This window comes from Prorops nasuta, unplaced genomic scaffold (genome assembly GCF_024137725.1).
Source record: "Prorops nasuta isolate Cenicafe-Biocafe unplaced genomic scaffold, Cenicafe_Pnas_1.2 PNAS00007, whole genome shotgun sequence".
Classification (NCBI taxonomy): Eukaryota; Metazoa; Arthropoda; class Insecta; order Hymenoptera; family Bethylidae; genus Prorops; species Prorops nasuta.
Genome location: NW_027116804.1, coordinates 6209049 through 6281137, shown reverse-complemented (window position 1 = coordinate 6281137; position 72089 = coordinate 6209049). Strand labels below are relative to the sequence as shown.

General features: G+C 36.1%; 5 protein-coding genes and 1 long non-coding RNA gene across 6 annotated transcripts; 2 read left to right on the top strand and 4 right to left on the bottom strand.

Annotated features, from left to right (window-relative positions):
• Positions 1–7484: 7484 nt before the first annotated feature.
• Positions 7485–8153, bottom strand: LOC136774995 (uncharacterized). The gene has a single exon (XM_066729471.1). The coding sequence runs from the start codon at positions 8061–8063 to the stop codon at positions 7485–7487; it is 579 nt and encodes a 192-aa protein (XP_066585568.1). The 5' UTR covers positions 8064–8153.
• Positions 8154–19068: 10915 nt separating this feature from the next.
• LOC136774802 (uncharacterized) lies at positions 19069–19708 on the bottom strand. Its single transcript, XR_010822853.1, has 3 exons — positions 19615–19708; positions 19332–19477; positions 19069–19251 (listed from the first exon to the last, which is right to left on the bottom strand). It is a non-coding gene; the product is annotated as an uncharacterized lncRNA (long non-coding RNA).
• Positions 19709–43158: 23450 nt separating this feature from the next.
• On the bottom strand, positions 43159–46134 carry LOC136774994 (uncharacterized). The gene is made up of 3 exons (XM_066729470.1): positions 46065–46134; positions 44569–46020; positions 43159–44459 (listed from the first exon to the last, which is right to left on the bottom strand). The coding sequence occupies exons 1-3, from the start codon at positions 46132–46134 to the stop codon at positions 43159–43161; spliced, it is 2823 nt and encodes a 940-aa protein (XP_066585567.1).
• Positions 46135–46362: 228 nt separating this feature from the next.
• Positions 46363–48110, top strand: LOC136774993 (piggyBac transposable element-derived protein 4-like). The gene is made up of 2 exons (XM_066729468.1): positions 46363–47446; positions 47527–48110. Exons 1-2 carry the CDS (start codon positions 46363–46365, stop codon positions 48108–48110), a joined length of 1668 nt encoding a protein of 555 aa, XP_066585565.1.
• A 108-nt stretch (positions 48111–48218) lies between these two features.
• LOC136774992 (uncharacterized) lies at positions 48219–49167 on the bottom strand. The gene is made up of 2 exons (XM_066729467.1): positions 49130–49167; positions 48219–49041 (listed from the first exon to the last, which is right to left on the bottom strand). The coding sequence occupies exons 1-2, from the start codon at positions 49165–49167 to the stop codon at positions 48219–48221; spliced, it is 861 nt and encodes a 286-aa protein (XP_066585564.1).
• A 7351-nt stretch (positions 49168–56518) lies between these two features.
• On the top strand, positions 56519–59515 carry LOC136774991 (uncharacterized). Its single transcript, XM_066729466.1, has 4 exons — positions 56519–58074; positions 58138–58927; positions 59036–59125; positions 59324–59515. The coding sequence occupies exons 1-4, from the start codon at positions 56519–56521 to the stop codon at positions 59513–59515; spliced, it is 2628 nt and encodes an 875-aa protein (XP_066585563.1).
• Positions 59516–72089: the final 12574 nt, after the last annotated feature.

Here is a 72089-nt window from a genome sequence, read left to right as displayed (position 1 = left end):
TGGTATTTTAGTATAACTATGCTAGATTAAGATTGATTAATTATGTCTCCAATTGAATATAATAATAATGATATTAATTATATAGTGCTTATAATAGCAATGAGTTATGTATGTTTATTCTATGTACATAACAAGTGCTTTATTTTTTTTCTAACCTTACATATCTAACTTACATTTCTAACAATATTCGTAAGCGGATTATAGTCTACAATTTTATCATGTATAATTAAATAATAGGCTGTAGTATTACTCGGAATATTTTTCCAACACTCGATTTCAATCTTAACATCGACCGTGCCGGTTTTCACTGACTCGTTCTGATGTGAACAATCAATTACAAAGAGCGGACCGTATTGCAAGAAGTTTAGGTAATCGAGCATTGGTTTCGACAGTTTTTCTCCAGCATAATATGAGTGGAAAAACTTTACATACATATCATAGAGTACGGAGTAGCGAGATTTCGTGAAATCAGTATCGAGACGATCGTACGGATAAAATTCAGAATTTAAATTGACTTTAACATCACGTACATCGCAATCGCTAAATTTAAGTACATTCGAATATTGATCGTTCTTCTTATTTTTTCTAAACGCCAGTATCACGTATCGAGGCTTCTCCAATTGTGTAGCTGCTTTAACAGCCCATGTATGTCGCTGTGTTTGAGGTAAAAGGGGATATTCGTAGAGCTCCCAGGAACGAAAAGCCATGGTGAGATTTTTATTCTGCTCGATAATGCGTAGAAATTGTAGTTTGGTAAATTCATTTAAAGTTACGTGAGGCATTCTCCATTGCACTCGATGCAGTTCAATCCCAGAATCGGTAAACTGATTCGAAGAAAATATTGAATTTATATCATTACGCGCTCGTATCAGAACGAGCTCATGGCGTGCATTGATAACGACACGTTTGTAATCTTCGCAGAATCCCAACAGCATATGCAGGGGAACGCAAAAGCTGAATGTGTCAGCAACATTTTCACGCTCTTGAGTGGCAACGAACCAGCCAGAATGACGTAGACTCATACTCTCTTCACTGCTTAAAGATACGAGATTCTTCATACTGGTAGTGATACCAACGTTTTTGCACCGATCAATCTCAATACCGTTCAATTCATAACGAATTTCATCGAACAGAAATGCCATGGAATTAGCGTCGAGCATAACTTTATCCGTCAAAGGTGTAGTAGCAGCACGAGTACCTTCAATCAGCTTCCCCTCTATGTAGAGGTAACTACCACTGGGCTAAAGAATCAAATCTTGCTGTTGTATTGGGATACGAATTTCATCGCTATTTCCCAATGATGCATTCGCATACGGATTGTAAGCATGTATTTCCAATTTAGTGATGCGGTTGTCGTACGCAGGCTGTGCGGTAACGTTCAATGGATCCATGATTTCTTTTCTTCACAGTCAGACCCAATGAGTGTAAAAAATTTATATTTTTTCTTGTCAAAACTTTTTTGTCACCGATCACGTTTTTCCCTATTTCACTCTGAACTGATGTATTCAGCTCTGTTGCAGCTAATTGACTGATTGGTTCATCGAGTAATGTTGGTTTATAATCGTCGGTATTCTTATAAATCAACATCTTCTAATGTGTAATCGTATGGTGATTTCCTCCTATCCAAAATTTACAGGACGATTGTCTTGATCGAGAATACGTAATGTGAGACGATCGATTACCCTTGCAATGACTGGCAAGTAAATGACGTTCTTCGGTGTTTCCGAGATTTTATAGCCTGGTGGAACGCTTGGGAAAAATTCGTGGATGACATGTCGTGGTCTACCGTTCGTATATGCACCAGCGGTAATATTACATTCGATACGTAGAATATTTACTTTTAAAATATTCACAGGTTCGTCCGATTCAGCCCAAGTGTTTGGTAGGATTACGCGGTCCGACGAAAATCCTAGCAGAGAACCAATATTATTAATTTTTGTAAAATCAATAGAATATTTGCACATTATTTCACTTTTCAGTGTGTTATTATTGGCACGCAGAATAATAACATTATCATCATAAGGTAACTCCAACCGCATACGCAAGTATTCATTTATCGCACTCAACTCATAACAGCCTGTAGGTATGGTTATTAGTTTATTTTTACCAAAGTAAAAATTATTATTCGTCTCATCTACATTGGCGATCGAGTAGAAACTTTGAAAATCTACAAGCCCCAGTTCATAGTGACCGTCGTCTAGATTGATCGGAGGGAAAAAATTTGATTCCAACACATGACCGTGTCCTGATAGCGTAAATGTTAAAGACATTTTGTCTGTTCTCTTAGAAATTTAACACACAACTGACCACAAATGCTCGTATCATACGACTGATATTGGTCATGATTGTAATAAATTGTACTAAGCGGACCGAAGTACCGAACAAGTTCAGTCGGTGGTTTCAGATTACCGAAAGAATCGAAATACTTTACAAGATTATTGCATTTAACGTAGGCAACCCAGTGAGTGCCTGGACCATTAGAATCGTCAAGGTTAACGATTGCACATTCTTTAGACCATGGACCGTTTCGTGGTAGACTTGTACGCATAAAGACTCCACGGAAATTTGGTATATCACGACATACGTGAGATAATTGAATATTACTTGTAGCACCAGATCTTGGTAGACCGTGTACAGTTACTTTTTTGTTCGCTTCTTTGACATTGATTTTTTTGCTACGCCTCCTCCGCTTCGTTTGTACAGTGCGAGATACAGCCCCGTCCGTCTCTTGCAGTTGCTTCTATCATACGATTGTGACGCTGCATTTCTTCCAACTGTTTTTTCGCAGCTTTGGCATCGTTTACAGCTTTCGCTATACCTGATGCTCCACCTGCTAGTGCTCCCACCGCACCTAGCAGTGGGAGCAGAGGCAACAAGCCGCCCCGTTTTTTAGGCACTCGAATTTTACGTTTTTTTACAGCACTATTTCCAGTTTTTCTCACTGCTGCTTTCCTCACCATATCTGTTTGTAATCCTAAACCAAGTTTACGCTTTGCGTTCATAGACGCCCAGACAGCTGTTGCTGCAGCACGCTCACCCAAGGTTGCGTCACCAGCTGTGATACGTCTACGTGCACGTTTTGCGAGCACTTTATCAGCTTGATGACGCTGCGATAGGTCTTTGTATTGCGAATATGCGATATCGTGTTCCAGACAGGCTTCGTCCAGCTGGTTCACACCTCGATCACCGCGTGCTAATCGTTCTTGAAGTCGAGTTCCTGGTCCACAGTAATTGTATCCCGGTAAATGAAGCTCAATCGGTAGTTTGTTTATTGTTTTATTGAGAAATGATCCACATCCAACGCACGACATGTATAACAATCTTTTATCAACGGTGGTAGTCCATCCGCATGAGTAGTATTAGGTAGATTGAAATGTTGTAAACAATAGCGATATTTTTGAACCTCAGGATCTGCACGAATATGCTTGGGTAATATATTCCAATATCTGTCAATACTGTGTGAAAAGTACTTTAAAAGTACAATTTTCGGTACGTATTCCAATTGATCACTGCTTAACTCCTCCAAACTTGTAACATCCAACACAAATGCAGGCATAATGAAAACTGATTCAATTCTCTGATTTCATGCCTATAAATAGCTCGTGCAATTAAGATTTAACCTCACAGTCGTTCGAGAATGCATTTCGTAAAGCAGCCATTAAGTATCAATATCTCTAATACCGATTATCACACTGCCACCGTTAGTGATATGAAACGTCATGGAACTTTGCTACCGTCAACTATACGCTGTATAGTTTGCGGACCCTCAAATTGTGGGAAAACAAACGTATTGCTAAGTCTTATTGAGAGTCCTCACGGTGTAAGATTTGACAACCTGTACGTTTACTCGAAATCGTTACAGCAAACGAAGTACCGTTACTTGGAACAGCTATTGACAGATATGGAGGAAATTGGTTATCATCAATTTTCAAATAATAGTGAGGTTATAAATGTGACAGATGCATTACCAAATTCAATCTTTATATTTGATGATGTGGCAAGCGATAAGCAGGACAATATAAGAGACTACTTTTCAATGGGTCGGCACTCGAGCATCGATTGCTTCTATCTTTGTCAGACCTATGCCAAGATCCCAAAACATCTGATTCGTGACAATGCAAATATGATAATCATTTTTAAGCAGGATGGGACTAACTTGAAGCATGTTTACAAAGATCATGTAAACACTGATATGACATTTGAAAAATTTTGCGAATTGTGTTCAAAGTGTTGGCAGGAAGATTATGGATTTTTAGTAATTGATAAGGACAGTGGTATGCAAAATGGTTGATATCGGAAGGGATTCAATGAGTATGCAACCATCGAGTAGCATAAAGCATCATATCAGTGCTGGAAAGTGTTAGTTTAACGTAGTGCATTGAACAGTGTAAAGCTTTTAATTACACAAAACGGACCGGTTACATTATTAAGCAAACCAGTTATACAGATAAACGGGTCACTTGGATCGGTAAACCGGTCAGTCGAATCGTTAAAGAGGTCGGTTAACCGCTAAACCGATTGATTGAACCGCTAAACAGGTCGGTCGAACCACTAAACTGGTTAGGTGAACCGTTGAACCAATCGATTGAACCGCTAAACAGCTCGATTGAACCGCTGAACCGGTCGGTCGAACCGCTAAACCGGTCAATCGAACCGCTGAACAGCTCGATTGGACCGCTAAACAGGTCGGTTGAACCGCTAAACAGGTCAGTTGAACCGCTAAACAGATCGGTTGAACCGCTAAACCGGTCAGGTGAACCGTTGAACCGGTCGGTCGAACCGCTAAACCGGTCAATCGAACCGCTAAACAGGTCGGTTGAACCGCTGAACCTGTCGGTCGAACTGCTAAACTAGTTGATTGAACAGCTTTAAAGATCGATTGAACTAGCACATTGACTGCTTAAACAATTAAAAGTTTATAAAAAAAATGGATGAAAAGTCACTACTTAAGAAGATTGCTGAAACGAGTGAGGTGATTCGTGAAAAACATCGCGCACTGAAATCGGAAAGATCAATGGTGGAAAGTAGATTGAATGAAACTTTTAAACCAATAGTTGATCCACTGAAAAAACTAGTTATGCAAACAGATAATAGCAATGAACAATCTTATGACTTAAACATTGATCTAAATCATGACAAGAAGCGGAAACGTTATCATACTTCAACCCCCAATGAGTATATTATCAAGAAAAAAAAGAAATTGCATAACAATGACGGTACTCTTACAAATAAATCATTGATGATCTATGATGATAATGATGAAAAATCTACTTTTGATAAATCAATATTACCAATGAAATCAATGCCAGAATCTACATCATTACATTCAGAGCCTGGACAAGAATCTGCATCATTACATTCAGAGCCAGGACAAGAGTCTACATCATCATCACATTCAACATCAAGACAGGAAACCTTAGGATTGCTCAAAAAACAAATAAATCATTCCATAGATTGGAGATCATTTCCACCTATTGCACGTCATTATATGCATTTGCTCCTTTTCTGTAATAAAGATGAAATCGATCACGGTTTCGGAGTTACATTAGATGAAAGGAACCAATATGTGATGGGAAGATGTACATTTGATATTAGTCATGAAGGTGATATTTTAATTGATAAAAAGCGCTATATTGGTACGAGAGGGCTTTTTGAATTAATCTTCATGAAAGAGCCTGATAGAAAGCTCTACACCATTGATGACAAGATCATATATAAGCAAATCCTTGAACAAACTAAATCATATAAAAGAGCAAATGATAGTTACCAACAGGTTCAAGGGAATAAGGGTCCAAAGTATAAGAAAATTATTCAACCACTAATTTACAATAAAGTACCATCACAACGAGTGATAGCTGGTAGTGGATTTATGCGTGTTACTGATGAGTCTGTAAACTATATACATTGGAACGATCCTAATGAATTAGTTGATCGATTGCGACTTTTAATTGCATCAACCACCGCAGGTCATACAAACCACCATAATGAAATACAGTCAATAATAGAAGAGTTGCGTGAAGAGGATCTTATTCTATAAAAGGGTACAGTTTATAAACATTTTCTTCAGTTGCGTACCACACGTCAATATGTCAATTAACAAATTTGGTAGTGGTTTTAACGTAAGGAAAGAATTTAATATTGGTACATTAAATGTGACTAAAAGAGCACTGGATTTGAATAATAAAAAAATAGTAAATTTGACTATTGATTCTGATAATAATACATGTGCTGTGAATATAAAGTTCTTGCAACACAGTTTAGCTAAATTGGAGGAGAAAATTGAAGAAAGAATAAATAAAAAAATACAGGAGATTGAGGCAAAACTTTTGCAAACAAACAGCAAGATTAATGATGGATCCAAAAAGTGAATGTTTAGGATGCATCATACATTTTATACTCATGATAATCGATTGCTTTCGAAAGAAAAAGAATCATGAGTGAAAAAAAGAAACAGAAATTATATGTGCATGGGGGAAAGGTTGTAAAAAGCGAATCAGGGAAAATCGTGAGTGAAGAAAAGAAACAACTGGTGCAAGAGTTACATGTCCCTGCGAGAAGAAATTTTCCACGACGAAAAGTCATAATACGTGGTTTCGATGATCTCTGGCAGACTGACCTTGTTGATATGCGTTATTATGTTGATACTGGTCATCACTATATTCTGACAATGATTGATACCTTATCGAAGTATGGTTGGGCAGTAGCGCTTAAGACAAAAAGTGGTAAGGAAGTGACCACAGCTATGGGAAAAATTTTAAAGAGTGGAAGATGTCCCAAAAATTTGCAAACTGATAATGGTAAAGAATTTTACAACAACGAGTTTCAACTGCTCATGAAAAAACGTGGAATAAATCATTACTCCACGTACAGCACGTTAAAAGCGTCAATAGTCGAGCGTTGGAATCGAACCTTAAAAACCGAAATGTGGAAACGTTTTACACTGGACGGTAATTACAAATGGCGAAATATACTGCAACAGCTGGTAGATGATTATAACGCGCGAAGACATCGTACTATAGGAATGCGACCCGTTGACGTGAAACCTGAGCATGCTGAGCATCTGCTTGCTACTGTATATAGCAACATTAAGATCGTTGGACGTACCAAGTTCAAGGCTGGTGATTTCGTACGAATCAGTAAATACAAAAATGTGTTTGCTAAAGGTTACACACCGAACTGGACTACTGAAATATTTCAAATTACAAAAGTGCAAAGGACAAATCCTGCCACGTATCTACTTAGAGATTCTCGTGGTACAGACATACATGGTGGATTTTATGAATATGAACTTTTAAAAACAGCTAATCCTGATGTATACTTGGTAGAGAAGATATTGCGTAAGAAAGGGAATAAGGTATTTGTAAAATGGTTAGGAATGGATAAAACACATAATTCGTGGATAAATAAGAATAATGTTTTGTAATAATAATAATAATAATAATTTATGTAATATAATATAATACAATAAATACAGCTATTAAAATCTACTCTTTTAACCTATAATGTCCCCAAGGTAGAGTCGCTACAGAACCGGGTGTTATGTGACGTTTATCGTCATACGGACTGAGAGCAATTTTTCGCTGAGTAGTGGAAAACACCTTGTGCAATTTCGAACGAATTAAATTTTGGTTACGGGACTGTACGGTGAAATTATCCAAACAATCCTTGTAGTCGTCAAAAGTTATGTTTCTATCGATAACATAACCTTTGACCCCCTTAGCCTTTTTGGTAATTTTCGTACAGTCCTGCACCTTAAAGGTATACATTTTCGCTCTCAGTCCAACGAACTCGGTCATGATCTTTCCATTGTTCTCATCCTTCATTAGCCCAGGCACTTTTTTATTGACTCGAGGTAAGCCGTACCGATTATCAGGAGGGTAATCGCTGGTGTCGAATTTGACCAGATCACGTTTCATGACCGAGTAAACATCGTCACACTCGATACTGTACACTAGACTGTCCGTGTCGGTATACATCGCTTTACATTTACTGCCGAATGTAGGAAGCATATAATCGTAATGGAATTCATACAGACAGGTCTTTGAAATATCTAAAATGCTCATGCCTACGTACACGGGCTTATCAAACTTCGCGGATAATTTCGACAATTGAATAGCGACCAAATTCTCTTTAAATATCGCACGACTGTGAAAATTCGGTTTGGAAATCAACGCTTCCGCCCCGTATCTTCCCTCCCACTTGGTTACGAGCCTCACGTCAACTCTATTCCTAACATTTTCCATAGTCTTACCAAATACTGCATTGTTCATTAGCTTGAAGAGATTCTTCTCGAAATCGTTTTTCGAGGCTGTCCGCAAGCGTGTATTTAATTCGATATACGCCTTCAGCCAGGTGGACTGCCGGAACTTTAAACCGCGATAAATGCGTTTTAAGACGATACCGTTACGTATACACTGCTGTAGAGCACGGTAGTGTATCACATAACGCGTCTTATCGTCGACGGTTGCGAGCAGTTTCTCCTGGTGTGAACCTGGCGGCTTCTCACGCACCGGGCAGAATGGTAGATCGGAGTGTTTGTCGTGAAGCTCGCGTGGATATTCCAAGTTCACCTCCAAAATATAGCCTTCGGACGAATCCTCGGACACATTAAGGATGTCGAGATTGGCAGCGTCATCGATCCATTGGAAACCGTGGGTTGGCAACGGTTGACACATTGCCCATCCATATAGATTATTAACGTCGTAATACATCAAGTATTTCGACGGTTCCGCCGGATCGTAGTTTCGCATGTACCAATTGTTGGCCCTCTCATAGCGGTGGAAGCACTGGCTCAAACCACCGCGTATACCGCTTTCAATAAAAAGCAACATGTCCACATCGGTGAAGAGTTCCAGACGGATTCCCGTATGCTTGAGCATCGCGTCCCAAGTGAAGCCTGGAAGCGTATAATAGTGAGCAGGATCTAAACTATAATTTTTCATACAGCTATCGCGAAAACTCTCGAAAACATCGGCCAACAATAGGACATCGGTCTTTAAATAAAGATCGCTGTACTCCCCGAGTGTTGTCACAGAGAATTTGGTCCATACCTCTTTGGCATGATTATATGCTTCTTCCGTGATATCGCTATCGGACAGTCTATTGTAGAACAACTCTCGTGCAGGTAAAACCGTTTCTTCCAAGCGAGTAATGTTATCCACATAATCGTAAGGAAAAATACCTTTTCTCGTAAGCAGGCTGAACTGTTCAATACTTAATTCCGAAAATTGTGACTCTAAATTTTTCAGCTGAGATCTATTCAGATATGAACTCAATTTATCCAAACTGGATGCCATAAATTTGAACGAATCGATGAATCTTAGCTGTATATTATACTTTCGCAGATATTTACTAAATGAAGTGTATTTTTCCTTATTTACAGGCAGCAAATTTACCGATCCCTCAAGCGTATTCACGATCGCCTCAAAAATAAAATGTGAATCATAGCCGGATAAATTATGGAATATTACGGGAATAACATGCGAGTCTTTAAAGTTTAAGTTGCAATTATTATGAACCGGTCCTCTATATCTACCAGTTAGGTGATCATGATCGCGAATACGCACTTGATTTGGAAGAAACGGTTTTCCACAAATGTGACAATTAGGTTCACTGTAGTGCCGCGAAATTTCAACATCACTAAGAGTATTCATCGGTATTACAGTCTTCAATTTTTCGCTGACGATGCGTGCAATGCTCTCGAGCTCGCATACGAACCATTCGATGCAATTAGCACCTCGATGTGAATTATAACATGAGAGTGACGCATTGCGAGCACTTTTTAAATAATACCCTACACTAAAAGGTACATGTTTCTGATAATCGTAACTATTTTTACTACTATTACTACTATTGTCAATTTTCTCTAGTAAACATTCAAAGTCTGCATAGACGACAAACGGCACTCTTTCACTGTTCTTCTGGTTCTTAAAAGATACCCAACAGTCTCCTGCATTCTTTGGCAGTATGACACGGATATTGTCATTAAGCTGCACACAATCCCTCTCATGAACCTGAAGTTTATCTGCCGTATGAAAATAGTGTAGACAGCTAAACAAAAAAATGAATATGATTTTAGTATGAATATAATATTTATGTATACATATATTTGTACATCCATTACAAACCGTTCACAAATATGAATAGTATGTCCCCTTTTATTTGTCTGGTTGCTTATTAATCTAGAAAGATTTCGTATACATAGAAAGTGTGCATTTCCTTGGTCATCTGTGATAAGAAGGAGATTAACATGTCTCGATCGCTTCTTCTTCGTTAGCTGAAGAGGTGTGATGTTTATTTCAGTTTTGCTTTCATTTTCCTCCTCCTCCATTGTGAACACATTGACTGAAATGTCATTATCCGATTCAAATTTCGGGATCTGTTTCAGAGTGGTTGGAAAGGTTAAGCTTCCAACGTCTAAAACAGACCGATAATGCGGATAGGAGGATGTACGGTAGGTTTTGGCGGGTGGTTTTGCAGGAAAAAGCGCTACCGTCACAGCCCATGCAAAACATGCACTATCCTCATTATCAATGTTTATCACAGCTCTTTTATGTATTATACTGGGTGGTAATTTGACTCCACATCCAGCACGCAGTGGATTATAATGATTTATATTTACTATCAAGTTCAATATTCTTTCCAAAGCCCATCCACTATCGCGTTCTTGAAACTCGCTCAAGTCATTCAATATTGTCTCTACAATATTTTGCCTATACCAATCGCTAAAATTATCAGTTTTATATAAAACATAATTTTTTGTACTAATGTTCTTATCATCACTAATATCCTTACTAATAAATTGTCCATTTAACACACAGTTTATTTTAACACAATTTACACTACAGAATACTTTATTTACACAGGTATGTACAATTTCTTGTGCATTTAACAGAAAATCACGTGGTTCTATATAATTTGAGTTTATCACCATACCACTGCATATTCGGCTATTAAACGCTGATTCAAGCTCCTCCCAAATGAGTCCTTCCGCTGCATTGGAGCCAGAACCAAATTTAATGAAACTCTTATCCTTTGCCGATCGGAGGAGGAGGCATTTAATGCTCGCGATCTCGGCAAAGTGTTTCTGTCGCGTACCTACTGAAGCATTTCGATCAATGTTTCTTAATTCCTGAATATAATCACGACATTCGCGAACCCATGTAGAGTATTCATCCTCTGTTCTAATTGAGCTAAACTTTTTTCGAAGTTCGGTATACATTTTGTAAATATATGATCACTGGAAGATCTCTGATAAGTTGCTTCGTGTCCAACAATAAATCGCTGGGTGAAACTATAATGAAACTTTTCACCCGCGATGAATCTTTTTATAATTCGTATGAAGATGAAATTTGATATACTTAGTCATCTATTTATGTGTATGTGTGAATGTTAAAATCGTTTGAAAATGGAAAAAAATCAGGTAACAGATATCCAATATGCTGATTCTTTATTTTAAACACGTGCCGTGAATCAGAACAATAAGAATACTGCAGGAGTTTGATACAATAATGCAAATTGAATTTTCAAGCTGATTTATTTATTCCTTCTTTTTCTCATACATAAATTTCATATAATAAACATTCCTCAACGCACACATAATATTATGGTTTAGACATGTAGGTAGGTATGTATTGCTATTACTATCTTTCAGTCTAAAATCACCCCACTCATATTCATCGATATCACTTATAACAAAATCGCAGATATTACTAAGCCAATTCTTCTTTTCGAGTCCCTTCACGAAAATCTCTTCATCCTCATTTGAACTCACATATTTCCTTATAACCTCTTTGTATCTATAGTAAGGCGAATAACCATCCATCCAATTTAAACCATGATGATTATAATATAACCAGCTAGATGGAATGAAAAACAAGAAACTCATCATTTAAAAAGATATACATTTGGAGAATCAATTATACTTACTTTGATTGCTTTATCTCCGCCTCATTTAACCATGTATATGGAAACGGTGGTGAAAATAAAATGTGAAACACTTTTCCATCACGTAAGACTGCAAATTCTTTCACTATGAATGATTTATCTTTCAATCGAAAACCTTGAAAATCCACAAATGTTGGAGCCATCCTTTCAATCTTCAAGATTTTTTTGGAAAAAAATGTGTTAAACTGTTGTCCCTGCTCCCTCAACCGATTTATTTACTCGAGAGAGTACTGGACAGTAAGTTGCACCCCAAGCACACAATGAATAAATCAAATATTTGCACATGCTATTATATATTAGTTTAAAAATTTCTGAGCTATGGAATAAAGTAACACACTCAGCTACATTTAGGGTAAAGCGGCTTCAGCGGGGTCAGTAACATGCTGCAAAGATTCAAGGTTATGCGAGCGAAAAAATCACCCCAAAGAGAATCTGTTTTACCATCTAGGAAATTGCTTTTACCGACTGGGACCTGACGTCAGACGAGTGGGGGTGTGACGTCAAAATGCTGCAAGTATCCTCCCGCACCCCCGCAACCCTCTCGCCTATACTTGCTTCAAGCTCACGTGGAGCCTCCGATTTCCCCCACCACCACCGCTTAGCACTTCTTGGCTCCCCCCACTACCTCGCAACCAGGCTCAGCCGAGTGGACAGGAGTGGGGGGGGGGGGGGCTAGAATCGGCATAGTATGTCTACTTAGTTTTTTTTTAAAAAAACATGAGAGAGAAATTAGAGGTTAAATAAAAAATTATTGAAAAAATATTATTGTAAATATTCCCCTTCCTATTTCATCAGGAGTAAACGGAAAGAAATCTAATACGTTTTGATTAAGAAATGTAACTCAATCTAGAGTAGAGATAGATAAGGATTATTCGTATTGGGGAGCAATCTCGGCTTCAGTAGTGTTTCTGACAGTAGACGAAATGGATTCAAACAAAAAAAAAATCAGTTTGCCAGACAAAAAAATGACATCTGCTGGTGCTGGTGATACCGATCATCAACCTATACCACGTATTGTAAGCTGTGCAATATGCTGTCTACGTGAGCATAGGGGTCGTGATTGCATTTAACAGCCACCATCACGAATCGGTAAAAAAAGTTTAGACTCTTCTAACATTAAATACTTCATGAAATTAAAATTTAAGACTAATAATAAATCATTTTCAATTTTTTAATAGCAGATTCTGCTGCTGCTGCTGCTACAGTTTAGGAGCAATATTATTATTATTATTATTATGTGTATAATATTATTATTATTATTAAAAATATATAAATTTTAATTAAAAACTCCAACGATCGTTCAACTCGCAACCCCCTTCTCCCTGCTCCTCACCCTTGAAATCACGCGAAAAATGATAAAACAATATTATTAACGTTCGTCGTATCAGGATGCTAGTTAAAATATTGAGATCATCCAAAGTATGGACGAGGTAGTGGAAGATAGTAGTGAGATGGAAGAGGAGGATAATAACGTGTTGATAATTGAGTCAAAGCAAACGAAGAAGGAAGAGGAGAAAAAAGTAGTGGAGAAGGAGGAGGAGGAAAAAGATATTGCGTCAAAGCAGACTAAGAGAGAAGAAGAGGAACCACCACATTTCTTTTTCTTTTACTATTAAATTATTTTATCAAACAAATTGAAAAAATATCATTGTAAATTAAGCTTTACTATTTCTTTTATCAAATAAATTGAAAAATATTATTGTAAATATACCTTTTACTAATTCATCTGGAGTTAACGGAAAGAAACCTAATACGTATTGAGAAATGGATATAAACTTCTCTCCGCATTGATAATGAGATGTAAACTTCATCCGAAGTGGAGAGAGAGAGAAAGCTAATATGTATTGATAAAGATATGTAAACTTCATCTGGAGTAAAGAGAGGAGAGCACTCTTCACTTTAGTCTTCAGTAAAACACCATGAGCTCCGGACGTAAAATTGTGCTACCACAAAAAAAGTTCACTATGTCGGACGTGGAGAAGTCCTCTGTGCCAGTGGCAGTAGTGAGCCCATTTGTGCAGAATGAAGAGCAGCAGCAGCAGCAAGCAGTACGAAGAGGGTATCGCACGATACCTGATCAGCAGCAGCCACTGCGGCGACCACATTCGCTGCCCGTAGCCCTGCAAATGCTGCCCGCAGCGGTGCAACCTGCAGCGGAACAACCGGCAGCGGAACAACCGGCGGCGGAGCAACCGGCAGTTTCGCGTAGGCAACAATTACTATTACGTTTACGTAATATGCAGCCTATGTGAGCTGTGTGTGACAGGCAGTCACCACCAAATCGGTAAGAGTTAATAAAAGTCAAAGACTAATAAAAAAATATAATAAATATAAATATATAAATAATTTTTTTTAATTATAGATGCTGTTGCTGTTTTTATTGGGAAGTCATCTGGAATAACCTGAAATATGCAGTCTACTCCATTAAAGTATACTGTTGCTAAGTGGCTGGGATTCGACAGGACGCACAATTCCTGGTTCATTTATATATTTTTATAAGTAAATTTGTATTTCAATAAAGAGGGTTTTTTATGCCGAAGGCTTTTTCCCTTACACTGGTGTTTCTTCAATTACCTCTTCACCAATCCACTGTACCCCGTAATATAATTATTGCAAATAAAAAAAAACAAAATATACAAATCATAACATAAGACCCTTGAAGATTTACATTCAACCGACATCGGACGATGCTTCGACTGAGATATTCCAGGGGGATCTACAGCTTGAAAACTGTTCTGAATGTTTTCTGTAGGTAAGGTCACGGAGGCTCCGCTCTTATTACAGAGCGGATGGTAAGTATCTCCGACGATGGATATACAAATGAATATGACGATCGTCAAAGATACTGTAACATAAATAAGGGGGAGCGATCACTGCATCACTCTCTACGAATGTTCTTTCTCTCTTTCTCTTTCCAGTACGAGTCCATTACGCATACATTATTGCAGAGCGCGATAATGTATTAAGTAACGCGTCTTATCATTTAAAGTAACCAGCAGCTTCTCCTGGCTCGCGCCTGGCGGTTTCTCTCTTTCTCTCTTTCTCTCTCTAAGGCGTCCACTGCTTAACGTAAGAGGGGGGGAGGTCACATGTGAACCCCACACCAAACGAGTTTAACGTGGGTGACACACAATGCGCACAACCGCACGAGGAGAGAGGGCAATTCCCAAGGTTGCCAAGTCCGCCATCTTGAATAGTACTACGCTCTATAGTAAGTGAATTTTGATATAAGGAATGCTGACTGCACAAAGTATACTGCCAGCGGAAATACGTCAGTACCATCTTAAATGCAGAACGTAATATATCAAAAATTATATATATTATATTCACAGCCTGTCACCGTGAACGGCGTGAACGAAAACAAATGTTAGTATACGGAAAAATAAAGTGTAATAAAGAAATAAGGAGTAGTGACAGCTTTGATCTATCTGACAGCTGATGTACTTATGGTATAAGTGAATAAATAAAATAAAAATGCTTTTCCTAAATTGATTTTTAATTTTGATAAAATGGTGAAATGTAGCCATTAATTAATTAGATTTGGTAATAAATACAAAAAATGCGTTTTATTATAACAAATGAGTTGAGGTAAAATAAACTCAATGTTTTTATAATAATTTGTTAACAAATGCATTTTTTTATTTATTATTAAGTCCAATAAGTTAACGGTTATTAAAAAAAAAATTCTTTGTAATGAAACAAAAAATCAAAAAATTTTAATCTTCACCAAGACTCGAAAACGAGCCCACCGCATGATAAACGGCAACCTTACCGCCTGCGCTACATCGCTCACTTGATGTACCAAGAGCAAAACAGGCTTTTTAAAGACTGACTACAATTCTTTTATTAATTCGTCATAAATGATCAAGAATTAGCAGTAATAATAAATACATTTATCTACATAGCATTATTGTACTAAATTTATTGTTTTTAATTTGAAGCATACATTTTGCATGAAGATATGATAATTTAAGGGTAACCATTCAGTACTCTATATACAAAACTATTCATATGCTCAACTATCATAAATTAATTAAGTAATATTATAATATTTGTTATATGTAGTCGAATAACTATGATAAACGAGCATATGAATAGTTTTGTATTTAGAGTATTGCATGAACACCCTTAAAGTATCGTATCTTCATGTAAAATGTATGCTTCAAATTAAAAACATAATAAATTTAGTGCAATAATGCTGTGGAGATAAATGTATTTATTATTGCAGCTAATTCTTGATCGTTTATGACGAGTTAGTGAAAGAATTGTAGTCAGTGTTTAAAAGGCTGTTTTGCACTTGGTACATCAAGTGAGCGCTGTAGCGCAGGCGGTAAGATTGCCGTTTGTCATACGGTGGGCTCGTGTTCGAGTCTTGGTGAAGTTGAAAATTTTTTCATTTTTTTTTCATTACAAGGAATTTTTTTTTAATAACCATTAATTTATTGGACTCAATAATAAATAAAAAATGCATTTGTAAATAGATTAATATAAAAACATTGAGTTTATTTTACCTCAACTCATTTGTTATAATAAAACGCATTTTCTGTATTTACCACCAAATCTAATTAATTAATGGCTACATTTGACCATTTTATCAATATTAAAAATCAATTTAGGAAAAGCATTTTTATTTGCTTTGAGTTTTTAGGTAAACGCAGCACCACTTCACACGGATGACACGTAAAAATGTCACGGTTAGCGGTAGTCGCTCTTCTTCTAAAGCCAATGTTGCCTGAAGTCCAAATCACACCTATGCTCTCCAGGCATAGTTGTGTTTGTACCGCTTCCCTTTAAATTTTCTATACTGCTGCTGGCTAGCGCTTGTCTTCATTTTTTTTGCTTAAAGCTTGATTCTGGTGTTGCGTGCTGGAGTTCAATTTATTTATTTTACAAAATTTTACAATTCAGCGATGGCCAATATATAGAGTTAATAAGTGTTGAGTACGTTATGGCGCGCACGCAACAATCCAAAGACACGGCACAATGCAATGCATACGCACCGTGCTTTATATTTAAAGCGCCAAGAAATATTTGTACTCAAATCTAACTTGAACGCATGGGAACCTTCTGCTATTGATTCTGCACTGAGCTGACTTTAATATCTGTTATTAACTGGAATATGTAGTGTATGAAGTTATCACGTTTATTCGCATTAGGGTATGATGGAACCTTTCTGTATTTAAACCAATAAAGTTTTAACGTTAACTCCCGATGAAAAACAAATATGAATCATTATTAGGAATTAATCCACAATCACAAGTGATTTAATAAAGATTCGCATGATTTATCTTTATCGGCATTTAGATGTATCTGCGACTAAATAGTAGCGGGATTAAGAGACACGTATATATTTATACAATGCCCGCTGAACATCGCAAGCGAGGGATTCGTCCTTCTTATACACACGTATGCGACACGCTTGTCCAATATCGTGAGCGAAGCGTTCAATTTTAGTAATAGCTTATAATCTAATACATATAAAAAATCTCTCCCTATTCTATTTCATTCATCAATTATTTACATTTAAACATTTATTCATTCCATGAGATTTTCATTTAACTTAAATATCACTTTCTCTAATTATTCAGAGCATTATTACTCATGTTGTACTTTTCACACATTTAGGCATGTACGCGTGAAACTATAATCAAATGTCGTTTTCTCTCTTTCTTATCTCTTTATTATTTATTATACTATATATATATATATATGTATGTATATATACTTTATCTTATGCTATATATAAGCGGGCATTCATTAAAATCAATTAAATATGATAATATCGTATGGAAGCCTTACTTGTAAGCACAAAAATCATAAATATCTCTCGCTGACGTTGAGGGCAATAATGTTTCCGATCTAGCAAATTCTTTTAATTTTTCTTTGAAAATTATATTTTTTCTTTTATCTTTATCAGCTTTGTGATTATGTTTTTTAATTTGTTCAAAAATTTCCTTCTTATTTATATTAACAAGTTTTCCCCTACCAGGACAGGAATTTTTTAAAATGCATTTTAAATACCTAAAACATTAAAATGTTAATAAGCGAATTATTCATTCTTTTACTTTACAAGGACTGAAACTACGTGAATTAATATGAAAAAATATAAATTACGTTGTGCAGGTTCCATCTCTTTTGGTGTATGATTTTATTCTATGGTATAAATAACCATCCGGATAAATTATATCTGTTTTTTTTCTAATATTATTATTATCCATTATAGGTTTAGTTATAATAAATCACAAGAAACTTCGCAACCAGCCACCATTTAAAAACAATTGAACTGCATCATAAAACTTCATTTGTTTGAATTAAGGTGGTTGGCTCGAGCGTACAGTGCCGTATAATATATTCGCCTTACAGGAGATGCAGTAACTGCAATTTATTTTAGTAAATCTATTTAAATGGATTAAAATATTTTGAAACATTATTTCTTATAAGGAAGTAATTATTACACATAAAACGTTATAAATAAGTTAGTGCATACAAGCTGAAGTAATCGCTGAGGGCAATGATTCGTGTTTATCATACTTCTACTTTCGATGTCTTCTTTTGTTCGATAATTCGCTATTTTTATTAAACTAATCTTATCTGTGAAAAACGAATTCAAAATACCTTTTTTTTTCATAAAAACCTATATTTTTAAATTCCAATACAATGTAATTTCATTCTTTCTCCCATAAGACTACATGTTAAAACACACACACCATTTTCAAGTTTTTTTTTCTCTATAATTTGATCGATGACCGTACATCTTCTTTATGTAAAATTAAAGTATTAGTTTTAAACAAATGTTTGCTTTAATATGAATTGTATCTGTACTTTTATAATAAAACGCTTAAGCCACCTTAAAATCGAATATCTTGTATTAAAGATCTTTCAAAAAACAAATCCTTATAGCTTAGAGAGAGTAAGAGAATTTTTTAGTCTAATTGCATGATAATGAAAAATAATTCTTTCTGTATATCTTAGGTATTCGAAATTGTCTTTGAAATTAGAAAGAGTTGAAGAAAGAATTCTATTTTACTATCATGTAATGGAACTCCATTGCTATTTTGTAATAAATCTTCATGTTATTGCTCTGTATCGTCAAATCATGGCCACAGATATTTATCGCACGTTGGAAGAGTTTGTAGACCGTAGGAGTAAAGATTTGTGTCGCTATGGGAAGAGTAAGCAGATGATAAAGCTTGCATGATTAAGCTCTTCCAATTTTCAAGCTCTTTTAACGATAAGCCCATTAATGTGCCAATTTTGTAAATTACTCCATACATATATATAAAGAGATTTACTTAGGAATGCCAGCTGAAAAATTTACCATATCAATAATAATAATGTACAAATAATACAATTTCACTAAAATTTATATTGTGTGAATATTTTACCTATTTAATCCAAAATAGAAACTTTACACAAAAAAGCTCCTTTGATCCAACTGACAAATTGCACATTAGTTGTCGGTTCCAGCTTTAATTTATGTGAAACAGCAGTTTTTGCAATGTACCATCCGTAGCAGTCTTTCAGATAAAGCCTACGAATAGTACAATAAAAAATATTGAAAGAGTGTTAAAATATTCTCAAAAATAGCAATAGAAAATAGATTAATAATTACACAAACTACTTTATTAATACTAACTTTATCAGTTTCGCTTTAAAATTGATACATGCCTCAAGTGCTGCGTTATGACTGTGGTATATTTTACTAAACCAGATCATCCATCATCCATTCGAACCAGTGACCAGTTATGCTGTTTATTTTAACCTTTCCCTATGAAGTTTTATTTGCATGGTATTAATGAAAGCAACTATACATGAAAATAATCAACCTGCATTTCCTCTGTATCAGGGTTTAATAAACACTAGATCTGCAAAAGAGATATAATACAAAGAATCAAATATTCCTCAAATTGTAAAGTTAAAATTTTACATTAATAAATAAATAAAACCCTTATCTGATATTTATACATTGAAACGTATGCACGTTTACAGAAAGTGATGACGTAATCAAAGTTTTCCTTATAAGTAATTAATAAACCAGCAAAATTTGTATATAGTTGCCTGACAGTTGACTTTTTCTCACTAATATTATATCACTGGGCCATCGCACAATTATCTACTCCCCAATTCTCTATCATTTTTTATTCATAAATAAGGAGCAATGGCTTTTCATAATAAATCTGCAAACTGAATAATTATAAAGCGTAAGAAAGTTTTGTGAAATTTCATGATTAATAAACAATAATATACTATACCTTGTATTTCTTTCCTTAATCTTATTCCTTCTCTGAATCTTCCAGTTCCAAGGAGTTTATTATAACTCAGTAGAAATAACGATTTCTTCTACGCATATAATACATTACGTTCTATCAAAATAATCTAAAAGTATATAAAGCAAAGAATCAACTTCTTTTACATTAAATAAGCTAGACTTAAATAATGAAAGTAAATTACTTATCTGACTTTAACTCTCATATAGCATAACAGACCTGTCAAAATGTACCTGTCACACATTGACGTAAATGTAAACAGAATTTAACCAACACATCTAAAGCAGCATGAAACTGCCTCTTTCCTATGGAACTCCTCCATTAATATTATGCGCATGCTCGAATATCCCTCTACTTCAGTCATATTCATAGGATGTATAGAAAGACTACTCCGCTTAAAAAATTTTGTAGGTCTGATGTCCGGGTACCGGTAAAATATGTATAATTAATGAGTTATGCATACTTTACCATATGGTAATGTATATAATTTAGTAAATTTAATAATTCCATATAGTATACTATTAAGGCTTATCTTTTTATAGTAAAGTATCTGTTTAAAATGTAAATAGATAAAAATTAATTGTTTATTTATTCTTTAATTCAGGTCATAGTAAAGTATCTGCTTAAAATGTATATAGTGTTATATTCACATAACTACTTCTATTACTTTCTCTATTAACCTAGAACCTAGTCAATAACTAGCCTATAACTAGTATTAAAATATTTAATTAATTAAAATTAGTTAAATTCAAAAAGGCTCCGGTTGCATTCTTCCAAGCGCCGTGTGGCGTCATTCGTATGCAACCTGAACCTCTTTCTTAGGCAACAGCACTTCTTTGTTGCCAGGGCCTCAGAGCGCGCGTGGCCAAAAGTCTTAGTCAGCTATTAGAACAATCGACTTATTGACGTACGACTTAGTAACCGTTGACGCACGATCGATTCCCTATAACCATACCATATATGGTCATGAGAATCGATGCATTTTTGAGGCAACGACTTGACTGCTCGGTTCCTGACCGATCAGTCCAGGCCCAGCAGTAACTAGAACAAGTCATCCGACTTTATCCGAGCATTAGCTCTCTAGTTACCCTAAATTCATTCTAACTTCAATTAGATAACCATTTAATCAAAATCCTCTAAAAACTTGTATAACTATTAATTTATTTTATAAACGAACATTGTAAAATAATTCTACAAGGACTGAATAAATTTAGTTGTACCAAAAGTACTTGGATTAGTTTGTCGCGGTGTGAACCCATAACAATAGATAAAAATTAATTGTTTATTTACTTATTCCTTAATTCAGGTCAAGCTTCTATTAAAACACAAGTACTTTCTTGAGTCTTTTTTTTTAATTGTACTTCAAAGGTTACTGAAATATCCTGTTATTTAAGAATGCAGATTGCTAAAGATTGTAGGTTGGTTGTGTTATACTTATTGTATTTGTATTTGTATATAAATTATTATAAGTTTGGAAGGAATGAGAAGTTAAAAGGAATTCAATTATATTTTAAATATGTTTATTTTTAAAATGTTAAAGATTATATAATAGTATATTCTTTAAATTTATTGACCTCCGTATCCTTCGTTTCTTGGTTCTCCTTGTTCCCCTTGTCTCCCATTATATTCTTTTCCTTCACGACCTCTTCCTCCTCCTTGGTATGCCATATCATACAGTAAACCGACTAATTTACTGTAGTCCTATGGTCGGTGGTAGCTTCTTCCCCTCCTCCCAGACCTATTGTGTGGTCTTCGCCCTGAAAAAGATAATAATTTTTTAAAAACTACTCTTAGTTTAAGTGATATTATGTACTTTGTAGCTTACCTTGGTTTTGTGCTGCAGCAGCAATGGGCACCACTGCTGCCCTTTGTTGAGCTGCCGGAGGCATTTGAGGTGGTGGTGACAGCTGAGCTGCTTGGTGAGGCAGTGGGGAAGGTGGTGGTGCCTCCTCTTCCATAGGTTGAGTGGGAGGCAGAGCTATTTGTGGCAAATCAGGCAATTGCCTCTGCCTCCCACCCGATGGCCCGGCTTGAGGTTGTATTTCTCCATCTCAAAAAAATAATATATAATTTTATTTTAAAGAATAATTGAAGATATTTTATAAGCTAGATTATGTAACAATTCTTTGCTAGTTTTTTCAACCAACCAAAGAATTGTACATATATCTGGCTTATAGACTAGGCATGCTTTTTATAATATAAATGAAAATTTAATTTAATATGAAACACCATTTAGAACCATGTTCTCGAACAATAGCTGTAAACAAAAGAAAACAAGTTTTTTAATAAATAATTTAAAATTATTGATTTATACGAATAATTGATTAACATTATTAACTTACCTCTTATCCTTCTAAAAGGCGCAGGTCTTGTGGAGAGGCCATTTTTAGTTTACAGCGATATAAAAAATCTAAACCTATTTGCAGTGAGTTAACTGATAAACAAATCAAACAAAAATCACTAGAATTTTAATCACATCTAAAACTTCTGTTGATAGTATTAAAAATTTGGGGGTTGAACTACCTGCAATTTTTAGATCAGACCCCGTATTCTGTAACTAACGAAAATTTTCGATATCGGTGCGAACCGAAAATGATATATATATAGATATACATTATTTATTGCACGTACCGATATTTATCGTTAACTTTTGTTTAACCATGTCGAAATTAGTCGGTAAGAGTTACAGAATTCCCTACAGGGCCGGTGTAAAGTGAAAAATAGGATTCCCAACAAAATAGCAAAAATCCTGAAAATGGTCAATTTGAGTTAGCAGCTTTGTGAAGTGGCTGTGATATCGCGAATTCGGGTACCTGCACTAGTGTGCATTGAGTACATCTCTATCTTCTGCTTTTACATTGATAAAAAAAAGAAAGAAATACACTCATGTGTATTAGTGCAAGTCATCGAATTCACGATAAATTGAATATGGTTGGTGAAACGTTCGCAAATTCAATGCTGGAAACCTAAGAAGTCGAAGCGAAAAATGCATGATCTGTCTAAATAGATGGCAATTTCACATAAAAATGGTAAATTATCATACAATTTATCTAATTTTACTTCAGAGTGTCTTAATTTTAAGCTCCCGAACATAAAAACTGCTTTTTTGTCTTCAAATTCTGAGGTTCCTAACCTTGAATTTCTTCACATTACACCGGTTCCTGAAGGTTTGGTAACGTTCGCAAATGCAAGGCTGGAAACCTAAAAATTCGAAGCCAAATAAGCAGTTATCATGATCGGGAGCTCGAAATCAACATATTCTGAAGATAAACTAGGTAAGTTATATGGTAATTTACCATATTTACCTGAAATAGTAGTCTATTTATAGAATGATGACTACTTTGTTGGTTTCGAATTCTTAGGTTTCTAGCCTTGAATCTTTCCATCTGTGAGTGTGAACTTCGTGTGGACTTCTAACCAAAGCTCAGGCATCATTTCGTAGTTTGAAGTTTGGTCTCATCAGACATATTCATTTTGCCACAAAAAATAATAGATATTTTACTTGGAAAATAAGACATTTTGGGCTGCGCTATAGATGGTGATTTAGAACTAGGTTCTGCTTTACTGGAGTAGCACGATAGATTTGATCATCCAGGTTTTAACTGTGCTATAAGTATACTCAATACAGAATATGAATAAGAATGGGTGATTAGCAGTATATTTGATGGGGATATATAATATTGGTAAGTTTAATATTCAGGATAAAAATTAAATTAAGGTTACCAAACCAATACACAAGTCCCATCTACTAGAGTATGATACTACATTAATGAGACATCACTCATTACAGGAACGTGATGCAATTTATCTGATGCATTGTAAATAGCAAGGGAAAGCAATATTAGAGATTTTTTTGCAATCACTGCCAGTGGAAAGCATATCTGATCTGAAATTGACATAAGTTTGTCAAAGGAGTAATAGGGCTCACCAATCAAACTACATAGAACGCAATCAAAAGGTAACCACATAATTAATTAAACCATAAAGTAGCTTAGAAATTTGTTATTATATTATTTACATATATTTTTTAATTGATATAAAAATACTCCTCAACGCTAACTGAAATGTTAACGCTGAACTTTTAATAAATAGTTAAAACTTTGAGTCAATCAAAATATTTTACTTTTACGCTTGAATTGCATGTCATTTTATTACTTGTGTTTATTAATTCACTTATTTGTTAGATTTTTACGATGAAAATATTTATTTCTTTATTCCAAACTATTCTTTGAAGAGTCATTGATAAATACAGGTAATAATATGACATGGTATTCAAACATAAAAGTGAAATACTTTACTTCAATTAAAAATTTAACTATTATTTAAAATTTCAGTATTAACTTTCCAATTAGTGATGAAGTGTTTGTTTATAACAATAGTAAAATGTGTCTGATCACAGCACTAGCAAACTGCCAAATTATTTTAATAGTCATAAGAATTACAATTCTTATCACAAGTCATTTTTGTAAAGTGCGTTACATTTAGCCACACACACAAGTTTTCTTTTATCTATGTGTAGATATTTGTAACTAAATTACTACTAACTTTAATTTGAAGCAATTAATAGACAGTATTTATGATGAGATTCACTTAAACATGTACATAGTTTCATTATATTTTTTATAAAATAGTTATGGTTAAAAATAAGCCATTGTGGCATTCATGGTATTAATAAGAATCTTCATAAGTGTATATTTTTTATATTAAATATATTATAAAATATCAATAGCTGTCAATTGATATTATTATTGGGTATTAATAATGTTTAAAATATAGTCTTATCAATTTTAACAGCTCCTTGATCTATTCAAAATGGTCTGCTTTTTATTACGGCAGTATTATGAGATATATGATTTTGCTATGTAGCTTTTTAACCGAATTTTACGATAACACCCTGTAACGCGTTTTGTAGGCGAGGTTAGCCGCCGTGAAACCGTTCGGTTCGATTTGACCGAGAGGGATCAAAATAATGTGGACAAGTTTAATATGGACAAATAAAACTGTTTATTCAGGGAATAAATAAAAGGAAACAACTATTTACAATGTGTTTACATTATGACCTTAACCTATTTATGTTTGTGTTGTTTGTGTACTGCCGCTGCAGGTGTGTACGCATATGTGTTGTCGCTATGTCGCAGGTACAGAATTCGCCCGCTGGCGGCGCTGCGCTTGGTAGCCACATGGAGGGCTCGGATAGGCGGCGCGACGGTCGGTAGCCACTCGGAAGGGCTTTCGGAACAGACCGGTAGGTGGCCTCACGGGAGGGCCCGGGGAGCCAATATGGCGGGAGCCAATATGGCGGTCAACGGGGGGAGCTGAAAATAAACGGCATTAATCGCTGAAAAGAAATGGCCGTTGGCCCGGAGAACTCCTGGACTCGGCCGTTAGCATGGGTATAGGTGGAGGAGCGGTGGGGATAACGCGGAGAACTCCTGAGCAAAGGATGGGTATACGCGGAGAACTCCTGCGTAGGATAAGGTCGGGATGTATCCGGAGAGCTCCTGGATACGGAATGCTCAAATGGGTCGGAGCTCGGTCTTATATACCCAGTTGAGCCGCCGAAATCGGTATCGGCGCTGCGGAACGGCCGTCCTGGGTACTTCGGGAGGGGCATGCCGAGAACACTATACTCCGCGCATGCTATAATGTCGACCGCGGTATCGGCACGTACGCTACAGCTTACCCCCACTTACGCGGTATCGTACGTGGGTAGCAACGGAGCAAGCGTCTCGTCACAACCCTTTATGATTGTGCAAGAACACTGAAATTAAAGTTATTAGTTATTTATCTCATAAATATTCAGATTATCATTTTACATGTAATTAATTATTAGCGCCATTATTTATTAACAGTGTTTGAGTAACCTGGTTTAGTATAGGAAGCATAATTTATAAGAGTGGTTTTTCATAAGAGTTCTAAAATCTGATTAACCTTATGTCGTAGTACTTTGTGTCTCAAAATTCACAAGGGTTGAAACTCTTACGTATAATCCTTTGAAATTGCTTCGAAAACTTAATCAAAAGTTTCATATGCCTTTTTGTTATTTTTTTGCCAGAATTAATTAAATATTTTTTTTTGAAAATACTTTTGAATCATTTATAAGAGTTTATCATCATTATTATTTCTGATTATTTTAAATATTTTAAATTATTACAAATAGTCAGGGAGAAATAGCACAAAAATATGGCACTTTTTCCACTTCGTGCCATAGAGAATTTTAATTTTTTTATGTATAGTTTAGAACGTCCTTAAAGAGCTCTTAAAGTTTCGAATACGAAGGAGGTCGGGAAGGTTATTATTAATTCAAAAAAATGTTGAAAAATGCGTTTCTTTCTGGTTTAATTTAAATAACTCGCTTATTATTAATCGTATCAAAAAATGTGTCAAATAAAACTTGTTCGTAATTAAATTTTCAATAAGATAGGTGGCGTTTAAAAAATCAATTTGTTTTGGTTATTTGTAAAATCATTAATGAAGAACAGGAAGTGGAGGAAAGTTTAAGTAGTGAAAAACCATATAACAAATGCTTGATTGCTACTGAAAGTTCATTAGAAGGTATCTTTTAGTTAGTAGAATTTGCTATAAAAGCCATTTTTCGATATCTAAAAAAGGTGGCCTATTGCAAAATTATTTATGTCAAAACTTTAAGTAGCTGCCAATTTTTTCCTGGTGGTCATAAATTAATGAAACCAATTGCTAAAAATTGGTATTAACGTTATTAACAAATTGTGTAAAGAGCATATTTTTCAATAATAAACAAAGCATTTCTTAATTGAAAAAACCCGTTGCTATCGTCCGTATTTCAGCAACTATTGGATTTAACAATTGCAATAAAATGCATTGTAATGTTTATAAAAAACCATGAATTTAAAAAAAAAATCATGGCGATAGGAGCAGTAGAAGCTGAGATCATTAACTTTTACTTCACGGTGCACTATGTCGAAAGTATTTGACCTTTCGACCTGAAATTTGGCACAGCAGTAGTGCACATATCATCCTTTCACCTAAATTTTTTTCTTAATCTTTCGTTCAATTTTTCTGTTTTGCAACGAAGAAGAATCTGTAGGAATTTACGCGCTCGGTGGTAGCGATTTCCTCGCTGCGTGGCGCGGTGGTGCGGGTAGCACCTGAACAGTGGAGGGAGGCGCGCTGGAGATATTAAAAACTTAATTGAAAAATTTATTTCTACATAACCAAAGGTCGTAGATGGAAGTAGAGGAGCAATGCGGTTCCGATGACAGGGAGTGGGGGAAGCTGTTTTGTGGTGTGGAAGGGGGATGGGTGGAGATAAGACTCTCTTAGTATGGTAGTGGTGGGGATGAGGAAGGAAAGGGTCTTATAGTGGGATCGAGTTTGGTTAGGGAGGGTGGGGGTATTTTTCACCCTATGTCACAGTTGGAAGGTCTTATAGTGGGACCGAGTTTGGTTAGGTAGGGGGTATTTTTCACCCTATGTCACAGTTGGAAGGTCTTATAGTGGAACCGAGTTTGGTTAGGGAGGGGGTATTTTTCACCCTATGGTACCGTTGGTTAGTTATCCTACGGGGACCTAAGTTATCCTACGGGGCCCTAATGGGGGGGGGGGGGTTGGTTCACCCTTCAAAGTCGATGGTTAGTTACCTTACGTAGCCTAACTATTTCCGACTCTGCTACACAGATAAACTAGCTTGAGTTAATTGCTAGTTCCAGCAGTCACCGCTAGGTGACTGCCTTCCTTAATCTTCTTTCGCGCTAAAGGTATTTTAATATTACGTAATTACACATACGGGTGAACTAGTTCAATTTAAAAAAGATGTTTGACTAAAATTATACATTCGCGGTACCACGGGATACGGCTATATAGAAGCAAGCCTTCAAGAGGAGGATGTGGATGAAAAAGGAGGAGGAGGAGGATGAGACATGGAGACTGGATGAGTAACTGATAGTAAAACTTTAGTTATTGAATAAAAAACAGTTTTAAGAATTTTTATAGCCTTCCCTGACTTATCTTTTAGCCATTTTTAGCTTTTCAGGTAAGCATATCATACGATCCATCTAACAAGCAGGCTAGGTATTAGAAAAGGAAAGAGTTGTCAGTGCACATTTCTTTTTTTTTGGAGGGTTAGGTAAAGCAAAAAAAAACATAACTTTTACCTAGACTTTAAGAAACTGTATTGGCACCATTCTAGCGATTGGAGAACTGATTGTAGAGTGTGCAGATATTTTCTAGAACGGATATGCTCGAGCACCGGACGTCTGAGATCATGCCATGACTTGTTCAAAACAAACGTCTAGACTAATGTTACTTGATTTATGACCCCTTTAGAGCCCCGATTTTTTCATATTCTCTCATTTTTTATATGTCTAGCTATCGAGAGGAATGTGCTCGTAAATTTTCCCGTTTCACTTTTCACTTAAGGAAAGTCTGCAACACGTTTATGCAATTAAAACAATTCTGGAGAACCCACTGGTAACGTGTCATGACTTGTTTAACGCAAATTTTCCCTAGTTCACTTTAGAAAAGTTTACAACATGATTATGCAATTAAAAGAATTCAGGAGAAACCGCTTGCAACGTGTTACCACTTGTTTGACTCAAATTTCGTAGGCGGGCAAGAATACCCAACCACCCAAATATTAACTTCCAACAAGAATGCATCTCATCCCTTCCACCATTTTTAAAACCCTTGTTGTTAGCAATCGGGAAATTTCAGTCAGTTTTCATTAGAAGCTTCAAGGAGGTGAAAGATCCAGTGCAAAGCTATATTCCGAATATCAAGAAACACGGTAGTGTCTCGACGGCAAGTACATAAAAGTAGAAAAAGTCATGCCTATACCGCCGTCGAGGCACTACTCTCTTATACAGCTAGTTGAGGCGTCCCAATTTTCAAACCGATTTTTCTCCGTGAATAATCCATTGCCATTATTTAAGTAAAGTTTTTTTTAAAATGGTTTTGAAAAAGCTTTTATTTGCGCCTTAGAACATCAAAATCGGTTCACGCAATCCAGAGATCTCATACTCTGTTAGCTATATATGTATCGAAAATAAAATTTTCCTTCATAATCTTCTTCTTCTCCAGCCAGAATGTATGTCTCGGGCTGAAGTTGGTCGCTAAGAAAAATGACGTCATTTTCACAACGCTTCCAACATAATATACTCAGCGACCAAACTATATGGTTGTGAACTGTCAATTCGGCGACTATATTGAACTGTGTAAATTGTAATGTGAGGTTATTTTTATTTAATGCAGTGGGATTATTCATCGTGTTGCGATATTGCATCTGTTAATTTCTACAATCACAAATAATTCAATTAACAGTGACTGAAGGATTCGCGAATTAGATGAGTATAACAATATACAGGGTGTAACGAAACGACCGCCTTTTCTCGTAACTGGACGTTCGGGGTGACCATCCAAATGCACGTGTAAAATTTTGTTCGAATCGTTCAAGGGGTTTAAAAGTTATTTCCATTTAAAACTCACCCTTTTTCGGTCCTTTTCGAACGACTTTAACTGTGCATAATAAAGTGGAGAAAGTGAAAAAACAATTGACGAACACCCCACTAGAATGTAAAAATTATCGATCTCGCGCGATAATACATTTGCTATTTATTTCATTAATTTGGCTATTAGATTAATTTTAAAAATAGCAAAATCCTTTTCATTACAATTGCAAATCAATTCAATACAAGTATCATTGACTGAATTGATGGTAAGAGGGAGAAGATAAAATGAAAAGGAAAGTATCAAAAGCTAAGATATCACGCGACTGCACTGATAATTTAATAGGAAACACATCAAGGCATTTTCTTTCTACAAACGAAGGTAAAAAGAATGATTTAAAATCAATTCATTGATGACAGACAAAATTAAACTTACCCATTTAACGTTCTCCAAGTTCCTTTACACCGAAGTTTTTGAAAAAGCTTCAAACTGGCTTCTCAATGATTTCCAGAATGTACACTATCATTGATTTTGCATTTAAGAACTCGCGAATTTAAGCAAATTAGGTGTTAACCTACGTTTCTTCAAAACACCGGTTAATTTGACACTTTTTGAACTGTTTGAAGTAGGCTGAAAAGAGAGACACAGAGAGATAGAATAATCAATAATTCGTTTCGACCACTCTTAATCACCCTACTTTAAACAGTTCAAAAGTGTCAAATTCACCAGTGTTTTGAAGAAACGTAAGTTAATACCTAATTTGTTTAAATTCACAAGTGTTTAAATGCAAAATCAGTGATAGTGTGCTTTCTGGAAATCATCGAGGAGCCAGTTTGAAGCTTTTTCAAAAACTTCGTTTTAAAGGAACTTGCAGAACATTTAATGGGTGAGTTTAGTTTTCTCCTTCATCAATGTATTGATTTTGAATCATTCCCTTTAGCTTCGTTAGTAGAAAGAGAATGCCCTCATGCATTGTCTATTAAGTTATCATTGCGCTCGCGCGATATCTTAGCTTTTGATACTTTCCTTTACATTGCGTCAACTCGCTCTTTCCATCAAATCAGTCAATGATGCTTGTACTGAATTGAATTGAAATTGTAATGTAAAGGATTTTGTTATTTTTAAAATTAATCTAATAGCCAGATTAAAGAAATAAATAGCAAAAGTATTACCGCACGCGATCGATAATTTTTACATTCTAGCTGGGTGCTCATCAATTGTTTTTCACTTTCTCCACTTTCCATTATGCAGTTAAAGTCGTTCGAAAAGGACTGAAAAAGGGTGATTTTTAAATAGAAATAACTTTTAAACCTCTTGAACGATTCGAACGAAATTTTACACGTACACTCAGTTTGTCACCCCGAACCTCCAGTTACGAGAAAAGGCGGTCGTTTCGTTACACCCTGTATTTTACAATACAGGATGTAATATACTTTGTGGTACTTTGTGGTATTTCTTTTTCAGATTAAATTAAGACAGAACATTTTCATATTCATTGATGAGGATAGAGCTGACTGGATTAAATAAGATTAATATTAACAACTCTGTGCCAATGAGAAGCATACTTTCAACATTAATGTGCATCGGTCATTATCAGGAGGATATTAATTGAAAGAAATTGTTAAGGTATTTAATAACCATATGCTAAACTTTCAGGTATTGAAATCATTAATCAAATGCATGTTTTGCTTTTTGTTTTCTTTAAAGTGATATTGATTGTAACTATCCGATAGGTTATATCATATATATACGAACAAATATTTCAGTTTAAATTATGGCAATGCTTATTTGAAAGATATGAAACATTCCAAAGAATATTCATTTACGTAAAATACAAGTTGACCAGTATTTGGATTTGAACAAATTATACGATAGTAGCTGTTTACAAAAGATGTGAAGACAACCAAATATTACAGAAGTTAGGTCAACAAGCAATAAAGAAAATGGAGATGAAGCAAAATCAAATAGTGTTAAGTAACTGAGATGTTTCATGTTCCTTCAAATATTTATTTTATTTGAAGATTAAGACTGTTAAATGATGAATTTGATTTCAGACTTACTCATAGTGTTATCATTTAGTATTTTACAGTCACTGTGCAAGTGTATTATAGCAAATAGTAATACTTGTGCTTTGACTTAAATACATTTGATACAATTGAACTAAAAATCCAAGGAGGAAGGTTCGCCCATATAATGACTGATGGAGTTGAATAAAAAATTGGACTATTCACTCCTGCATTTTCTGAGACTTGAAACAGGCCAAGATGAAAGTTTTGAAAGATTGGCAAAGTAAGAAATGGCCAATATTCACAAAAAAGTAATCCATTGCTCAGCCATGATTTAAGGATGGGATTCATTGGATGAAATTATGTCAAATTGAGTTAATAACTGCTGATTATTTTCCTCCATTACCTAAGTATTCTAAGCCAGAGACAGTATACAGGTCATTGGTATGGATCAAAAAATGCACGTTTATTCTCAATGGGAAAAATATCAGACAAAAATTAATTATTTCGACTCCGTTTTGCAGCACCAGTTATCCGACCAGTTTGAAAAGTGTTTAGAAATTTGTGAAATGTACATATGAGGACTCTGGCACAGGAAATGTTATAATCCCGACTCGCCAATGTATCTCCTATATCACCTTTGTCAAGAATTAGCAGCATAAATGTGATAGTAATTGGTGCTAAAAAGAAACGTGATATGCAAAACGACATTGTCAGCTTTGAATATATGCTTGATTGTAACTTATTCAAAGCTTTGCGAATTGCTTGTCCAGTCTTGCCCCAGTATCAACTCAAGTAGTTGATGAAACTAGTGAAGTCTGGAAAGGTCAGATGGTGGTAAAAGTCAAATGTTGATAAACAGAAAATGTAAATTAATTAAAACATACATTTTACTTAATTATTTTTATATGTTGAAAGTATGTTCATTGAATATGAAAAATTTAATCAAACTTTTATTATAGTGAAACTGAAAACATTAAACAAGTAGCCGGGGCATTAATTATGAAGTTCATTTATGCAGAATGCGTTACAAATATCAATGAATTCAATGTGTTGACTATGATATTTTTTCAATATTAATATATATTATTTTATTTGTTAAGCGCTGCTGTTTCAAAAAATGAGAAGTGTGGAAATTTTCTTTAAGTTCTGTAGAAAAATTAAAAGAATTATTTAATTTTTTAAATAGTATACTCTTACAAAACGTTATGAAATCCCACAAAAAACAGACTTCGCCTGTAAAAAAAAGACGGCAAGTACATAAGCCATCTCGCATAAATAATATAGTAAAATTATCCAATTAAAAAAAGTAGTGAAATCCAAATATTAGGCAAGTATATTTTATTACCTTAGCAAAAGTTAAATTTTCGAAAAAAAAAGGAACAAAAAGTTACTTGCCAGGCCCGTAATGTCCATGCCCAGTGGGAAATTGAATTGTGTGTAAGATTCAGCTATAGCGTTGTATAGCAAATTTCATGTTAAAATACAGAGTGAAGTTTGCCGAACCACAGACGATTCTATTTCTCACTGTGCATGGACATTACGGGCTTGGCAAGTAACTTTTTTGTTCCTTTTTTTTTTCGAAAATTTAACTTTTGCTAAGGTAATAAAATATACTTGCCTAATATTTGGATTTCACTACTTTTTTTAATTGGATAATTTTACTATATTATTTATGCGAGATGGCTTATGTACTTGCCGTCTTTTTTTTACAGGCGAAGTCTGTTTTTTGTGGGATTTTCCTTGCTGTACCACAGAAACTCTTTTTGGGTGGTAAGAATTATTCTCTTTTCTTGCTATTCTATTTCAAAGTTTTTTCTTTTCTCAATTTCTATGTTTTTTTTTTCACAGAAAAATGGATTTAACTAAGATCAATGCACTTGCAAGTGTAACTTACGAACCTAAGACTTTCGTAAAGCTGAATACTTTTGAGGAGAATAAGGAGTATCAAATCACTGAATTAGTGAAAATTAAGACCAAATATGAAAAGAAATTAATAGCGAAGCTGGCTACAGACGAATAGTTCTTCCTACCCTCAAGGATGATGAAATTACTGGAGTCACCTGAACTAATCAAAGAACTTCAAAATGCTGCATCAGCGAATACATTAAAAATCTTATATGTTGGAGGACGATACAATAATTTAGAATTTAAAGTTACCCAATGATAATCATAAGATAAATTTTGGAAATGTTTGTAAGGAATGTTTTTAAGGAATGACATCAATAAATGTTTATTATATCTTATTTATTTATTTTTTCTTTATCCCTCACTACATTAGTAAGATACTGTTGTGGTTCAATCGCTGATTCACGACAAACTTGAAATTCTCTTGTATAATAAGGTTTATTGATTTTTGATTTACAATGTTTCTTCTTTATACAAGTTGATAACCAGAGCTATGAGCTAGATAATTATAGTTTTAAGAGACAAAGGAATGCCTGGATAAGATTAAGAGATAAGAGGACTGAAGGTCCTAGGAGACTCGACTTGTTCCTTCTAGCTTTTGACTCGAACTGATTTTTGGGGCTGCACGTTTGGGGCTCTTACCCTCAAAGTGCAGCGTCAAACATTACCTTATATGGTAACATTTGCGGGTCCCAATGGTCAAATGCGTCATTGTTCTAGAACATTCGACTGCCGTCGAAGTGCATTTGCCACGTGTCGGGACTTAGCCTTGGCGACAGTGTGAACGAGCTGCGTCTGGCGCTTCGTATTACACTCAGGAATTTGTCGCTATTAGGAGTATTTCTCCTTTACAATGAGGCTATTGGTATTTTAGTATAACTATGATAATTTAGATTTATTAATTATGTCTTCAAATGAAAATAATATTAAATATATTAATTATATTAATTATATAATGCTTATTGTAACAATAAGTTATGTATGTTTATTCTATGTACATAACAATACATATAAATCTAGTCTATTAACTTACATTTCTAACAATACTAGTAAGCGGGTTATATTCAACGATTTTATCATGTATAATTAAACAAAACGCAGTAGTATTACTTGGAATATTTCTAGTACAATCAATCTCAATTTTAACATCAACAGTGCCTGACTTTATAGATTCATTTTGATGCGAACAATCGATGACGAAGAGAGGACCGTATTCCACAAAGTTTTTGTAATTAAGCAATGGTTTCGACTGTTTTTCTCCTGCATAATATGAATGGATAAATTTAACATACATATCATATAGTACAGAATAACGGTTTTTTTCGCTATCACTATCAATTCGATCATATGGATAAAATTCTGAATTCAGATAGACTTTAACATCACGAACAGAACTGTCATTGAATCTAAGCACCTCCATATGCTGCGTACTCTTCTTATTTTGTCTAAATGCTAGTATAACATATCGAGGTTTCTCCAATTGTGTTGCAGCTTTTACGGCCCATGTATGCCTCTGTGTTTCAGGTAGAAGTGGATATTCGTAGAGTTCCCAGGAACGAAAAGCCATGGTTAGACTTTTGTTTTGCTCAATCAAACGTAGAAATTTAAGTTTTGTATAACCATTCAGTGATACATGAGGAATCCTCCACTGCACTTTTTGCAAATCAATTTTGGAGTTGATGATTTTTCTCGAAGAATTTAGTGAATTTATATCATCACGTGCTCGAATAAGAACGAATTCATGACGTGCATTTATTATAACTCTTCTGTAGTCTTCACAAAAATCCAACAGCATTTGCAATGGTACACAAAAGTTGAAATGATTCGTAGACCTGTGATCTGTTAGAAACCATCCTGAATGACGTAGACTTGCACTTTCCTCAGCAGTTAAGGAGATGAGATTCTTCATGGAGCTAGTAATACCCACATTCTTGCAGCGATCAATCTCAATACCATTCAATTCATAACGAATTTCATCAAACAAGAATGCCATGGAATTACAGTCAAGTCCTACGACATCTTGGGTTGCTGCATCCAAAGCACGGGTTCCAACGATTGTCTTTCCCTCAATGTAGAGATAACTTTCACAGGGTAGAAGAATTAAATCTTGCTGTTGTATAGGAATTCGAATTTCATCACTATTTCCCAATGAGACATTTGCATAAGGATTGTATGCATGCATTTCCATTTTATTGATGCGATTGTCGAACACCGGTTGAGCGGTTACATCTAATGGATCCATTTTTATTACTAACGTTGAAACCTAGTGATTGTAGAAAGGTGATATTTCTTCTTGTTAATGATGCTCCAACGTAACCTTCGCTCAATGTATTTTGTCCTTCAGCGTTACCTTCACTCAATGTATTCAGTCCTGCTGCAGCAGTTGGACTGATAGGCTTATCGAGTATCGGTAATTTATAAGTACTCTTGTAAATCAGCATTTTCTAATATGTAAACGAATTGTGATTTCTTCACCTTTGAAATTTAATATACGATCTTCCTGATCGAGAATACGCAAGGTGAGACGGTCAATTACTTTCGCAATGACAGGCAAGTAAATGACGTTCTTCGGTGTTTCTGCGATTTTATAACCTGGCGGAACACTCGAAAAAAATTCATGTATAACATGTCGAGGTCTACCGTTTGTGTACGCACCCGCTGTAATGTTGCATTCAATTCGTAATATATTTACTCTTATAATGTTTACGGGCTCGTCTGATTCAGCTAGTGTGTTCGGTGGAATAACACGATCTGATGAAAAACCCAACAAAGAGCCTATATTGTTAGGTTGTGTAAAATCAATCTGATATTTACACTTTATTTCACTTTTTAATGTATTATTATTACCACGTAGAACAATTACTTCTTCTTCATCACCTTCGAACATCTGAGCACGTAAAATGTCATTTATAGCATTGAGCTCATAACAACCTGTAGGTATAGTTAGCTCCTGATCATCAACGTAAAATATATTGTTTGTCTCATCAACATTAGAGATTGAATTGAAGCTCTGAAAGTCTACGGGACAGAGTTCATAATGTCCACCTCGAAGATCGATCGGGGGGAAAAAATTTGACCCCATTACCGAGTCACGGCCAGAGAGTGTAACTGTTAAAGACATTGTTCACGTAGAAACTTGACACACAACTGACCGCATATGCTTGAATCATACGATTGATATTGGTCGTGGTTGTAGTAGATTATAGCAGAAGGTCCAAAATATTCCACAAGTTTAATTGGAGGCTTTAAATTTCCGAAGGAATCGAAATACTTAACGTGCTTATTACGTTTAACGTAAACGACCCAATGTGTTCCAGGACCTTGTTTGTCATCGAGATTCACAATTGCGCACTCATTGCGTTACGCATTTTGAAGTAGAGATGTACGCATAAAGACTCCCTGAAAATGCGGTATTTTACGGCAGACGTTTGATAATTGCATATTACTAGTAGGTCCAGATTTAGGAAGTCCATTTATTTTCTTTTCCTTTTCCTTTTCACTCCCTCTCCCATTCGACTGTATGGTGCGAGGTATAAACCTTGTCCACGTCTCGCTTCCATTAAGCGATTGTGTCGATGCATTTCTTCCAATTGTTTTTTGGCTGCTTTGGTGTCGTTTACAGCCTTTGCTATACCTGCCGCACCTCCAGCTAATGCGCCCACCGCACTCAGCAGCGGAAGCAATGGTAATAAACCCCCCCGTTTTGTTTTAGTAAGTGACTTTTTCCTCAATAAACCACCTCGTTTTTTCGGTACACGAATTTTTCTTCTCATCGTACTTTTTCTAGACACTCGCAGTCCTAAGCCGAGTTTCCGTTTTGTATTCATTGATACCCAGACAGCAGTCGCTGTCGCTCGTTCACCTACGGATTAGTCACTAGTTATGATACGTTGTCGTGCACGGCGTGCAAGTACTTTATCAGCATGATGACGCGAGGGCAGGTCCTTATATACTGAATATGCGATATCATGCTCACGGCAAGCATTATCCAGAGGGTTTATTCCTCGATCACACGTGCTAACGGTTCATGAAGGCGAGTACCTGGACCGAAATAATTGTAGCCAGGTACATGCAGCTCGAAGGGTAGTTTATTTAGCAGCTTATTGAAAAAAGATCCACAACCATATCTCATCATGTCATGCTTTCCTAACGGGTTCGTTGACACATCCAGCAATTTTTTATTGAAGACGGTATTCCATCAAAATGATCTTGATTAGGTAAATTATAATGTTCCGTTCAGGCACGATATTGTTGCACTTCAGGATCTGCACGAATGTGCTCAGGCAATTTACACCAAACAAGTCGAATACTGTTTGGAAAGCGCTTCAATAGTAAAATTTTTGGAATGTATTCAAGCTGCTCAATAGTTAATCCTCCAAACGTAGCACATCTAACATTAACAACGACATAATGAGAACTGATGAGATAATCTGCTTCAAGCCTATAAATAGCTTGCATGATCATAGAGTTTTACAGTTATGGATTTCGTAAAGCAACCACTGCACATTCGTGTCTCCAACGCCGATCGCTTTATTGTCGGTGGGTGTTGTGGAGGAAGGAGTAAACGTCATGGATCCCAACTTTCATCTACAATTCGTAGTATAATTTGCGGACCCTCGAATTGCGGTAAAACAAACGTACTGCTTAGTCTCGTAGAAAGTCCTAACGGTGGAGATTTGAAAATATTTATGTATACTCAAAGTCGCTTCAACAACCCAAGTATCAATACCTTGAACGGTTATTAAAAGGACTAAAAGGTAATTAAATTTTCAAACAATAGCGACGTTGTGAAGGTAACTGAGGCGTTACCCAATTCTATTTTCATATTTGATGATGTTGCTAACGATAATCAGGATAATATCAGAGACTACTTCTCCATGGGTAGACATTCAAATATTGACTGCTTCTACCTCTGACAGACTTATGCTAAAATTCCTAAACACATCATTCGTGATAATGCAAATCTTCTCATAATCTTTAAGCAAGATGGTACTAATTTAAAACATATTTATAACGATCATGTAAACACGGATATGTCATTTGAAAAATTCAATGAATTGTGTTCAAAGTGCTGGCACCATGATTATGGATTTCTAGTGATCGACAAGGATAGTACAATTCAAAATGGTAAATATCGGAAAAGTTTCGATGAGTATGCTACGATTAAATAGTATACCCTTTGCTTAAGGTAGTAGTCTCATAAATCGACCGGTTTTGCAGGATATTTTTTGGAAATTTTGTTAACTACTTAAATGAAATGCAAAAAATCTTAAATTTTTATAGGTTATTAATACTATATTAAATTATTCAAAAATATTTTTTTTCTCATTTTTACGATATTTTATTTAAACTATATAGGTTCAAAGTAGGTGAAAAAAAAAAATATGTGCTGCTGGCCCGTGAGGTACCTCTAATTTGGGTAATCGAAAATAAAAAAAGCCAACGGATTATTGTTCAGTAGGATTGTCATTCTGGCAGGTACTAGAAAAAAATAATTTGGTTGAAAAATAACAAAATGGCGGACTTCGAAAAAAAAAGTACAATTTTTTTAGTGTTAATTGGGCTGTAACTTGAAAAATAATGGATGAAAAAAAATGATTCTAGTACCTGCCAGAATTACAGATGTGTAGAACAACCTGTAAAAATTTCAGCCCGATCGGTTCAACCGAAAATCTGTTATGCCTCGGGCCGACCGAGAAAACGTGGTTTCGAGGAAAACGCGTTTAAAGTTTGGCTAACAGAACTTTCATACTCACGCTAATCGTCGATGCCCGGTGCGTATAGCAAGCCTTCAGTCATACCTGTATACTAACACAGGTTTATTATTTTGTATTCCGAAAGGTACAAGAAGTCCCAAACAGATATGAAGGTGATGGGTCATAGCCGAGGGGACCGACTGTTAACAGCTGTCGCGCAGCTAACAGCGCGCAAGCTATGCAGCGCTGTTTAAAATGTCCTATAACTTTATTAATATTTTGAATTTTGGTTTAAAATTTATACACCATATTTCAATGATATCATACTTTCGAAATATGCAAAAAAAAATCGAATTTTTTGACCCGAAAAATGAGACTACTACCTTAAGATTGTTCAGTTTAGAGCTAAGTTTCCATCAAAACACACACACACATCAAATGAGCGTGGAATAAACCTAGTATAAACGTGGAAATAAAAACATGGACTGAACCTGGATTGAACATGGATTGAAGCTAGATTGAACGTGGATTGAACATGGATTGAACGTGGTTTGAACGTGAAAACGTATATTGAACGTGGATTGAACGTGGATTGAACGTTGATTGAACGTTGATTGAACGTGGAAAACATGGAATGCAGGAAAATGGAAGAAAAGATGCTGCTTAAGAAGATTGCCGCGAAAAGTAAAGTAATTCGTGAAAAATATTGTGCACTCAAATCAAGAAGAGAAATGATGGAAACCAATTGTTGAGCCATTGAAGAAGCTTACTGAACATAATGAGATGACCTTCGTCTCCCCGAAATATGAGTATAAACGGGAACCGCTACAGAAGACTACTGTAAGCGATAATTCTTTGATTATTACATTGAAACGTAAAAGGACTTATTTCTCATCGACTCCACAACGTCAATATTTCGCAGACAACTCTAGATTTAAAATTCCAACCCCTTCATCTGATGATGATGAGCAAGGATATTCACGGCCTAATAAAACATTATACCTTTCTCTGGAAGAGGATGGGGATGTAGAGGAGGAGGGAGTGAAAGTGGAAAAGGATGTTAATGATTTAGCAATACCATCACCAATGCAAGCAGAAACTCCATCATCGCCATTGCAAAGATCCTTAGATTTAAATAGTTCTTTGTCAGAATATGCACCAATTGGACATAAATATATAGAGATGTTTATGCGTAAAAATAAGGATTTAATTGATGATAATTTTGGAGTTGAACGAGATGCTAGACTTAACAAAATGAGACTTGGAAAATGTTCTTTTAAAGTAAATCGTAAAGATTTTATTATTATTGATGATGAGTATTATCAGAGTACTATTGGTCTATTTGAATTGATCTTCATGAAAGAGCCACATGATTATTCTGAAGATGATTTAAAAACATATAAGAATATTCTTTCTCAAACTAATGTACACTTAGCAAATTACAATAGCGAGGGAAAGCTTCGTGGGAATAAGGGTCCTAAATGGAAGAAAATAATTAGCCCATTATTTCCTCCAAAGAATCTTGTAAAAGGCAGCGGTTATGTGTGTTAATGATAAACCAGTGAACTATGTACATTGGAATGATCCGAACGAATTAGTTGAACGTTTGAGACTTTTGATAGCATCATCTGCTGCAGGACATACGAATCATCATAATGAGATACAATCAATAATTGAGGAGCTTCATGAAAAACGTATAATCCTATAAAAGAGATTACACTTTCCATAATATCCCAGTTGATTGTGTTACTTCACAATGTCGATAAATAAATTTGGAGGTATTTCCACTGCCAGTAATGTGAGAAAATATTTCCGCAAAACTGAAGATGAAACATTAAAATTTGATAAACGTATGAATGCATTTAATGCTAAGGGAATATTATTTCAAATTTAGGATTTGATGCTACTGATGAGAAATGTGCTGTGAATATGCGTGTTCTGCTGGATAATATGAATGCTATACGTGAGAACCTTAAAAATGAAATGCAAGAAAACAGTGATATTTTACGAAGTATTGCGTTAAGACTGGATGAAACCGAGTTAAGGCTGAATGATTTTCAAGTGAAATTGAGTAATTTCATGCAGAAACATGCTGAAGATAATGCAGATTTAAAGAAATATGCATCAATTTTCATGGCGAATCAGACTAAAGAGGATGCTGAATCAAAGAAACATATAATGAAGATATCGCGAAATTAAACAAAAAAAAAACAAAAAGTGCTATTTTTCATGCGGAAAATCATGCTAAGGAGAATTCTTCTTGAAATAATTCGACAAAGAGTTTTATTAGGGAAAAGAAACTTTTACTACCATCAAAGCTCGTTGTACCTTTGTAAACCCAACACATACCTGAAGAGTTATGGATAGTGAAGAAAAGAAAAAATTGGTCGAAGAACTGCATGTACCTGCAAGACGGAATTTTCAACGTAGAAGAGTTATAATACGAGGCTTCGATGACCTCTGGCAAGCAGATCTGGTTGATATGAAGAATTATACTGACGTAGGTTACCACTATATTCTCACAGTTATTGATGCATTGTCGAAATTTGGATAGGCAGTAGCACTAAAAACCAAAACTGGCAAGGAAGTGACAGACGCATTTACGAAGATTCTGATAAGTGGGAGATGGCCCAAAAATTTGCAGACAGATGATGGCAAGGAGTTTTAAAATAGTGATTTCAAATCGCTTATAAAAAAACGTAGAATAAATCATTACTCAACATACAGCGTATTGAAAGCTACGATAGTTGAGCACTGGAATCGCACGCTGAAGACTGAAATGTGGAAACGATTTACGTTGAATGGAAATTATAAGTGGCGAGGCATACTGCAGCGACTAGTTGAAGACTACAACGCAAGAAAACATCGTACTATAGGAATGCGACCAGTTGATGTGACGCCAGATCATGCTAATATGCTCCTGACTACAGTATACAATAATATAAAGATTGTTGGCCGTGCCAAGTTCAAAGTAGGTGATTTTGTACGAATCAGTAAATGCAAGAATTTATTCGTAAAGGGATACACACCAAATTGGACAACTGAAATATTTGAAATTATAAAAGTGCAGAAAACAAATCCTGTTACATATTTACTTAGAGACTCTAGTGGTACTGATATATACGGAGGATTCTACGAATATGAACTTTTAAAAACTGCTAATCCTAATATATATCTAGTGGAGAAGTTATTACGGAAGAAGGGTGATAAGGTCTTTGTGAAGTGGTTAGTGATTTTTCCTTTATTGGACAGGTCAGGATAGATATCTCTATACACTGTAGTTTCGTATAACTTTACTTTATTTTTTTTATTATTGATGGTATGTCGGTTATGGAATAATGTGTTGATCGTTGGAAGTTCGCTGTATGCCGATGTCTTACCGAATGCCAGATTGTTCACGTATCCGACCCTTCCCTACTATCCTTCCGAATAGATCCGAAGGTTCCCGATTACGCAATGGCAGACCGACTCGACTTAACCCGACGACATACAACCACCCTCCAATGCGATCTCACTAAATATTTGTTTATGTTTGGTGTTTGGCCTTTGTAATGTAAGTTGCGCAACTTATTATAAAGCTCATGCCTTTATTTTAAAGCTAGACATTCTCCCCCCGTTGAGAGGGTACCGAACAATCACCTTGTATGTTGTTACAAATAAATGATATTAAAATTACAATATGAAACCTTAAAATACTGATAAAGAAATTACAACTCAACAAATTATTAATTGATATTATATAATTGTGTAGATGTTAATGCTTGCATGATGCTTGCATTGTTTTCGTGGACGCATTAAGCGCTATTATACATATATGTGTTAATATTATATATTAATATGTAGTTATATTGTTCAATATGTATTTAATTTATACTTGTCGTTTTGACGTCAGTTATGAGAAAATTTATATGATTATTCCTCCAACGGTAAAGGACATATATAATTAGTTCCTCTTTTTAGATCCCCTGAGTTGGTATGCAATATAACCGCACGAATGATTCCATCTTGTCCAGGGTGAAGATCTTTTACTCGTCCAAGTGACCACTGAGAACATGGCAGATTTTTATTTTTTATGAGTACCAGTGTGTTTATCTTGATGTTTTCGCTGCCCTTTGACCATTTGCTTCGTACTTGTAGCTCGTTTAAATACTCATAACTCCATCGTTTCCAGAAATCTTGTCGTATTTTGGATATGTGTTGCCACATTGATAAACGATTTCCTGGAATCTCAGATAAATTTGTCTCCGGTATGGAGGTTAGAACATGGCCTATTAAATAGTGGCTAGGGGATAAGGCTTGTAAGTCGTTCGGATCGGCGGAAAGAGCTATGATTGGTCGGGAATTAATTACACCCTCAATTTCTATCACCAGCGTATTAAATTCTTCTAAGGTAAATAAAGCATCGTTAACCACTCTATATAAATGATGCTTAAAGATTTTTACAGTGGATTCCCACAACCCACCAAAATGTGGAGTTGCAGGTGGTATGAAATGCCACTGAATTTGATATTTAGTCGCAAAATCTTTGATATTTTGCAGATTCTCATCGACATTAATTATTCGATAGATCTCTTTTAGTTCGTTATTAGCCCCAACAAAATTAGTACCATTATCAGAATACATACGTTGGGGTATTCCTCGTCTTGAAGTAAATCTCCGTAATGCAGCGATAAATCCTTCGGATGTCAAATCCGTGACTATTTCCAAATGTACAGCCTTTATTGACATACATATAAAAGCGCTGACGTAATTTTTGATTTTGTTTCTGTTTCTAAATTTTTTCTCCTTGATGTAAAATGGGCCACAAAAGTCCACTCCAGTATGACTAAAGGGAATTGAAGCATTTACTCGTGACTCAGGTAGGTTACCCATTATGCATTGTTTAAACGTGGGTCGAAATCGAAAGCATTTGATGCATGAACGTACTATTTTTCGCACGTAATTCTTCCCGTTTGTCAACCAAAACCTTTGTCTAATATTGTATAAGGTGGTTTGAATGCCCGCATGAAATAGTCGCTCATGAGTTTCGCGAATTATGCAATCAGTTAGATGGTGTTTCGGAATTAGAATGGGGTGTTTTTGAGCAAATGACATATTTGATTTGTGTAAACGACCTCTCACTCTTAATAAACCCTGATTGTCTAAAAATGGACTTAGATTTGCATATTTCTTCGATTCCACACTTCTGTTTTTATCTAATTCAGCAATAATGTCTGCAAAGTATATTTTTTGCAGTAATTTGATTAATCGTGTTTCAGATTCAGTTATTTCTTCGATATTCAAATGTACCTTTATGAGAATTTGAATTTCTCCAACGCATACAATATGCTACAATTCTTACCGTTTTATCGAATGATGAAAATTTATTTAAAAAATTAACTTCTGATGTAATGACAGAAAGACAAACATTTTCCTTCAATTCAGGTATTTCAATTGGTTTAAAAACTCTTTTCGGCCAATTTGTTTCTGGTTCAATTATCCATGAAGGCCCGTGTCGCCACAATTGATTATTCGAGAAATCGCACGGTAATTGCCCCCTGGATAAACTGTCAGCGGGATTGTCTCTTGATGGTATATAACGCCATTCATTATCTCCGCTGAGTTCTATAGTACTCGTTACTCTATTCGCTACATAAGTTTTTAACCTATGTGCTGGAGTCTTTAACCGATGTAGTGCTATCATTGAATCACACCAGAAAATACACTTTTCAAATCGCTTTATATCTATAGTATTGCTAACCTCATGAAATAACTGAGCTAATAGAAACGCTCCACACAATTCAAGTCTCGGAATCGTCAATGTTTTTAACGGGGCTACGCGAGATTTAGCATTCAACAAATGAGATGTGGTATTTCCATTTTTATCGCATGACCTGACGTAAATACATGCACCGTATCCTATGTTGCTCGCGTCGCAAAAGCCATGCATTTGAATCTTTTGGTAATTTGGGATTAACAATTTTCTCTGAAATCGAATGGATCCCATCAAGTCCCATTGATTTAAGAAAATTATCCACTCTGTATAAATATTTTGCGGCAGCGATTCATCCCAGGCAATGCCTGCACGCCATATATTTTGCATTAAACGCTTTAAATACAAAATGATGGGTCCTAATAACCCTAGCGGATCAAATATTTTAGCTATTTCAGCTAATATAGACCTTTTAGACGGACTTTCTTTCCTCGAAATTGGTTTGGGGGTGTAACAAAAATTATCATCGTTCGCATTCCACGTCACTCCTAAAGTTTTTAAGTTATTGTCGATCTTTAATATAAAATTCGAATGTAAAGCATGGGAAGGTAAATCCTGGATTATTGCCGGTTCGTTAGAAGACCATTGATGTATGGTAAATCCCCCCTTTGATAATAATGTAATTATTTCATTACGTAAACTTCGCGCTTCTTCGATAGTATTTGCTCCGGTCAACAAATCATCTACATATAGATGTTCTTTAATGATTTTAGACGCTTTTGGATAATTTTCTGCTTCGTCTTCAGCTAATTTATGCACAGTGCGGATAGCTAAAAATGGGGAAGACGATACACCGAATGTTAAGGTGTTTAATTGAAATGTTCGAATAACGCCTTGTTGACGCCATAAAACCTTTTGATATTTTCGGTCTTCTTCATGTAAAAGTACTTGTCGATACATCTTTTCGATATCTGCTGTTAGTACATAATGGTACATACGAAACCGTGTTAAATGTTGAACTAACCTACTTTGTATGGTAGGACCGACCATTAATATATCGTTCAAAGAAATACCCGTTTTGTCTTTGGTAGAGGCGTCGAATACTATTCTATATTCGTAGTCTGACTTGCTTCCTTAATTATGGCGTGATGAGGCATATAATAACCATCATCATTTTCATTGTCCACTATTGACATGTGATTCAATGTTAACCCTTAGCGCTCCGTTGGCTCCGCTACGGAGCCATCCGTCATTTGTTTCGTAGCTCCGTAGGCTCCGCTGCGGAGCCCAATGTTTTTAACATGATTACGTTTAGGATGTTCCGGAATTGTCGGCGTTGGCAATTGTTATGTGTAATTAAAACATGCTCTGTCTCTCTACTGTCTTGTTTGAACTATTTTTTGGCTTATTATATGGTTAGAAACATGGAGAAAAATAATTATTATGATGAGGATATGGAGTTGAGTGATAGTGAAGATGTGTTTGATTTTCGAGTGTTAAAAGATATTGTGGAAGACAATGATGATTGTAATTCTAACACTTCAAGTAGTGGTTCTGAAATTATACTACCAAAGAGACGACGAATGATGGTTATTGAAAGTGAAAGCGAAGAGTCGCTGGAAGACTTAGATGAATGGCGTGATGTCACGGAAGAAATAGATATGCCGGATAGAATTCCCTTTAATGTATCGCCAAAGGTCATTGGACCACAAATTCCTACAAATATTGTACAGCCAATACAATATTTTAAATTATTTTTCACAAACGAATTGGTAAATGAAATTATAAAAGAAACCAACAATTACGCAGAAAATGTTCTAAGGTATAAAGAAATATCTAGTAATTCTATTTGGCAAACATGGCGTGCGGTCGAAGAGGATGAGTTTTGGGCTTTTATTGGAGTTATTATCAATATGGGTATGATACCTCTGGCGAATATGCAGGAATACTGGTCAGTTAAGGAGAATAGTCACATCCCTTTCTTTAGTACAATATTTACAAGAAAGAGATTCATGCAAATATTTTGGATGTTGCATTTAAAAACACCGGATCCAGCGAAAAATGATATTAGAACACGTATTCAACGAGCATCTAATTTTTTAGAATCTATAAACTCAAGATTTTCAGACTATTTTATACCTGGAGAAAATATATGCGTTGACGAATCTGTAGTCAAATTTAAAGGAAAGATAAGTTTCATCACGTACAATCCCAATAAACCTACCAAGTGGGGCATTCGAGTATACGTTCTAGCAGATTCCGAAACTGGATATGTCTATAGCATTCTTCCATATTATGGAAGTATCACTTCCGAAAATCTGCCAAGGCGAGATTTACTGGTCAGTACCAGAATTACCTTGCATCTGTACCAACAATTATTAGATCGGGTACCTACCGCAGAAGGATATCATATGCATACCGACAGGTATTACACTAGTATACCCTTAGCTGAAGAATTAAGAAAATTGAAGTGCCACTTAACCGGTACCATACAAACTAACAGAAAAGGTGTTCCAACAAGCCTGAAGAAACCAAAATTAATTAAAAAAAAACTGTCGCATACAAACGAGGAAATACAATGCTCTTAGCTTGGAGGGATAAGAGAATAGTAACGTTATTGAGTAACTGGCATAATGCTGGAATGATAACCACTAATAGATTTATTCGAGGGGGTGCAAACGAAATAATTGAAAAGCCAAGTGTAGCTGTCGGGTACACAAAGTCGATGGGTGGTGTTGATCGGGCTGATCTATACGCCTCATGTTATTGCTTTTTGAGGATGTCACTTAAGTGGTGGCGAAAACCATTCTTTTGGGGAATGGAGATATCAATCATTAATTCGTACATCTTATATAAAACTGTACAGCACAATAAAAATGAGAAAGCACTGACGCACTTAAAGTACAGGAAAATTTTAGTCGATCAACTCGTAGGAGATTTTCGTCAGGAGAGAACAAGAGTTTCTACATCAATTTCTGAAATCAGACTAAACGGAAAACTGCACATAATGAGGAAAGGTTCAAAAAGGGACTGTGTTGTGTGCTCTACAAGGAAACAAAGGGATGGCAGGCGTCAAACAAGTGAATATTGTGACACTTGCCCAAATAAACCCAGAATGCACATGGGAGATTGTTTCAAAAGATATCATACCATGGTGAAATACAAAATTTAAAATTTATCTTTTATTACAAGAAGAAAGTGCATATGTATAAAATAAATAAAATCAAAAACGTTTACAAGCACGTGTAATTTTTCTCACTTAATATAAGACTCCTTCTTCTCACACGTTCCGCTGCGAAAATGTGGCGGAGTTGGTGGTAGGCAGTGGTACAAAAACGTACGGAGCGCTAAGGGTTAAATATTCATTAAAAATCTTTGAATATTCTTCACGTAATTTGTCATTTAACATTAACTTACGCTCTAATGTTTTAAATCGATTGAGAGCGATGTCACGTGAACCTACAAAATCTTTATAAATTTGACGAAATGGCAATTTGACTACGTATCTTCCGCTTTTTTCTCTAGTTACCGTTTGTAGAAAGTATTGTTCGCATTCTGCTTCTTCTATAGATAAATATTTAGTATTCGATACTTCTTCAACTTCCCAAAATTTATTCATTATATTCTCTAAAGTGATAGAATAACACGATTCTTCTACTCGAACCGAATCCAAAATATTGCCTGCTATTACCCAGCCCAATTGGGTCTTTTGTAAACATAAGTCTATATGATCGTTGCATAGTTTTATTTGACCAATAGCCAATAGTGACAACGTTTCTTTAGATCCAATTAACAAGTCGATAGAACGCGCAACATGAAATTCTGTATCGGCTAGTTTAATGTTAGCAGGTAATTTCACCCCTTTACGATTAACTGTTTTTGACGGTATCGCATTAGATATTTTAGGCATAACGAAGCATTTTAAGCTCATAGAATAATCGCTATTAAGAGATTTTATTGTAACTCGCGCTACACCAGATGACATAGCATACATGCCATCTATTGTAACAATATTCGTAACACATGGTTGCACTCTTGTATCCAATCGCTTTATCATAGTTTCCGATATAAAATTGTTCGTAGCCCCTGTATCTAACAATGCCCTACCCTTAATGTATGTTTTATTTCGACTTTGAATCAACACGACCGCCGTTGTAATAAGTTGAGGATAACATGAACTTTGATCAATACAAGTGGTTGCCGCTTGTATTGTTTCCTCGCATAGTCATGCTTTGTCCCCTTCATCTAATTTTACCTCTTTTAATTTGTTCTCTGTTTTTCCATTATTTAAATGCAATAATGTATTGTGATGTTGGTTGCAAATCGTACATCCTGATAGTTTACAAGGTTTACCCCTATGTGTTCTAAGACAATTGTAGCATAATTTTGCACCTTTAATAAAATTAAAACGATCTTGAGGAGTCCAGCCTTTGAAAATTTCACAGCGAAACAATGGATGTGCTTCCTTCTTACAAGCTATACAACTTGTCGTTGCCTGCGTTGTAAATGCTTGTGCTTGCCCGATTTTACGACGCTTTTTTGCAGGACCTTCTTGTTTATTATTTTCGCTATCTTTGGGTTGTACTCGCTCTCTCCTTGACGCGTTTACAGCACACCTATACAAAAATTCATATATCTGTTCTAACGAAGGATATTCTTCTCGCGTTAGACCGGCCTCCCAAAGATGAATAACAGATTTAGGCAATTTGGATTCAAGAATGTGTACAGCAATCTCTTGTGTCACCTTAACGCCTAAGGTCTGTAAAGACGCCACATGCTGCTGCATTTCATCGGCTAATTTCGTAAATCCCTCAGTTGTTTCTTTCTCTATTTTTGGTAAATTCAACATTAATGACAAGTGTTTCGAGATAAGTATTCGTTTTACCTCATAAGATTTTTCGAGCATTTCCCAGGCTTTAGTATAATTTGCGCTGCTTATAGAAAATATTCCTACTTTCTTTGCCGCTTCGTCAATTAACGCTGATTTCAAATAGTGAAGTTTTTCTAAATCTGATATATCTGTTCTTGAACCGATCATACTAAGAAAAGCATTTTTGAATGAAAGCCATTCTTCGTATTTTCCATTGAATACAGGCAGCGTTATTTCTGGTAATCTAACACTATGTTTATTAGTGCATGCTGTATTCATACTTTCATTTGATCGCGCATTACTATTACCTGCGCTGCTTGCTGTACTTGCACTATCTGATATTGTTGTCATATTTTCTACTCTAACAGCGACTTCGTAATATTTTTCTTGTACTGTTTCAAATTCAGGCTGATGGTTGTCGTTTGGATCTAACACCATTAATTCATCGAATAATTCTTCAAAACCATAATATAAATCAGTTAAACGCTTCATTCTTAATTTGACGGATACACTATCAACTGAATCTTTATCCAAGATTTTGCTTAACGTGGTTATCTGGCTTTTTAATGTTGTACGCTTCTGAATGATTAATTTTATTCTTTCCGCCATCTTGTAAATAAATATAACAATCCGAACGACTTACCTTATTTCCATGTATCTATTTTCTTAATTTTACTCTCCTATCCGAATCCAACCTCACAGGAGGCACCAATGTTTTTTCCTTTATTGGACAGGTCAGGATAGATATCTCTATACACTGTAGTTTCGTATAACTTTACTTTATTTTTTTTATTATTGATGGTGTGTCGGTTATGGAATAATGTGTTGATCGTTGGAAGTTCGCTGTATGCCGATGTCTTACCGAATGCCAGATCGTTCACGTATCCGACCCTTCCCTACTATCCTTCTGAATAGATCCGAAGGTTCCCGATTACGCAATGGCAGACCGACTCGACTTAACCCGACGACATACAACAACCCTCCAATGCGATCTCATTAAATATTTGTTTATGTTTGGTGTTTGGCCTTTGTAATGTAAGTTGCGCAACTTATTATAAAGCTCATGCCTTTATTTTAAAGCTAGACAGTTAGGATTCGATAATAAACATAATTCATGGATAAATAAAGATAATATTTTGCAAAAACAATATTTATTAATAAAATTATTCAATTTAAATATAATTAATTTATTCTATAATGACCCCATGGTAGAGTCGATACAGTTCCGTGCACGATATAACGCTTATCATCGTATGGGCTGAGAGCTACTTTCCGTTGCGTAATCGAATAAACATTATGTAATTTTGAGCGAATTAAATTTTGATTACGGACTTGTACAGTAAAATTTGTTAAACATTTCTTATAGTCCTCGAAGGTTATGTTTCTATCAACAACGTAAGTCTTAATACCTTTAGCTATTTTGATCATTTTATTTTGTACATTAAATGTGTAAATTTTTGATCTCAGTCCAATAAACTCTGTCATTATCTGCCCATTATTCTCAACTTTCATCAGCCCAGGGACTTTTTTATTTACTAGAGGTAAATTGTACTGATTGTTGGGAGAACTATCGCTTGTATCGAATCTAGCAAGATTCTCCCTCATAATAGTGTAAATATCATCACACTCAATTCTGTATTTTAGACTATCCGTATCGGGTTATAACGCTTTACATTTGCTACCGAACGTAGGAAGCATATAATCATAATGAAAATCATACAAACATGTTTTCCAAATATCAAGAATGCTCATACCTATGTATATAGGCTTATCGAATTTAGCTGCTAATTTTGATAATTCAATCGCGACCAAATTCTCACTGAATATAGTGCGACTGTGAAAATTAGGCTTAGCAATCATTGCTTCAGCACCATATCTTCCCTCCCACCTACTCACGAGTCTCACATCAACTCTATTTCTAACATTCTCCATAGTCTTACCGAACACCGCATTGTTCATTAATTTGAAAAGATTTTTCTCAAACCCATTTTTAAATGCTGCACGCAAACTAGTGTTCGGATCGATATATTTACGTAACCAGGTGGACTGGTGAAATCCTAAAACGCGATGAATGTTCCTTAAGACAACACCATTACGCATACATTGCTGTAAAGCACAATAGTGTATAACATAGCGCTCCTTATTTTCTAAAGTTGCAAGTAGCTTCTTCTGACGTATACCCGGTGGTGCATCACGTACGGGACAAAATGGAAGGTCGGAATGTTTATCGTGAAGCATGCTTGGATACTCTAAGTCAACCTCTAAAATATAACCCTCGGGTGAATCTATCGGTATATTATAGAGATATCCAAGTTATTAACATTTTCATTCCAGCGAAATCCGTGAGTAGGTAGCGGTTGAGACATTGCCCACCCATACAAATTATTTACATCGTAGTACATTAAATACTTAGAAGGTTCCTCGGGATTGTAGTTTTGCATGTACCGATTGTTAGCCTTTTCATAGCGGTGCGAGCATTGGCTTAAAACACCACGTATGCCCCGTTCTACGAAAAGCAGCATTTCTACGTCAGTGAAAAGTTCTAATCTTATTCCTGTATGTTTGAGCATTGCATCCCAAGTGAAGCCTGGGACTGTAAAATAATGAGCAGGATCCAAATTATAAGTTTGCATGCAGCTATCACGAAAATATTCGAAAACGTCAGCCAACAAGAGTACATCAGTTTTCAAATAGAGATCGCTATACTCCCCAAGTGTTCGTATTTGAAATTTGGTCCATACCTCCTTAGCGTGATTATACGCACCCTCACTAATGTCACTATCGGATAATTTATTATAGAATATCTCGCGTGGAGGTAAAGCAGTTTCTTCCAGACGGTTCAGACTATCCATGTAATCGTAAGGAAAAATACCTTTCCTTGCCAGAAGGTTAAATTGTTCTATGTTTAAATATGAGAATTCTGACTCTAAATTTTTTAACTGTGATGTCGTTATATATGAACTCAATTTGTCTAAACTAGATACCATAAATTTGAAAGAATCGATAAACCTTAGTTGTATATTATATTTACGGATGAATTTAGTGAATGAAATATACTTCTGCTTATGTACAGGTAACAAGTGTACTGAACCTTCATACAAGTTAGCGATTGTACCGAAAATAAAATGTGCATCATAACCTGATAAATTATGAAAAATTACTGGTATTACATGTGAATCTTTAAAGTATAAATTACAATTATTATGAGCAGGTCTCCTATATTTACCAGTTAAATGATCATGATCGCGAACACTTATTTGATCTGGAAGAAACGGCTTTTTATATATATGACAGTAGGATTCAGTATAATGCCTTGAATTTTCTCTAATTATTAATTTATGCATAGGTATTACTGTTTTCAGTTTTTCACTCGCTATACTAGCCATTTTATCAAGCCCATGTACAAACCATTCAATACAATCAAGTCCTCGATATGATTTATAATTAGAAAGCGTTGAATCACGAACGCTTTTAAAATAATAACCTTTACTAAAAGCAGAGATGAAACGGGAGATTGCTCATGCCGTGTCCCGAAGCAATCCTTGCTGGTAGGCGGCGCTTCGATCCCATCGTTTAGCTTCCAGATGATTATGCCCTCGCGCCATCTATCGAAACTGATGCGAAACAACATGGCAGAGCTTCGAATAGGGTAAAACAGATCTACATTAGGTAATTTTATAATTTAAGAAGATATTTTTATTTTAGCGTAGAAAGATACACGAAAATATCATTAATTTGTTAACAAACGAAATTAATAAAATTATTATACATATACCCTACATTATTATTACAATATCCTTCTTAAATTGAAATATATGACTTCCAGAAGATTTGTTTGATATGTATATATATATATATATATATATATATATAATTACTGCTTCTATATTCTAATATTACTTTTTCCCTCCTATAGTTGCTTACACTATTTCCACAATGATGAGAAACTAAAATCGCATGAACGTGATTGTGCGCAACTCCATAAAAACATCCGAATTGTGCTACCTGCCAAGGACCGTTGGGTTTCCTTCAATAACATGAAGAACAGTGAGAGGGTGCCATATGTCATATACGCTGACATTGAATGCTTGCTTGAAAACGTTGAGCCAAAGGATGACGATATTGGTATTTATCAAAAACACATACCTTTTAGTATAGGTTATTATTTTAAAAGCGTTCGTGATTCAACGCTTTCTAATTATAAATCATATCGAGGACTTGATTGTATTGAATGGTTTGTACATGAGCTTGATAAAATGGCTAGTATAGCGAGTGAAAAACTGAAAACAGTAATACCTATGCATAAATTAAGTATTAGTGAAAATTCAAGGCATTATAATGAACCCAACTGTCATATATGTAAAAAGCCGTTTCTTCCAGATCAAATACGTGTTCGCGATCATGATCATTTAACTGGTAAATATAGGGGACCTGCTCATAATAATTGTAATTTAAACTTTAAAGATTCACATTTAATACCAGTAATTTTTCATAATTTATCAGGTTATGATGCACATTTTATTTTCGGTACAATCGCTAACTTGTATGAAGGTTCAGTACACTTGTTACCTGTACATAAGGAGAAGTATATTTCATTCACTAAATTCATCCGTAAATATAATATACAACTAAGGTTTATCGATTCTTTCAAATTTATGGCATCTAGTTTAGACAAATTGAGTTCATATTTAACGAGATCACAATTAAAAAATTTAGAGTCAGAATTCTCTAATTTAAACATAGAACAATTTAACCTTCTGACAAGGAAAGGTATTTTTCCTTACGATTACATAGATAGTCTGAACCGCCTGGAAGAAACTGCTTTACCTCCACGCGAGATATTCTATAATAGATTATCCGATAGTGATATTGGTGAGGGTGCGTATAATCACGCTAAGGAGGTGTCGCTAATACTAAGTTGGAATCTCGCGCTCAGTTATTCTAGGCCTTTGGGCTCGACTTGAGTCTTCAAAATTTGTCGCTAGATGGGATAGCTGTAGGGGAGTTGAGAGGGAGAAAGGGGACTCTTCCTCTGCAACTACGAGTTCAGACGAGCTAGCGAGCGGACTGAGGTAGTACCTGGATTGCGACAAAGGAGGCTGTTCCTCGGTGATTGTTCATAGCGAATTAGTGGTAATTAAAACAAATTGTAAGAAACAGGTACTGTGGTATAATTTTCTGCTTTTTTCCTCTCAATGAGGGGTTTTCTTATGCGCTGCAATTAAAGGTTATAATCACTGAAAATATAGAAAACTTATTCTCCTATCCCTCTACAGCATTGATAGTATTAGTCATCAATATATTATATATAATCACTATTGTCAAAACATGGTCCTTCGAGCCGGATGCTGTAGGGAGGTAATATAGTGGGTTCTCTTAGTAGTTGATGGCGCGTTAAGATATACTAGCGGGCTCTTTGTAGTTGGATAAGACTTTCGAGTATAATAGCGCACAGTGTTCTGATCATAGTAGTGGCTTTGAGCGGATTGCCGCTTTCAAACGTGGACTCATATCTTATAGTCGAAGATTAATACATACACAAATATTGTTATTTGGTGCCCATAAGTTAGAATAATTAAGATAGTAGTATCTACGAAAAGACTAGTTAATCTTCAAAAATCTAGAGAAGCTGAAATTAAAAATACCGTCATTGGTATTCGGGAAAAGGATTTAAGTACATTAACTCGCGCAATCGTATAATTGAGATTAGACGATATTAGATCAGTATGGGTCGAATTGCGACAAACGAATGCAGAAATAATCGGGCGAGATGATGAGGAGGCTTTACAGTATATCAATGAAAATATTTTCCTGAATATACAGAAGCTATTCAATGAGGCCCGCGACGAATTGACTTTGTTACATGATCAGTTACCAGACGTACATAGCTCTGCCTCATCGTCACAAGTTGGAAGTATAGAAATAGGAACATCAGACAGTAGGTCTGCGAAATTGCCCAAACTAGATTTGCCTCTGTTTTCCGGTAACTGTGAGGATTGGGAAAGCTTCGGCGACCTTTTCGGTACGCTTGTACACAAAAGAACCAATTTATCAGATGCTGCCAAGCTTCAGTATCTTAAGTCATGTTTGACTGGCAATGCTACGGAGTTTGTCAAGGGAATCGCGATTACTGATGCCAATTATCTCTGGACTTGGCGAGCGCTAAAACTTAGATACTGTAACCCTCGTCTCATCGTGAGAAATTATCTGATAGAATTATCAAATTTAACACCGATAAAAAGGGAATCTGCAGAAGGAATGCGTAAACTGCTGGACAATTCGCAGAGAATCATTAGGGCACTAACAAGTCTTGGGTTACCGGTTGACCATTGGGATGTATGGATAGTACATCTAATTTCTAATTTGATGGATGCAGAATCGCAAAAACTGGGAAGCTGAGGTGAGAATCAAAGATCGCGGTGTAGTAACTCAAGCATTAGAAATTGATAAGGAACCTGCGATCCTCGATCGTTTTCCAAAATTATCAGAATATATAGAATTTCTGGAACGTCGAGCACAGGCATTGAGTATGATTATGGTTGTTGATCCCAAAGGAGATTAAAGTAGGCGAAAATTCACGTAGAACTACCCGATCTAGTTCTAGAAGAGTTCATCATGCGTCTGGCAATGCTAAAATTAAAAATCAAAATTTAAAGTGCTATTTATGTTCAGGACTTCATTGTCTTTATGAATGTTCTAAATTTAAAGAAATGGATACAAGAGATCGCCGTAATGAGGCTAGACGTGTGAGATTATGTTTTAATTGTCTAGGTCCACACGCATATTCTCTTTGTACTAGCAATCGACGATGTTCTATCTGCCAGGACAAGCATCAAGTTTTGTTACACATAGAGAAAACGGAGAGGTCTAAGAATTCGAAGGCAAATAAACAATTGGAGAATTCAGAAACCGACATTACTACGAATTCAGTTACTGCATTGACTGCCAAGACAAGTTGCCATAGTCGTGTAATTCTACTAGCTACTGCTCAGGTATTATTAGTTAACCCCGGAGGGAAACATATGAAGGCCCGAGCATTGCTCGATCAAGGTGCGGAAGCGTCCTTTTTAACCGAATCAGTAGTACAGTTACTGGGACTAAAGAAGCAAAGATTAGAAGTAAATTTAACTGGTATTGGGGAATCATCTAGTATCGTATCTAAATCCAAGATAGAAGCTCAACTGAGATCAGTGCATTATCCGGAATTTGGCATAGACGTAGAAGCACTTGTTTTACCACGTCTTACGTCTCAATTACCTGATAGGGAGATATTTAGTGGTCAGTTCGATTTATTTGAGGGGCTAACATTGGCGGACTCGCGGTTCTATTGTTCTGACACGGTAGACATCATTTTAGGTGCAGATGTATATGGGAGTTTGTTAAAGGAGGGTGTACGTCATTTCCCTCCTTCGCGATTAGTTGCTCAACATACCTGGCTAGGATGGATTATTTCGGGACCAGTAGATGTACATAGTTCACGGCGGGCGGTAGATAATAACACGAAGCATAATGTAGCATATGTTTTCCACTGTTCCATTGAAGATTCATTAGGGCAGTTATTGCAAAAATTCTGGGAAATTGAGGAGGTACCAGACAAAGGATCTAGACTGAAACCGGAGAAAGAGATTTGTGAAAATTTATTTAATAGCACTTTTTCTCGTACTAAGGAAGGTAGATTTATAGTTAGGCTTCCCTTAAAGGCTGAGGTTCCGAAAGCCGCGACTGAAACTAGAGGCATGGCTCTTAGAGCGCTAGCATCGTTGCATAGGCGATTTGGGCGCGATAATCAACTAGCTAATGCATACCGTGAATTTATGATCACGTATGAACAATTAGGTCATATGGAAAGAATTCCGGTGACGGAGTTGGCTAATCCAAATGCATGGTATCTACCACATCACCCGGTCATAAAGAGATCGCCTTGGAAATTAAGAGTAGTGTTCGACGCTTCACGTCAAACGTCAGAACAGTTGAGTTTAAATAAATTGTTACATATAGGACCGGCTCTGCAAAAGGATCTTGCATTAGTGTTGACTAACTGGAGAAAGTATCGGTATGTTTTTTTCTGGGGAGATATCATAAAGATGTTCCGGCAAGTAATCGTTCACCCTGCTGATCGAGACCTGCAAAGGATTTTGTGGAAGGTAAACACTGAGGATACACCTATCGAATATCGTTTAACCACGGTTACGTATGGAACTTCGTGCGCGCCGTATTTAGCTATCCGAGTTCTACTTCAATTAGCGCAGGATGATAAAATTTTTCCGTTAGGTGCATAATGTTTACGTGAAAACACATGCGTCGACGACATTTTTACGGGTGCTGATAGTATAGCAGAAGCCATCGAAAAACGTGATGAACTTATAAAGTTGTTACAGACGGCTGGGATGGAGCTTGACAAGTGGACTGCTAATGATAATGCACTGTTACCTGCAATGGACTCTCAGTTTGCTGAAATAAAGAAAACTATAGAGCAGATAGATGGGATTAAAACGTTAGGTGTACAGTGGTTGCCTATGCTAGATACATTTAAATTCGATTCGAGTTCGCTTCAATGTTTTGAGCATCCTCCGACAAAACGAACTGTTTTGTCCATTATAGCACGTCTATTCGATCCACTTGGTTGGATGTCACCGTTTACCATAATCGCGAAAATATTAATGCAAGATTTATGGCTATTAAAGTGTGATTGGGACACCCCCCTACCAATTGAAGCGATGGCTCGTTGGCAGGACTATCAGAAAATGCTCTTATTGGTATCTGATATATCAATTAAAAGACCACTAAGAATGTCAATAACTTCTGATTGCGAGATTCATGGATTCTCGGATGCCTCTAAGCGAGCTTATGCAGCGGCAGTATACTTGCGAGGACGAGGAGAGGGTAACCATTACCGAGTTTCTCTGCTTATGGCGAAATGTAAGGTCAGCCCGGTGAAGACTGTTAGTGTGCCTAATTTGGAACTAATGGGAGCGAATCTATTAATAAAACTGATTCGTTATCTGCAGAATCTTACTTGGCTTAAGGACATTCCTATATTCACTTGGTTCGATAGCCAGATTGTTTTGGCTTGGCTGCGAAAGCACTCAAGCTCCTGGAAAACTTTTGTAGCCAATCGGGTATCTAATATACAGACTGAACTGCCTTCTGCGAGGTGGAGATATGTACCTACAGCTGATAACCCGGCTGATTTGGCTACTTGAGGTATAAGATCTGAGGAATTGAAGTCGTGGAGGCTATGGTGGAGTGGTCCTGCATGGCTTTCCCAATCCTCTCAGGAATGGCCTGAAACGCCTCAGAAGGTGAAGAGTTTACTTGTACGCGATCCTAATGATAGGGAAAATTAAATAATAAGTAAATATTCTGATCTGAATCGTATGACTAGGATTATCGCGTATTGTCGGCGATTTGCTGAAAATTGTCAATGCCGGAAACAAAGCAAGGAGAGAGCAGTAGGATATTTAAGTACCATAGAATTAAGAGGAGCTAGATTAGTATTGATAAAATTATCTCAGGCGCATTCATTTAAAACTGAATTTGGACTATTAGAACAAAGGAAGTTCTTGCCTAAAAATTCCAAACTAAGTAGTTTGAACCCATTCTTTGATGAACAAGATAAGATTTTAAGAGTAGGCGGAAGATTGATCCAATCTTCCTTAGGTCGAGAAGCCAAACACCCTCCGATTTGTGTAAAAATTCGAACTTAAGTACTGTGTATGTTCGTTACGCACATAACATATGTTTACATGGCGGTCCTACGCTTACGACAAATTTTGTATATAAGTATGTATGGATAATAGGGTGTATGAGTTTAGTAAAACGCGTAATTAGAACTTGTACAAAATGTCAACGTATGAAGCCACACCTAGCTGTACAATTGATGAGTGACCTGCCAGCTCATCGAGTAACCCCGCCACCGCGTGCTTTCACGGTCTCTGGATTGGACTATGCTGGACCAGTGCAATTAAGGATGAGCAAAGGGAGAGGCCAAAAGACGTATAAGGGCTACAAAGCTCTCTTCGTCTGTTTTGCAACTTAAGCTGTCCATCTGGAGTTAGTCAGTGACCTCACTACGACTACTTTTTTGGCTGCATATCGTCGATTTATTGGAAGACGAGGACGCTGCAGGAAGATGTACAGCGATAATGGATCAACGTACCAAGGTGCATCTCGAGAATTGCGGGAGGCGTTCAATTCTGCTTCCTCCTTTTATAAGGAAATAGCCACTGAACTGGCCAGCGAACAGACTGAATGGAGCTTCATCCCCCCAAATACTTCACACTGCGGAGGATTGTGGGAGACTGGCGTTAAGTCAGTTAAATACCACCTTAAAAGAGTGTTAGGAGACCGGTCTTTAACATTTGAAGAGTTCTCGACATTACTAGTCGAAATTGAGTCCTGTTTAAACACTCGGCCACTTTTCCCTTTAACTGGACATTTGGAAGATCTTAATGCGTTGACGCCTGCTCACTTTCTTATCGGAGAAAACGCTGGTCTTATCCCTGAAGCTGAAAATCCATCTGGACCAGAAAATCGTATTGACCGACTACAGCTATTGCAACGGATCCGCAATGATTTCTGGAAGCGATGGTCGGAAGAGTATCTGCATCATTTGCAACAGAGACAGAAGTGGCGTAGTCCTAATGTAAATTTTGCTATCGGACGACTGGTAATTTTACGAGATGACCGATATCAACCAGCTAAGTGGCCTCTTGGACGTATAGTAGAAGTCCACCCAGGTCCTGACGGCCTGGTTAGAGTGGCGACAATAAAAACTGCTGTTTCAAGTTTTCGCCGACATATCTCAAGACTATGCCCACTGTATTTAGAAAATGAATAGATATCTGGTATCTAATATTCGTCACGTTGACGAAGGCGGGCGGAATGTCGCTAATACTAAGTTGGAATCTCGCGCTCAGTTATTCTAGGCCTTTGGGCTCGACTTGAGTCTTTAAAATTTGTCGCTAGATGGGATAGCTGTAGGGGAGTTGAGAGGGGGAAAGGGGACTCTCCCCCTGCAACTACGAGTTCAGACGAGCTAGCGAGCGGACTGAGGTAGTATCTGCATTGCGACAAAGGACGCTGTTCCTCAGTGATTTTTCATGGCGAATTAGTGGTAATTAAAACAAATTGTAAGAATCAGGTACTGTGGTATAACTTTCTGCTTTTTTTCTCTCAATGAGGGTTTTTTTTATGCGCTGCAATTAAAGGTTATAATCACTGAAAATAAAGAAAACTAATTCTCCTATCCCTCTACAGCATTGATAGTATTAGTCATCAATATATTATATATAATCACTATTCTCAAAACAGGAGGTATGGACCAAATTTCAATTGCGAATACTTGGGGAGTATAGCGATCTCAATTTGAAAACTGATGTACTATTGTTGGCTGACGTTTTCGAAAATTTTCGTGATAGCTGCATGCAAACTTATAATTTAGATCCTGCTCATTATTATACACTCCCAGGCTTCACTTGGGATGCAATGCTCAAACATACAGGAATAAGATTAGAACTTTTCATTGACGTAGAAATGCTGCTTTTCGTAGAACGGGGCATACATGGTGGTTTAAGCCAATGCTCGCACCGCTATGAAAAGGCTAACAATCGGTACATGCAAAACTACAATCCCGAGGAACCTTCTAAGTATTTAATGTACTACGACGTAAATAATTTGTATGGGTGAGCAATGTCTCAACCGCTACCTACTCACGGATTTCGCTGGAATAAAAATGTTAATAACTTGGATATCTCTATAATATACCGATAGATTCACCCGAGGGTTATAATTTAGAGGTTGACTTAGAGTATCCAAGCATGCTTCACGATAAACATTCCGACCTTCCATTTTGTCCCGTACGTGATGCCCCACCGGGTACACGTCAGAAGAAGCTACTTGCAACTCTAGAAAATAAGGAACGCTATGTTATACACTATCGTGCTTTACAGCAATGTATGCGTAATGGTATTGTCTTAAAACACATTCATCACGTGTTAGGATTTCAGCAGTCCACCTGGTTACGTAAATATATCGATCTGAACACTAGTTTACGTGCAGTATCTAAAAATGAGTTTGAGAAAAATCTTTTCAAATTAATGAACAATGCGGTGTTCGGTAAGACTATGGAGAATGTTAGAAATAGAGTTGATGTGAGACTCGTGAGTAGGTGGGAGGGAAGATATGGTGCTGAAGCAATGATTGCTAACCCTAATTTTCACAGTCGCACTATATTCAGTGAGAATTTGGTCGCGATTAAATTATCAAAATTAGCAGCTAAATTCGATAAGCCTATATACGTAGGTATGAGCATTCTTGATATTGCGAAAACATGTTTGTATGATTTTCATTATGATTATATGCTTCCTACGTTCGGTAGCAAATATAAAGCGTTATATACTGTAAGATGTATGGATAAATAATTCTAACTCCGATTCTCTGGTCGAAACACCTCGTCAAGTTTATTACATGTATCTCTATATTTCTACAGCTTCGTGCGACACGTCTATTCACTTTCCGTACCAAATCCCAACTGCCTCGTCAAGCAGCGTTGTCCCTTCGTCCTCTAGTCGCATTTCGAATTTTATTCGTTAGCCTACCTTACATTTCGGCCAGCCTGAAAAATAGCCCTCTCGGACATTAGGTGAATATTCACCAAATCTACCCTACTGTTTCCTTTACGCCAAGATTTTAAACTCTCTTCCAATAACGCTTGTTCCTGGCTTCCCACGTACCTTGATAAGGGCGTTGATCTATTAACATATTCTCGGTGTCTTTTACCACATATCTATCATTTTCTAGACGTCGTACAACTTCATACGGTCCTTTCCAATGAGGTTTGAATTTAGCCGATACCCCTGGGGTACTATCATGATTTTTTATCATTACCCAGTCACCTATTTTGTATACAGGAGCCCCCCGCCTATGTCTATTATAATATTTCTCTATATACTTTTGATACTTGTTTATGTTTTCCGTTGCTTGCTTTCGTTTGCCTACCAAGTCTACTCCGTCCATTTTTAGCTTACTTACTAAATAATCACTAACTTTATCAACCGTCTCTCCGCGCTGTCTTACGCCAAATAGCAATTGACTAGGTGTTGACCCAGTGGTTTTGTTAATCGTATTATTTATAGCATATTCAATATCGGGCAAAACCTTGTACCAATATAGCTTCGCATCATTGTTAATACATTTGCTAATCATTGGGCCCAAAACGCGGTTTGTTCGCTCCACCTGACCGTTGGCCTGCGGTGATCCCGTTGCTATCTTACAATGTTGAATATTGTTATTATCCAAGAATTCTTGGAATTCTCTGGAGGTGAAACAAGTACCACGATCGGATACTAATACTAGAGGTCGACTATAATTAGTAAAATATTGCTCAAGTGCACTAATGGCTTCCTTCGATGCGGTGGTTTTAGTAGCAAATAATTTTGTAAATTTGGTAAATCCATCGATTACTACGAAAATATATTGTTTCGTTGCCCCTGCCTTATCTACCGGCCCATAGTGATCAACATGTAATGTAAAGAAACGAACATTCCCTTTCGGAATTGTGTGTAAATAGCCTACTGCCTTACCCGTCGAGGGCGTAAACGAAATGCATTTTAGGCAATTCTGTACATATTCTTTAATTTTATTACGCATATCCGGAAACCAATAATGCCTCTTAATAGCTTCTCCTGTTTTCTCGATACCCTGATGTCCTAACGCGTCGTGATACTTATATAATACTTGCTGTTCCATTGCTTTTGGCACAAAGAATAACAAATCGCCTTTCTGCTTCTTATAAATCATACCATTTCTCATTTCGAATTCCTTACTCTCTGTACTCTCTAATTCTACTTTCAATTCGTTTATTTTCGCATCGCGATTCTGACATAGGGCTAGGTTAATTTCAAAGGGATTATCCTCTATTACTAAAATAGTCGGGCTTCTGCTTAGAGCATCTACGTGTTTCATCTGTGATCCCTGTCGATGTTCGATTACATAATCATAACCCATAAGTTCGATAGCCCATCTTTCAATTCGCGGGCTCATATCTCTTTTTTCTAAAGTCATTTTCAAGGCTGCGCAATCAGTCACAATTTTAAAAGGAACGCCTTGCAAGTAAATTCGGAAACGACGCAACGCATAGATGACAGCAAGTGTTTCTAACTCGAAACTATGGTAACGGCTTTCCGTAGCCGTAGTGCACTTTGAAAAATAAAAAAGTGGATGGAATTTCTCATCTGATTTCTTTTGCATCAATACAGCACCAAATCCCAGTGAACTGGCATCGGTATGCAGTTTGATTTCTTGTTCTGGATTATAAATACCAAGTACCGATGAATCAACGAGTTTTACCTTCAGTAGCTCATAGGCTTTCCATTGTTCTTCCCCAAATTCAAACACTACACCTTTCTTTAGCAAGTTGTATAATGGTCTCGCCAATAATGAAAAATTCTCTATAAACTTCCTAAAGTAGGAGCAAAGGCCTAAAAATGACTGCAGCTTATGAATATCTGTTGGAACTGGAATCTTAGTTACCGCCTCTATTCCAGCTTGCGTTGGCCGAATGCCTTGTTCCGTTATGTGGTAACCCAAAAAGTCCACCGCCGAGGACAAGAAAATACATTTGTCTATTCTCAATTCCAAAAGATTAGCCACCAACCTTCCAAATAGCTTCTCTAATACTATCAAGTGTTGCTCTAAAGTCTTAGTCGCAACTAAAATATCGTCGATGTAAACAACAACATCGCCCGACCGAAGTAACGCTGATAACGCCTCGTTCACGAATCGTTGAAACCGAGAAGGACCTACCTTCAGCCCAAACGGCATTCGTTTTAATTCGTAAATTCCCAATGGCGTGACAAAAGCCGTGTACTTGATAGATTCTTCTGCCATTTTGATGTGGTAGAAGCCATCCTTAAGGTCCAATAAACTAAAGTATCTCTTATCTCGCAATGCATCTATCTGGTCCTCAATCAGCGGAATAGGATAGTTATCCCGTGCGATATGCTTATTTAAAAATCTATAGTCAACGCACAATCTCGGCTGCCCATTTTTCTTTCTTACTAACAGAATAGGTGAAACGAATTCAGACTTACTGGGCCTAATAATGTTGCGCTTTTCTAAATCATCCAAAATTTCTTGCAATTGTTCTTTTTCCTTATACGCCAGCCTTCTTGGAGTATAATGAAAAGGGCTCAGATTCCCAACGTACAAAGTTAATTCCATATTTGTTTCCGGCCTGTTTGGCCTACCCACCCTGCTGTACGCATTCACGAACAATTCCGTTAGCCTATTTTGATCGACATTTGCCACCGATGCGTCTATCCGTAATTTTTCCCGCTCACTATCGGTATTATTGATTTCTATGTTCATTACATCGTCTATCGCCATGTCAACCGGTTTTAATAATTTGAGCCCGAATTTATTAATTGCTTGCCGTCCCAGGATAATTGGGCAGAGCATTGTTGTATCGGGCACTACTAGTATTTCTACATTTTCTTTAATTTCTCCGTCTATCTCTATATCTAATCGTACCGTACCCAATATTCTCAATGGTGAGCCATTCAACCCAACATAACCTATCGTTCTTTTTGACGCTGTATTGATGGCTCTTCGAGGAATCAGATACGTGTTGGTAGACAAAAACTATAATTAAAATCGGAGCACTTTAGTCTATACTGGAGTTCTCTCCGAAACGTATCGTCGTCATCCACCGAATCTTTTCCCTGCTTGTTTTCGTTTAGCTGGTCTTCTGGTGTCACCATCAAAACGTCCTCCTCTTGGTCACTAACTTCCTGGACTACAGCAATTTGCCTCCTTTCCGACGTCTTCGGGCAATTACTCGCCAAATGGTCTTGGCCTCCACAATTGAAACATGCACCTCTTTGTCTTCTTTGCTCTGAGCATGTATTGGCCATATGGCCTAATTTATTACAATTGAAGCATTTTACTGGTCCCCACACTTTCTCAGTCTTCTGTTTTCCTTTACTTTCCTCCGTGCTAGCCTCACCATTAGATTTCCGTTCCGTTCGTACATGATTTTGCTTATTGAACAGTCGGTCGCTCTGTTTCCCTTTTAGTGCCTCGGTTTTGGTTGACATTGTAATTTTTTCGAATATGCATAACATATCCTCCTTCCTTATGAACTCCTTCATGCGAGCCATATCTCGCAATTGTTCATTTGGGATACCGTCGATCAAATAATCCACCATGTCAACTTCTTCTACTAGTACATCCTTGCCCAGCAATACTTTTTCCTAGTAGTATTCCGCAAAATCTTCTGCTCGTCCCCACTGTCTTGCCTCGAAACTTCGTCTTCTCATTATTCTGTTTGGTCTATGATCAAACATTACTCGCAGTCCTTCCAAAATCTCGTCGAATGATTTGGTCACTGCGTCTTCTGACAGGAACCATGCCTTCGCTCTACCTTTCAATCTATTTCCCATAAGCAGTATTGCTCGATCATCTTCAAGTGAATATGTTTTACGAACCAATTGTACTTGTCGCTCCCATTTTGTGAACGATCCATCGCTGCCGTCGAAAAATCCAACCAACTCCATTAATGATTGGATACTCTCTCTCTTCGGTGCTCGTTCACTATCCTCGTATCGCATTTCGGCTACCGCTCCTCTTCTACATTGTGCTTCTCTTCTAACTAATTCTAATTCTCTTCGTAATAGAGCGTTCTCACGTTGTATCAATTCGTATTCCTTTCTACCAAGGTACCCGTTGTTTACGTCAACAATGTTTCGATCATCTGCCTGTGTAGCGCTTCGATTACCCCCACTTAGCGACATTTGCGTTAGTGTATCTCTTACTTCATCTTGCCCACCTTGATCTAATAACTGCTCTCGCGCATTCTCTTGCGCACCCGTTTCGCCTCCATTTTCGGCATTTTCGGTTACCCATGCCTCAACCTCACGGATATGCGAAATCACTTCTTCTAACCATTTTCTACTTCTATCTCCTGCATCTAACCTGGCGATAATATCATTTTTTATCCCACTAGTAGGTAATCCTCTTCGTCTCGCCACTTCTTTTAGTACACTCAATTTAATTTTGTTCGGATCCATGTCGCGTTCTTCGCTGTTCCTCAAGTCTATTTCTCACAACGTGATCTTCTCCTTACCACCCGGTTCTGATCCCACTTCTGATTTTGTAAGATGTATGGATAAATAATTCTAACTCCGTTTCTCTGGTCGAAACACCTCGTCAAGTTTATTACATGTATCTCTATATTTCTACAGCTTCGTGCGACACGTCTACTCACTTTCCGTACCAAATCCCAACTGCCTCGTCAAGCAGCGTTGTCCCTTCGTCCTCTAGTCGCATTTCGAATTTTATTCGTTAGCCTACCTTACAATACCGATACGGATAGTCTAATATACAGCATTGAGTGTGATGATATTTACACTATTATGAGGGAGAATCTTGCTAGATTCGATACAAGCGATTATTCTCCCAACAATCAGTACAATTTACCTCTAGTGAATAAAAAAATCCCTGGGCTGATGAAAGATGAGAATAATGGGCAGATAATGACAGAGTTTATTGGACTGAGATCAAAAATGTTCACATTTAAAGTACAAAATAAAATTATCAAAAAAGCTAAAGGTATTAAGACTTACGTTGTTGCTAGAAACATAACCTTCGAGGACTATAAGGAATGTTTAACAAATTTTATTATACAAGTCCGCAATCAAAATTTAATTCTCTCAAAATTGCATAATGTTTATTCGATTGCACAACGGAAAGTAGCTCTCAACCCATATGATGATAAGCGTTATATCGTGCACGGAACTGTATCGACTCTACCATGGGGTCATTATAGAATAAATTAATTATATTTAAATTGAATAATTTTGTTAACAAATAATATTTTTACAAAATATTATCTTTATTTATCCATGAATTATGTGTATTATCGAATCGTAACCACTTCACAAAGACCTTATCACCCTTCTTACGTAATACCTTCTCCACTAGATATACATTAGGATTAGCAGTTTTTAAAAGTTCATATTCGTAGAATCCTCCGTATATATCAGTACCACTAGAGTCTCTAAGTAAATATGTAACAGGATTTGTTTTGTGCACTTTTATAATTTCAAATATTTCAGTTGTCCAATTTTGTGTGTATCCCTTTGCGAATACATTCTTGTATTTACTGCTTCGTACAAAATCACCTACTTTGAAGTTGGCACGGCCAACAATCTTTATATTATTGTCTACTGTAGTCAGGAGCATATTAGCATGATCTGGCGTCACATCAACTGGTCGCATTCCTATAGTACGATGTTTTCTTGCGTTGTAGTCTTCAACTAGTCGCTGCAGTATACATCGCCAATTATAATTTCCATTCAACGTAAATCATTTCCACATTTCAGTCTTCAGCGTGCGATTCCAGCCCTCAACTATCGTAGCTTTCAATACGCTGTATGTTGAGTAATGATTTATTCTACGTTTTTTATAAGCGATTTGAAATCACTATTATAAAACTGCTGCCATCATCTGTCTGCAAATTTTTGGGACATCTCTCACTTTTCAGAATCTTCGTAAATGCGGCTGTCACTTCCTTGCCAGTTTTGGTTTTTAGTGCTACTGCCCATCCAAATTTCGACAATGCATCAATAACTGTGAGAATATAGTGGTTACCTCCGTCAACATAATTCTTCATATCAACCAGATCTGCTTGACAGAGGTTATCGAAGCCTCGTATTATAACTCTTCTACGTTGAAAATTCCGTCTTGCAGGTACATGCAGTTCTTCGACCAATTTTATCTTTTCTTCACTATCCATAACTCTTCAGGAATGTGTTGGGTTTACAAGGGTACATCGAGCACTGATGGTAGTAAAAGTTTCATTTTCCTAATAAAACTCTTTGACGAATTATTTCAAGAATAATTCTCGTTAGCATGATTCTCCCCATGAAAAATAGCTTTTTTTTTTTTTTTTAATTCTGCATTATCTTCATTATAGGCTTCTTTGATTCAGCATCCTCTTTAGCCTGACTCTCCATGAAAATTGATGCATATTTCTTGAAATCTGCATTATCTTCAGCAAGTTTCTACATGAAATTCCTCAATTTCACTTGAAAATCATTCAGCCTTAACTCGGTTTCATCCAGTCTTAACGCAATACTTCGTTAAATATCACTGTTTTCTTGCATTTCATTTTTAAGGTGCTCACGTACAGCATTCATATTATCCAGCAGAACACGCATATTCACAGCACATTTCTCATCAGTATCATCAAATCCTAAATTTGATATAATATTCCCCTTAGCATTAAATGCATTCATACGTTTATCAAATTTTAATGTTTCATCTTCAGTTTTGCGGAAATATTTTCTCACATTACTGGTAGTGGAAATTCCTCCAAATTTATTTATCGACATTGTGAAGTAACACAATCAACTGGGAAATTATGGAAAGTGTAATCTCTTTTATAGGATAATACGTTCTTCATGAAGCTCCTCAATTATTGATTGTATCTCATTATGATGATTCGTATGTCCTGCAGCAGATGATGCTATCAATAGTCTCAAACGTTCTACTAATTCGTTCGGATCATTCCAATGTACATAGTTCAGTGGTTTATCATTAACACACATATAACCGCTGCCTTTTACAATATACTTCGGAGGAAATAATGGACTAATTATTTTCTTCCATTTATGACCCTTATTCCCACGAAGCTTTCCCTCTCTACTGTAATCCCACAAAAAACAGACTTCACCTGTATAAAAAGGCGGCAAGTACATAAACCATTTAGCATAAATAATATAGTAAAATTATCCAATTAAAAAAAGTAGTGAAATCCAAATATTAGGCAAGTGTATTTTTTCACCTTAGCAAAAGTTAAATTTTAAAAAAAAATGGAACAACAAAGTTACTTGCCGGGCCCGTAATGTCCATGCACAGTGATAAATAGAATCGTCTATGTTTCGGCTAACTTCACTCTGTATTTCAACATGAAATTTGCTGTACTACGCTATAGCTGAATCTCACACACGATTCAATTTCCCACTGTGCATGGACATTACGGGCCCGGCAAGTAACTTTGTTGTTCCTTTTTTTTCAAAAATTTAACTTTTGCTAAGGTGAAAAAATACACTTGCCTAATATTTGGATTTCACTACTTTTTTTAATTGGATAATTTTACTATATTATTTATGCTAAATGGTTTATGTACTTGCCGCCTTTTTATACAGGCGAAGTCTGTTTTTTGTGGGATTTCATAACGTTTTGTAAGAGTATAATATATAAAAAATTAAATAATTCTTTTAATTTTTCTACAGAATTTAAAGAAAATTTCCACACTTCTCGTTTTTTGAAACAGCAGAGCTTAACTAATAAAATAATATATATTAATATTGAAAAAATATCACAGTCAACGCATTGAATTTATTGATATTTGTAATGCATTCTGCATAAATGAACTTCATAATTAATGCCCCGGCTACTTGTTTAATGTTTTCAGTTTCACTATAATAAAAGTTTGATTAAATTTTTCATAATCAATAAACATACTTTCAACATATAAAAATAATTAAGTAAAATGTATGTTTTAATTAATTTACATTTTCTGTTTATCAACATTTAACTTTTACCACCATCTGACATTGCTAGACTTCACTAGTTTCAACAACTACTTGAGTTGATACTGGGGCAAGACTAGACAAGCAATTCGCAAAGCTTTGAATAAGCTACAATCAAGCATATATTCAAAGCTGACTATGTCGTTTTGCATACCACGTTTCTTTTTAGCACCAGTTACTATCACATTTATGCTGCTAATTCTTGACAAAGGTGATATAGGAGATATATTAGCGAGTCGTCCTTATAACATTTCCTGTGCCAGAGTCCTCAAATGTTCGTTTCGCTAATTTCTATACACTGTTGAAACTGGTCAGATTTCTGGTGCTGCAAAATGGAGTGGAAACCATTAATTTTTGGACTGAGTTTCAATTGAGAATAAACGTGCATTTTTTCATCCATACCAATGACTAGTATACTGCCTTTGGCCTAGAATACTAGCATAGGTAACAGAGGAAAACAATCAACAGTTATTAACTCAATTTTACAGAATTTCATCCAATGAATCTCATCCTTAAATTATGGCTGAGCAATGGATGACGATTATCGGAATATTGGCTTATTCTTACTTTGCCAATCTTTCAATGCTTTCATCCTTGCCTGTTTCAAATACCAGAATGCAGGAATGAAAAGCCCAATGATTGATTCAACTCCAATAGTCAGTATGTGAGCGAATCTTCTTCCTTGGTTTTCTAATTCAATTGTACCAAATGTATTTAAGTCAAAGCACAAGTATTACTATTTGCTATAATACACTTGCACAGTGACTGTAAAATGCTAAATGATAACATCTGAGTAAACCTAAAATCAAATTCATCATTTAAATATCTCAAATCTTCAAAGAAAATAAAATTTTAAAGAAACATGAATCATTCCATTTGTTAATCAACATTTTACTTTTTACCAACATCTGACTTTGTGAAACTTCAGTAACTCCATCAGCTGCTTGAGGTGATACAGGGGCATGACTGGACAAGCAATTCGCAAAGCTTTGAATAAGCTAGAATTAAGCATATATTCAAAGCTGGCATTGTCGTTTTGCATACCACGTTTCTTTTATGGCACCAATCATTATTACATTTATGCTGGTAACTCTTGAAAAAGGTGGCATGGGAGATACATTGGCGAGTCGTCCTTATAACATTTCCTGTGCCAGAGTCCTCAAATGGTCGTTTCGCTAATTTCTATACACTGTTGAAACTGGGCGGACTTCTGGTGCTGCAAAATGGAGTAGAAACCATTAATTTTTGGACTGACTTTCAATTGAGAGTAACCGTGCATTTTTTCATCCATACCAACGACTAGTATACTGCCTTTGGCCTAGAATACTAGCATAGGTAACAGAGGAAAACTATCAACAGCTATTAACTCAATTTTACAGAATTTCATCCAATGAATCTCATCCTTAAATTATGGCTGAGCAATGGATGACGATTATCTGAATATTGGCTTAATCTTACTTTGCCAATCTTTCAATGCTTTCATCCTTGCCTGTTTCAAATACCAGAATGCAGGAATGAAAAGCCCAATGTTTGATTCAACTCCAATAGTCAGTATGTGAGCGAACCTTCTTCCTTGGTTTTCTAATGCAATTGTACCAAATGTATTTAAATCAAAGCACAAGTATTACTATTTGCTATAATAAACTTGCACAGTGACTGTAAAATACTAAATGATAACACTATG

Coding starts and splice junctions, on each gene's coding strand:
- LOC136774995 (XM_066729471.1), bottom strand. CDS start 8,063: ATGAGCATTTTAGATATTTCAAAGACCTGTCTGTATGAATTCCATTAC.
- LOC136774994 (XM_066729470.1), bottom strand. CDS start 46,134: ATGTCAATAGTGGACAATGAAAATGATGATGGTTATTATATGCCTCAT. Junction 46,021..46,064: donor CGCCATAATTAAGGAAGCAA/GTCAGACTACGA, acceptor CCTCTACCAAAG/ACAAAACGGGTATTTCTTTG. Junction 44,460..44,568: donor GGTAAGAATTGTAGCATATT/GTATGCGTTGGA, acceptor TATACTTTGCAG/ACATTATTGCTGAATTAGAT.
- LOC136774993 (XM_066729468.1), top strand. CDS start 46,363: ATGGAGAAAAATAATTATTATGATGAGGATATGGAGTTGAGTGATAGT. Junction 47,447..47,526: donor CATACAAACTAACAGAAAAG/GTGTTCCAACAA, acceptor CAATGCTCTTAG/CTTGGAGGGATAAGAGAATA.
- LOC136774992 (XM_066729467.1), bottom strand. CDS start 49,167: ATGACTATGCGAGGAAACAATACAAGCGGCAACCACTT. Junction 49,042..49,129: donor AATACAAGCGGCAACCACTT/GTATTGATCAAA, acceptor CATTAAGGGTAG/GGCATTGTTAGATACAGGGG.
- LOC136774991 (XM_066729466.1), top strand. CDS start 56,519: ATGGATACAAGAGATCGCCGTAATGAGGCTAGACGTGTGAGATTATGT. Junction 58,075..58,137: donor CAGGATGATAAAATTTTTCC/GTTAGGTGCATA, acceptor GGGTGCTGATAG/TATAGCAGAAGCCATCGAAA. Junction 58,928..59,035: donor AAACTTTTGTAGCCAATCGG/GTATCTAATATA, acceptor GAGGAATTGAAG/TCGTGGAGGCTATGGTGGAG.